We start from the raw sequence: 71,721 nt of genomic DNA, 5'->3' as shown, positions 1-71,721 counted from the left end.
GTCCGACACTTTGGGCTTTCGAAAAGCATGCAATCCGACACAAAATATGAGCGATCCGGTACTTTGGTGGGGTCTGACACAAAATGGTGCGGCCCGGCACTATAGACATTTTCGTCAATAAATATGACTTTTTTTTTGGGGGAGTATTTGCTAGAAAAGTTCAATTTGGGATACAAGTTGATAAAATAAAATTTTGTTGGGAGTAAGTTGTCTAGAAAGTCTCATTTTGAAAGTTTTTTTGTAATTTTTCTAAAAATAGATTTAACTTTTCAAGGTGGATTATGCCCCTAAACCTCTATCTACTTTGGGATTCGTACTTACCTTCTTCTTCTTTTTAACTTTGGGATTCCTACTTACCAAAAATATTATGAATTATTAATATCTTGAAGAATTGTAGTCATACTTTTATGTTTATATGGCATGTTATAGAAACTAAAATTTTTTCTTAATTAATGTATTCACTAATATAAGTAGAAACGTATTTAATTATATTACATAATAATCTCATTGAAAATACCGAAAATAAAATAATAATAATAAAATAATGAAAAAGGATACAAGAAAAATAGTTATATAACTTAACAAAAAATGTAAATTATTGACTAACAAATAAAAAAGAAAAAGAGAAAAATAGTTATAAAGAATATAATTTTATTTTAATGATTAATATTTAATGGACAAAGTTTTTTAGCCAACTCATCTATTTATATTAATCCTCCATTCCAAAGTCCGTATTTATATTACAGTTTAAGTAAAAAATAATCATATTATATATTTTTTCTTAACCGTTTATTTGTATATTTTGGTGGAACCACCGCATTTTAATATTCATCTTTAAGATGGATGTTAATGGCTTCGGGGATCAAAATATAGAATTTCGCCCCTTGGAGCAAGCTATAATTTTTTATATTTAATATCACGTGCAATACACGTGCATAATACTAGTTTTATTTAGATGCTCCATACAAGATTGAGAAGTGTACACTTCTCAGATTTCAATGTCATACAACTACTAAAAATAAAATTGAAAAGTAAAATGAAATGGTAACCGTCTGTTTTTTTATTTCTAATCTTGACCGACCGAGGTTGTGTATGGAATACGCAAATTAAATGCGTTACTCTTATATTTATTTATGGAAAACTCTCGGGGGAAAAATTTCATTAAAACAAAAGAAAGCTTTTTATGTTCCTCTATAACATAGAAGTTATATTCTCCCTTTATTTTTTAATTTTTTTTCTATAAACTATTTTGACACCAAATTTTGGACGTCCATTCCTCTATTAAACTCGCACTAACGAAAAATATAAAAAAAAGATTTCAATAAAATAAAATAACCAAACTACCCCTAAGAGTTTCAAGGGGTATTTTGGTCATTATTTTTTTTCGAAATAAATATTGTTAATATTTTTTATATGTGCGCCCTAATAAGAAGATAGCACGTATCAAATTTTATATTCAACAAATTTGCATTAAAAAAACTAAAAATAAAATACTTTGATATGTCGGATCTAAGATCAAACGGTGAGTGGCTCTCTTGATGAAAAATGGATGGCTGGATGGTAGGGAGAGGATAGAACTTCTATATTGTATGAAAAACATAGAAAGATTTCCCTTTAAACAATAGCCTATTAAGCGTTGATCCATATTTATTTGTGCATTGCGCCAAGGTCTAATCCTTGTGTGGTGGTTGTTTTTTCTTTTTTTCATGTTTGGCTTATGGGTCCTATGTTCTCAACATCGGATTGATAAAATATTTTTGTTTTTTGTTTTAGTAGAAAGGATGTTTTGTTAGACACTTGGGTCTTTTAAGTTTGAAACATTGGACAACCTTGGTTGGTCCATTATCCAAAACATCAGACAACCCTATCATAAGTTATTGCCCCTATTTGGGTCGGTCCAATGGAGGTGTGCCTTAATTGGATGGTTCAAGTTTGCCACCTTAAATATTGGACTTGTCAATTTTTTTATTTTTTCTTTATTTCTTTTGGAGCAATCCGATGTTGATAACATGTATAGCTTTTAAGCATATATTTATATATTTATTATTTTAAGTGTTATGACAATTTCACCTAAAATTTTAGGTTAGTACTACTCTACCCATTTTATATCCGTTATTACAATATTTTGTAATTTTTTTTAAAAAATGACCAAATTTGAGATAGTTATAAAGATGCCCAAAAAGTAATTTTTCTTAATTTTTGTTATTTTTCATTTTTTTTCAAGGGGAATAACACTAAAAAAATCAAGGAAAAATATCTCTGTAGACCCAATTTTTAAATTTTATTTATCTGTATACCCAAACTTTCCAAACCTATCTTACAACGTAAAGACTTATCTTTTATATCTTCTGACCCCTTAAACTAAGTCTACTCATTTTTACCTTAACTTTTTACCCCAAACAAATTTGAAAAATACCTATTTAAAAAACTAGTGTTCTCTATTTTCTCTATCTTCACGTGCTTCTCTCACGGGGAGAGAGAAAAAGTTGAGGAACAAGGAGAAGACACAAGGGACAAAGAGAGAGTTGGGGGAATAGAGGGAGAGATTTGGGAGATTGGAGAGAGAAAAAGAAGAACTTGGAGAGGGGTTTAAAAAGGATGTCTTTGTAAAATTTGTTTGGACTAAAAAATAGGATAAAGTTAGTATAGGGGTTTGAAGATATAATAAATAAAATCTTTATGCAGCTAGATAGGTTTTGAAACATTCGGTTTATAGAGAAATGAAACTTAAAAATAGAGTCTATGGAGATCTTTTCCCAAAAATCAATTCAACTTTTGAAGTTGTATTATGCTCCTAAATCTCCATCTACTTTGGGATTCCTGCATACTATTGTTTTTTACTTTGGGATTTCTAACATATTTGGCATGAAAAGGACAAGATAAAAAAGCCCAATTTCTACATAGTGATTTATTACCAAGGTATTGCAATGGGAAAGTATATAACGTGACAATTTACTTTTAATACAAGGTGGTCATAATTTATCTTGACCATTGTCAATAAATTTGGCTACATTTATTTCATTGAGCAAGCTCAAAGTTTAAAATAAATTTTTTCAAACTTTATGACATACCTAAGCTATGATATTAAAAGGTCTCATTGTACATATTTTGGTTTTTGTTTTAGCCTTTTGGGTAATTCAATGGGGAAAACTGGGGTGTGAGGATGCTATCACCATGACCCAGCCCCTTTCTCCGCATTGTATGCATTCCCCATTGCAATATGTTATACCATTGATTTCCAAAAGATAACTTTTGAAATTTGAGTTTTCAACATTTAGATCTCACCATTTTCAAAATGGCATGATCATTCAATCTCAAGGCATCATTTTTTCCTTTTACTTTTTTGGGTAATTCAATGGGGAAGGGATGCCCGTTTTTTAAGTAGATTAGGAATTAGCTTTTTTAAGGTATTAGTAGGGTGGTATTAGTGGGCAGATTAGGAGTTAACTTTTTGAAGATATTAGTGGGGCGGTATTAGTGGTGAGAATGAAAACCGCAATGTGGTGACTAAGGTATGGGATGCTACCACCAAGAGGACTCCGTTGTTTCCCAAACAGATGAATTATATGAAATTATTATATTTGGTCCGAGCCTTTTGACATGTTAAGGGTTGGAATGGAGAGTAGGACAATATGTTTTTCAAGTGCACAAAGGTACAATCACGAATTTATTTTTATTGAGGTCAATCTATTAGCCGAAGATGTTACATCTTCAAAATTTAGGGTCCTAAAATTAATTCTAAGTAGGATTAATTTGGAAAGTCTCGATCTATTAGGTTAGAAAATGGATATATGGCAATTCAAATTACCACATATGTACCCAAAATATGGAAAGTAGAAATACATTATCTTAAATTTAAATTCTATAACCTTGGTAGACATCCATAAAGACAAAGTAGATCTATGCCAATTTAAATTAGAATATATCTCCTATTATCTCTCAATTTTAGGATCTGGCTTCTATGTGTTCACTGGCAATTTTAAAAGATATCTACTTAATTTTATGAGGTTTTAAAAAAGAAATTACCTCTCCCTCACACCCCACGTAACTCTATCTCTCATGCCCTCATTCTCTCTCTCTAGCCCCTATTCTCCATACCCTCTCTCTCGAACCCCCTTCCCTCTCACGCCCACTCTCTTTCTCCCCCTCTCTCTATATCTCATCTCATACCATATCTGTCTGTATTAAATTTAAGAGTTTCTATTATTTTTAGGAATTTTTTTTTGAGATAGGATACTTTATTTTCTATTTCAAAAGCGCATACCTTATAAATATGTGTCGACCCCTTAACTCTAACTTAGTAATGTAGTGTAGATTAAACAAAAAAAAGTCTATAAATTTTAAAAAAAAACCTCAAGATTAAATAAAAGTTGTCTAATATTTAAAAAAGACGGTATACAATGAGACCATTTACCTTTAGAACAAACAAGTCAATATTACTTATCACCATCACATGTGAAATTTAATAGACTAGACGTTTATTTTGAACTTTGAGCTTGATCAATAGAATAAATACAACCACCTAATTTTATATCGAATGGTCTAGATTTATTGTGAACACCTTGTACTTAAGCTAAATGGTCTCATTGTATACCTTTCTTCTTTTAAAAGTGAGATCTAGAAGTTAGAAAGCTCAAAATTTAAATTGTTTCCTTTGAATCTAACCATCCAGCGAAGTTGTGTCAAAAAGATCTTCTCGAGCAAGTATTCTGCCCAGCGGGACAAGTGTACAGTATATGCCCGCAGTAGCATGCTATAGGAGATATTTCCCTTTACAAAAGCATGGTTGATAGCTGTAGCCTTGGTCGATTTTAGAGCGATTTGAAGCTGAGGAAATGGCGGCGAGCAATGTGCCCTCTAAAGAGGCAGGCGTGCTTGGCCACGAAGGCGCAGTGCTTGCTGCGCACTTCAATGGCGATGGCAACTACTGCCTCAGCTGTGGCAAGGTTCTCTATCTTAACTGTTTAAGTAGGGATTTATCAATTTGGTTCGTTTATTTTGTAATACTAGTATAGTCATTGAGTTTTATTCAGGCGATTGCTTCTCTGTAGTTCCTTTAGCCAATAGGGTTGGGGAACTCTGGCATGTTTTATGTGTGGATAATGTGATTGTGACCTAATTTATCAGATCTTTGGGCGTAAAAGGTATTTGGTTCAGCTTAGTGGTAAGATGTATCAGTTTGGTTGTTATTAGGCTTGAATCAAGGATCAGGAAGACGGAAACCGCCAGCCGGGGGTGGGGTTCCCAACCGGTTCCCAACTGCGCATGATTCAGATTCATTCTCCATCGGTGGATGGCTTTTTTGTTTGGAATGAACCTGTTATCGTGTAGTGTAAATTTATTCGTATGGAACATTCATGAACAGGACGACTCAATCAGAAGTCTCGATGAATTTTTACTGGTCGAGGGAATCAAGTTCATCTATCTCGAATCTTACTGTCAGAATAGCTGGTATAGTCACGATTCACGGGATCAGGTCCACTTACTTTTTATTGATTTCTCACTTTTTTTTCCTATGAATCTCATTGGACAATGGAGAAGTAGAATACTTTGTCACTGGTAGGCACTACATACTTGGGGAGTGAGGGAGGGGTGAGAAAAGTGGTGATGTAGGGTTTTCAATTATGGAATCTAGTTACATATAAGCTAAAATTTTACATGTTTAAAATATAGAACTGTAAAATTGCCCAAAATTTGACATCTATTAAGTGAAAATACAAAATCACAATAACATGTACATCCATAAGCATTTCAAACATTATTTAGAACTTCGAAGTTTAGAAGTTCAACTTCGACAAATTGCACTATCCGAAAAAAATCCAACACATTCCAGAGTTCCAAATTCCAAAGTTCCAATATACAAACATGACATTACAAAGAATTAAAAGATCATTAACTCAAAAAGGGCTCAATTGGGTTTCATCATCACTTCCAACAATGTCATCTCTTGTCTGTCCCACCAACTCTCTATCAGATGATGATGATGCCATGCCATCATCCTTAGGATCATCTCTCTATGATACATATCGATCTTCTTCATTGATCTCTTCCGAGTCTTGTAGCTCTGCTAGAACCTCTCTTTTGCAACCTCGTTGGTCTCCGAAAGACCAGAGTCGAATGTCGTTCAATTTCACAATAAATCGAAAACTTAGAGTTTAAAATAAATTTTCAAAAAAATTCGATTCAAGCTAAAAAATGTGTTTTCAGGACGAATTCTCTCTTTCTAGGGTTTTGGGAGGCCAAACCCCATAACCTATTTCCCCCCTGCCAAGGAAGAAAATGACTAAAACACCTATTTCCCCTTTTTAAGGGGGAAAATTAATAAAATTCCCTTTTGGCGAGGGCAATTTCCATCCTCACCAAGAGGGCCAGGGGCGGGCGCCTAGGTGGTAGGACCTAGGCACCCCTCCTAGGCTGTTGGGCAGATAACCAGGGCTACTGCTACACCCTTGGCCGTATAGCCTCTGGGCAGGGCGGTGAGGCCTCCCAATAGCTCGGGTGGCTTGGGTGATGACCGAATTTTTGAACCTAGGTTTGAATGACAGACTACTGACCTAAAAAGATGATCTTGTTCATTTGGGTGTGAAGTAGAGAGAATTTGGTGGACATAGATTCCTTGCTTGGGCCTAAATTACAGAGAATTAAGTGAAAATAATGTATGCCTTACGGATTGGCATAATCTTCAGATGATTGGAAATGCTTAATTTTTTATTGGAACCCTTGGATTTGTATCGAAGAAATCTTACAATTGCCCTCGCATGGGAAACTGCGTATAAAAATATCAGTTCTAGACAATGATTTAAAAAGTGGACTGCCTAGCGCCTAGGCAGCTTGGGTGGCCTCCTAGCGGTCTAGAAGGCCTGGGCGCATCGCCCAGGCCTAGGCGGCAAAAAAAAAGGCAGAAAAGCCACTCGTTGAGGGCATGTTGTCATTTTTTTAATACTAAAAAGGCAAAATTATGGGTTTTTGGTTCATTTGAAACCTAAAACCCATTAGAGCCTATTTTAAAGAGAGAAAAACCCCAAATATTTTTGGTGATTCCCATAATATCAAAGGCTTTCTCAAATTTATGAGAAATTAATCTAAGCATCACCTATTGATATTAGATTTAATTTTGGATGTTTTATAAATCTATTAGAGGGTTTTTTTAGAAGATTTTGAGTAAACATATTAAAGATTTTGAGTACTTTTAAATTTTGCTGTGCCTAAAACCCTAATTCTAATGTTTTATTAAGTTATACTTATACTATTAGAGACTGTAGAGACACTTTTTTTCTACTAGGCTGTGCAGGTTCTGGGCGCCCGCCTAGGCGCTGGGCGGCCTGGACCCCCTACCCGCCTAGGACCCGCCAAACACTTTTTGAAACACTGGTTCTAGAGGCTAAATACTTCACAATGTTAGCATTTGAAACAAAATTTCTGATTGCTTGTTAGAGCTTTTATTCATTGTTTTTTTTTTTTTTTTGCATCATAGTATATGACCATTGAAGATGGAATCTGATAATTTTGTTCCACATCAAATATGGAATACATATAATAGATATTTGGCTAACCAATTTTGGGATCATAACAAACTTATTTGCTTTCAACCCGAAAGAAGAGGCTTGATATTACCTTGTTTGTGCCAATAAAGTCCCACGGTATCAACTCAAAATAATTAAATTCCTATTTTTTATGTTGACTCTATTGATTACAGATGGCTGTGCTCCTGTCTTATTGAAAATTTATTGACAATCATGACAGATGGATTGATTGAGGCCGACAGTGTAAGATTGTGCAACAATTCTGTTGCTAAAGAATGCCGAAGGATGACTCCAGTTTTGTGCAGGAACATGTATTCTTTACAAGCTGATAACAGTTAGGTATGTCTTCTCTTCTACTGCAGTGGAATGTGTCTCTGGTACCAGTTGAGCACATTTATTGCTCTCACTTGACTTTCCATCACTTGTGTAATTGTACCAAGTTACCCATGCGTCATGTCACTCTGTCTCTGTTTTCAAATGATGCTTCTTTAATAAATTTAAGCTGATTAATTCTTTCCAGGGTTTTGGATGTCTATAGATATTTCCGGTACAGGAGTTGACTGAAATGATCCTCATAATTTATGATGGTTCTACAACTACTCATGTAATAAAACAATGAAATAAAGTCCCAAATTTCTGGTTCAGTGTTTCTATTATTGTAAGATACTATTGTCATCCAATTTCAATTGAAAGGAGGTGCATGTTTTTGCAATTGTAGCAAATGGAAGCTGCTTCTTGTGCTGAATAATCACTCAACATGGTGAATACGTGGTGTCAATTGAGGTTGATCATTGACCTCGACAATTTATAAATCTTTCCTGGTTAGATAATAATGTCTTTTCTAGTTCTGTTAAATCATATGGAATATCAAGGGTCATTGGGATTACTTCAGGCTCCTTACTGTGCAAATTGTTTTACCATTCCTCATAAGTAAATGAGAAATATCTGATCTTTGAAATAATGAAACTACTTTTTAACTTTCTTTTCATGGCTATAACAACTTCATCAACATCAGAGCATTGACAATATCTTTTACTTGGATTTCACAGGGACAACCCCAAATTATGTTCTTGTGGTGGTGATAGACAAATCTTTTATTGGGATGTCAACCGGTCGTGTAATACAAAAATTTCGTGGTCATGATAGTGTGGTATGCTTTGTTATTGTTTTGTTGTTATTTTCATTGCCTATTTTTTTTATTGATAGTCAATTGCTGGAAATTTAATTTGGGATTAGCTTTGTGCTATCAAGAAAAAATATACGTGATCAATTCTTGCATTGCATTCTACAGAAGCAAAGGCTAGAGTCTTCTTATAAGTGCTATGTTATTATATGCCTCACTGTGCAAAACAAATTTTTAAGTAGAGGCATATCTCATTGTCGGCGAGCAAGCCTCTTTTGGACCACGGAGGATTGTTGATGTATTGGAGGGGAATGTATATATTGTAAGCTAGCGGAGATCTCACTCTAGTGTGTTGACTGGAAGGTAATGATATTACTGACTAGGTACTGGAAGGAGGACGTCTTCAGAGTGAACTCTATAGGATGCATTTCACTTTGTAAGTTTACAACATATTTATTATTAGTTAAACCGACAAGAAGAAGGTTAATTATCAAAAGAAAAGGAAAGAAATTAGAACATGTCCTCATTCTGAGCATTAAAATTTTATGTCACTCAAGTTAACCTTAAAAAAAAACCTTCATATGACTGATGTCACCACTTTTTATCATTTCAGCCTTGTTATTACCTTTATGGTGAATTTTACTGAAATTTTCTTTTTGATAAGTAACCATTTCATATAAAAGATATCAAGTTGCACCAGACAAATAGAGATATATACATTGTAGAAGAAAGAAAAGAAGAAGGGGAGATATCGCCGAGAGAGTTTTGAAAAGTATGATGGTGTATGGGAGCCAGAGGAGTGAATTTCTACAATATTTTGCTCATAACTCATCACCATCAAAAGTCCATCAGATGGCCATGATTATCTAATAATGTTTTCTTGTACATAAATGATTATAATAATGTTGGAATTTTTATATATACTTTTTTGAACAAATAGGATTTTTATGAAATTTGGGGAATATGTACATCTAAACATCTCGCAAAAAAATAAAATATCAAAAATAATTATAAAAAATAAAATGACCAGAATACCCCGAAAATATTCAGAATACCCTCAAAATATTTATAGGGGAAATTTGATTTTTTTATTATTTAAATTATTTTTTATATTTTATTCAGGTCTGCCTCACTAAGATGCACACACCCTTAAAATTTGAGGTTAGTCTAACATGTGAAAAATTATTAAAATCCAAACACTATCAAACAATAATGGCCATCTTATGGACTTTGGATGGTGAATTGCCATGAGCGAAATGCTATAAAAATTCACTCATGGGCATTTTAATAACTGATAGAAAAACTACAATAATTGGGAGCCAGTCCCAAACAATGAAAACTCTAGTCCCCTTAGGAAGGGGGCCAATAATAAAAAAATCCACGCCGAGGGGCGCTTCTTTGGCTAACGACTCAGCAGCCTCAGTTCACTCTCCTAATGCCTGAAGGAAACTTGGATGGCATTGTCCAGCTCCATTATTTGCTTAGAGACTTGATCTAAGCACCAAGGCCACATCACAGATCTATTAGCCCACTGAATTGTGTTCTTGGAAACCCCTTCAATGAATAATGAATAACCCCAAGTGCTGTCAAATAGTTTGAGACTTCTAGTAGAGCCCTAGCCTCTGCAGTTGTCGAAGTAGCAATGCTGATAGGGCCCTTGATTGGTGGAGACTGAGCAGTCCCTAAAAATGCACCCAATTCCTGCCGCATCTAGATTTGCTCAAGGAGCAACCGTTGATGTTAAACTTGATGGTTCCAATGTTGGGGTGGAGCCATATAGGAGGACCTTGGGGATGGACCTTGGCTCAATTCTCTTAATCATGTTGTATAGGACTTGAATCTTTTGGTGATAGTGGCCCAACGATAACCGTCGCTTTTTTCTTGTCTTTGATGGCCTCTATGTTGATTCGCTCCTTTTAGAGATTTAGTTGTTCCATAGTTATCAGAATCTCTCCACTGATCTCTTGTTTCTGGTTCTGAAATTCGATTCTGTGTTTCTGGTTAAGAATCTCCACGAAAACCTTTTTTCGGATCCAAGGAAACTTGATTCAACACATCTTTATAACCTTTTTTCGGAACCAAGGAAAATTGATTCCTTAATTTTGGAATCTCGATTCAACACATCTTTAGAAACCATTTATCAGAACTAAGGAAACTCGATTCCTTAATTTCAAAATCTCGATCCAACACATCTTTCGAAACTTGAACCCAGTAATTGTGGGTAGACGTTCTCAAATATATTGATTCTGGATTCCAGCGGGGATTAAATCTTGATTCCACGTCAATTGGAGTAGAAAACTTCATTTGAATGCTTCTAGTGGTTGCAGGGTTTCATTATTTTACTTGTGTCACCCTGGATGACCTTTACTTTAAAGTTAAAATATAATTGATAAATACAACACATGCAATTAAAAGTAAAACCATGGCGAAGACAATTCTATTTTGTCTTTATAATAATGAAGCCAAAATCACAATTTAGAAATACTGATCTTTTGTATATAATGACCGTAAGTTCAATAGTCAACACAATCACTTTAAAATTTGGGAAACCTTCTAATAAGTGACATCCAATATAGGTTCTAAAGTTGTTGAGGCTCAAGATGTACTTGTGGCTTTTCCATAAAAATGAAATCTTGATTCTTGGTAGGGGTCTTCAAACGCATTCCATAGGCCATATTATTGTAAATCTTCATCTCAAACTGGCATAGACCTCTGATCAATATACTTCAGAAACTTGATTCCAAATATGTTAGAATCACGATTCGAAACAGTAACATATATCTATTCCACATATGTCAGAAACTCGATTCCATAGATGTCAGAAACTTGATTACGCATGTTAATGAATCTTGACTCCTAGAGTATTGATTCTAGGGGGATGGGAGTCTCGATTCCATATGTGGATGAAACTTGGACCTATTTATGTCGAAACACAATTCTCAAAAACTAGGAATCTTGTTCCTAGCGATTCTTATTGTATGGACAACGATTCCTAAGACAAGAATCTTCTAGCCGGCCACGATTCCGCAATTTTTGTTCTAAAAACAATTCGGCTTCCCAGGCATTTCCAACAACTATGATTTGTTCCTTTTAGTCCAAATAACCTATGGGGAGGCCAGCACTAGACGTCATGACAATAACAAATATGTGTAAACTTATAATATGTGTAAACTGTGAATGATAAATTCAGAAAAAAGTGGAACCAGAATAACCATATAATTAACTACCTAAGTTTTGGTGTGATACTATGATTGAAGCAGATGCATGCCCACAAAAACGCATTGGATATAGTTAGATATTAACTTACATTGGAGCTACCAAAAAACAAATACATACATGCATCAAAACAAGGAACTAACATAATAAAATATCCCATCTCATTTAGTCCCTTAGGCTTTAGATTAGTGTTGGTATGTTAGCAAAAGGTCATATGTTCGACCCTTGAAGTTTGTTCTAACAAAGGAAGCCAAACTGTCTTAACCTTCTTCTTACAAAAACTCATCAAAAGAAAAAGGAAAAATGTGATAAATGTGTCGTGGATTCTTCAGCAAGAACCTTAAGTTCTGACCATGCATAGTTGGATGCCAACTTAGGTTGGAATTCTCTGGTCAATAGCTGCAATATAGTGCATATACTTTCTGAGATTAGAAAAATGTAACTAGGGGCTGGAAGGTACAGACCTACACATGAGCAAGGGGGTGCAGCGCTGAACTCATTAAGGCATTAACAAGAGCTTGAAAAATCTTGATATTCTTTGTTTAGAATAATGTTGGGATCATTATGAAATTTGATTAGTTGCTTTCAAACAAACCAAATCGACAAAGAAACAAAAGTGTGTTGAAATAAAACCACAGGTACCTACAAACGTATTAAGTGGGTGCAAGAATGATTCAAAAATAAAAAATGGGAAAGACACTTCAGAGTTTTAAGCACAAAGATGTCTCTCACTCTCTTACACACAGAATAGGTTGATATAAAGCAGCCCCTACCTGGCCATGTTTATGGTGCCAAACCTCCCCTTGAAGAAAATTTCTATGCTGCCGAGGTGCCTAAAAGATGACATCATATGTTTCCCATTTTGATGAGATTATATAGCAAAAAGTGCCCCTAAAGTATCCTACATATACAAATGGGATTGAGGACGGATTGATGTGATAACAAAAACATAGAACGCGACTTTATTTAATTTATTCTAGTATGCGTATTCATATTTCATTTGATTTTTGATTGAATTGGCACTTCCAATTAAAATTATTGCTTTAGTAATTGCCCCTACCACCCCTGTAACAATCCTAAACTTTCAAAAATATATATATATATAATAATAATAATAATGTTAATGTTGTTAACAGAAATAAATACAAAAAAAAATAAATAAAAATAAATAAATAAAAATAAAATAAAATAAAATAAATAAATAAAATAATAAGTATATATTAGTAATGATAATAATAATAATAATACTAATATACCGTTAGGATATTGTTGCTTTTATATAACAATAAATAAAAGATATTATTGTTAATATATTTGAAGGTCCAATTTTACTTGGGTGGACCTTAGGTCCACCACCTTAAAGGTTTATAAGAACACTCATTTAAACGACACCTTGCGTTGAGGTGTTCCTTTTTTATACGTCTTTTTCTCTCTCTCTCCTATGCATATCTCTTTTAACAAATTTGTTCCCACCCTCTCTCTAAATACAAAAGTGGCTAGGATCAATAGCGATTGATCGCGGCAAGAACCTGTGAATAGCGCTAATGGCATTCCATCCTACAAATTGAAATCAGTGGATAGAAAATCATTTGGGTTCTTTCCTTTTTCTCTGAATTTGAAATATGATCAATCGTAGAAAAGCCCCATTCAAAAAAAAAACCGAAGACTGGTTTTCTTAGTTCTATCTGCTTCCCCAGTTTCGAAGTTAAGGTAAGTGACATCGTCTTCCTGAAAAATAGTCTATTTTTAATAAATAGTGATATTTCTGTCTAGGATCTTTATTTTATCAGTTTTATGTGTAAGTGACCTCATTGTCTCAAAAAATAATCCATTCTTTTTAAAAATAAAATGAAATAATTATTTCTGCTTATTATCATGAATTTTAGGTGCGATAAATTTTATGCGCACACGACCTCATTATCTTGAAAGATAATCTTTTTAATAAAAATTGTGATATTTTATCTATGTTAGAAATTTTAAATGCTGTAAATTCTTAGAAAAATAAATTTATTTATTTTTCTTGGCTATTGTTAGAAAATTTTAGATACTATCAAATTATTAGAAATAAATGTGATATTTCTGCTTTTAGTAAAATTGTGATATTTCTTTCTACTGTTTTGAATATTTAGACATTGTAAAATTCATGTGCAAATGACTGCCTTATTATTTAAAAATTGACATTTTTGCAATTGATTATAGTATTGTTGTGAAATGTTTATTTGTGGATTGATATACCATAAATTGTGATAATTCCGTATTCTTGAATTTCTATAAGAGTTTTTTTATACATATTAAATTGGCAATTATGCTAGAATACCTTTACAAACTGCTAACTTTCTAAATTTGAGCCCAAAATATTTCATTGGTTATTTTTGAAATGTTATAAAGAGTGACTGTTATTAATGGTTTAAGTGAAATTCATATTAATGATTTCAGTGATATGTTGAGTACATGATATTGCTGCTTTCAAATGTTTAAGAGATTTAGAAATAATTTAAGTATGCAAGTGGACTCATCCGGTTCGCCGGTGAGGTATAAGTGGACCTATCTGGGACGCCGGTAGGGATTAAGTGGACTCATTCGGTACGCCGGTGAGATATAAGTGGACCTGCAGGGATTAAGTGGACCTATCTGGGACGCCGATAGGGATTAAGTGGACCCATCAGGACGCTGATGGGGTATATAGGTGACCTACTTGGGATGCCAGTAGGGTATTTTGTGAAATCCCTTGAGTTATGCACTGTCGTTAAAAGTGTTATAAGCATTTCAATTATTCGGATTATACTTAATTATGCATTTATTGAAAGTGAAGCTGTTGATGCATTTCTATTAATAGATCTCATTTTCGAAAATATTGATATCTTTCAATCATGATTATTTTTAGGATTATGATGATCACTTACTGAGTAGCCAAACTCATCAAACTATGGTAAATATTTTTTTCAGGATAACTGCGGATTCATTTTGAGTGCTAGTCAAGATCAACCTTGGAAGATACTGTTGTTGTGCTAGCTTTCTTTATTTACTTTGTAAGACCTCGCCACTGTAAATTTGTCCTATCAATAGATGTATATATGTTTTGTCTGTCACATCTCAGGAATAACAGTATTGTAAATTCTTGGGGTGTGATAATTATGGTATCAGAGCAATAGGTTTAAGATTCTTAGGAAATTTAAAAAGAATGTACTTAAAATCACATTTATTGTGTGTACAGACCGGGATAAAGTCAAGATCCAGAATAACTGAAGCTAATATGGAAGGAATTCTCAAAGCCTTGGAAAATATGGTTGTTCTAATGCAACATCAGATGAAAAACAACAATCCACCCAGGCAGTCAGTTACAAGAAATGGTGGGAGTAATATCGAACAATTTAAGAAATTAAACCCACCTTCTTTTATGGGTGTTGTAAATCCATTGGAAGCCGAGGGATGGATTATGCAATTGGAAAAAATATTCGAGGTTATGGAATGTCCTGATGATAGGAAGGTGGCCTTGGCAGTTTTTATGTTAGAAGGTGAGGTACAACACTGGTGGCGAATGGCAAAAAGAGTATTGATCAAAGAAAATAAAAACTTGACTTAGGAAGTATTTCTAGAGGCATTTAATGGAAAGTATTTCCCAGATTTTATTCGAGACCAAAAAGAAATGAAATTTCTAGAATTAATCCAAGGAAATAGGACAGTAGCACAGTACGAGGCCAAGTTTACTGAATTGGCCAGGTTTGCACCACATATGATTAACAATGAGGCAAGAAAGGTGAAGAAATTTGAAAGGGGTCTCAGTCCAGCTATTAGAAGCAGAATATCAGTCTTGAAATTAAGAACTTATGCTGAAATAGTGGATTGTGCCCAAATTGTCGAAAAAGATTTTGAAGATTATCAAAAGACGAAAAATCAGAACAGTCATGTTAGACCTACATCATCTAATCGACAACAGTTTGAAAGGCCCTCGCCATTTCAAAACCCAATAGAACCATGTAAAAAATGTGGGAAAAATCCTGGATCAAGCCCTTGTTATTGGAATACCAGAGCCTGTTTTAAATGTGGAAAATTGGGACACCAGATTAGACAATGTCCTAGCTTACAGACACAACAGCTTCCAAAGCAGGGAGAGATAGCTCCAAAGCCTCAGATGAAGGGAAGAGTATTTGCGATTACCGAGCAAGACGGGCCTCAAAATCAGTGATCCAAAGTACTCTTACTATCTTCCAAAAAGTAGCTCATGTTTTGATTGATCCTGGATCTACTCATTCATTTGTGTCACAACACTTTGCATGCCACTTAAAGGTAGAACCAGAACAATTAGAATACATTCTAGAGGTAGCCACACCGATGAGAGATTCAATTAACACCAATATAGTGTACAAATCATGTATAATAAAGATAGAAGAAAAAGAACTGTTGGTTGATTTAATACTCCTGGAAATTCAAGATTTTGATGTAATCTTAGGCATGGATTGGCTTTCTGCATACCATGCAAGTATTGATTGTTATAAGAAAATTGTTACCTTTAGTATTCCGAATCAACCAGTATTTTACTTCAATGGTGTCAAAGAAGACTCCCCATCATATTTAATCTCTTGTATTCGAGCTAATCGCCTCCTTCGAAAAGGGTGTCAAGGCTTTCTTGCCTATATAAAAAAAGATAGGAAGGAAGAAATAAATTTGGATACCACTTCGGTTATTCGAGAATTTCCCGACGTTTTTCCATAAGAATTGCCAGGATTACCGCTTGACAGGGAAATTGAATTCTCCATTGAATTATTGCCAGGGGTAGCACCAATTTCTAAGGCACCTTACAGAATGGCTCCTGTAGAACTTAAAGAATTGAAACAACAATTGGAAGAATTATTAGATAAAGGTTTTATCAGGCCCAGTGTGTCACCTTAGGGTGCTCCAGTACTGTTTGTCAAAAAGAAAGATGGGACTATGAGATTGTGTATTGATTATAGACAGTTGAACCAAGTGACAGTGAAAAATAAGTATCCATTACCTAGAATTGATGATTTATTTGATCAATTACAAGGATCACAAGTGTTTTCAAAAATTGATCTTAGATCTGGATACCATCAGCTTAAGATTAAAAGTGAAGATGTTTCCAAGACAGCTTTCAGAACAAGGTATGGCCATTATGAATTTTTAGTCATGCCTTTTGGATTAACCAATGCACCTGCTGCATTTATGGATTTGATAAATCGAATCTTTAGGCCCTTTTTGGATAAATTTATTGTGGTATTCATCGATGATATTTTAATTTATTCCAAGAATCAGAAGGAACATGAGCAGCATGTAAGAATGGTATTGCAAATATTAAGAGAAAAGAAATTGTATGCCAAACTTAGTAAATGTGAATTTTGGCTTGAACAAGTGACATTTTTAGGACATGTCATATCAAAGGAAGGTCTATCAGTTGATCCTTCAAAGGTTGAAGCCGCTGTTAATTGGAAACAACCAAGTAATATGACTGACGTTCGAAGTTTTTTGGGATTGGCAGGATATTAGATAAAATTTGTAGAAGGATTTTCTCGAATCGCAACTCCATTGACTCGATTGACACAGAAAAATGTCAAATTTGAGTGGACAAGTGAATGTGAGGAGAGTTTTCAAGAACTAAAAGTTCGATTAACTTCAGCATTTATTTTAACTATTCCTGAAGGGTGTGGGGGATTTGTGATTTATAGTGATGCTTCACATAAAGGTTTGAGCTGTGTATTAATGCAATATGGGAAAGTAGTGGCATATGCATCCAGACAGTTGAAAGAATATGAGAAAAAATATCCAATTCATGATTTGGAACTAGCTGCAATAATATTCGCTTTGAAAATATGGAGGCATTATCTATATGGTGGGAAATTCGTAATATACACAGATCATAAGAGTTTGAAATACCTTTTCCCGCAGAAGGATTTAAATATGCGGCAGATAAGATGGATGGATTTCTTAAAAGATTATGATTATATAATCCATTATCATTCAGGAAAAGCTAACGTTGTGGCCGACGCTCTAAGTAGAAAATCTACGAGAGTCTTAGCTCATCTAATGATCCAAGAAATGCGATTGTTAGAGGAAATAGTGGATTGGCATCCAACTCCGTCCATTAATGGTGTCGTAAGTATGATTGCCAACATTAAGGCGAAACCTCAATTAATCCAACAGATTCGATTGGCACAAAAGAAAGACCCTCAGCTTATAACAATTATAGAAGAGGTGAAGCAAGGAAAGAGAGATGAATTCTCTATATGTAGTGAGGATTTGCTAAGATTCAAAGGTCGGGTTTGTGTCCCGAATGATAAGAGTGTAAAGAAAGCTATCTTAGAAGAAGCACATCATTCTCGTTGTACGATACATCCCGGAAGTATTAAAATGTATCAGGACCTGAAGAAAACCTTTTGGTGGAATAATATGAAAAAAGAGGTAGCACTATTTGTGTCTAAATGCCTAACATGCCAGCAAGTAAAAGCTGAACATCAAAGGCCCGCTGAGTTGTTGCAGCCTTTATCCGTGCCAGAATGGAGGTGGGAGCACATCTCTATGGATTTTGTCTCTGGCTTGCCTAGAACAAATTCAGGACATGATAGCATTTGGGTCATTGTGGACCGGTTGACCAAAGCTGCTCACTTTCTACCGATTCGCACGACGTACACTTTGGATCGACTGGCTCAACTGTACATTAAGGAATAGTGCGGTTGCATGGAGTTCCTGTCAGTATTGTATCGGACAGGGATACTCGTTTTACTTCTAAATTTTGGGCTAGACTACAGTCAGCCATGGGGACGAGACTCACCTTTAGTACTGCCTTTCACCACCAAACTAATGGACAATCGGAGAGGACCATCCAAACCTTGGAAGATATGCTGAGGGCCTGTGTTATTGACCTTACAGGAAGCTGGGATGACCATTTACCTCCGATTGAGTTTGCTTATAATAATAGCTTCCAAGCCAGTATTCAGATGGCACCATATGAAGCCTTGTATGGAAGGAAATGCACGTCACCCATATGTCGGGACGAGGTTGGTGAAAGAAAGCTTTTGGGGCCAGAAATTGTCCAGATAACCACAGATAAAATAACATTAATTCGTGAAAGGCTCAGGACAGCTCAGTGTCGGCAAAAGAGTTATGCCGATAACCGAAGGAGAGATCTTGAATTTGAGGAAGGTGATCGAGTTTTCCTAAAAATCTCTCCAATAAAGGGCATTATGAGATTCGGCAAGAAAGGAAAGTTGAGCCCACGTTACATCGGACCATTTGAAATCCTGGAAAGAATCGGAGGTGTCGCTTATAGACTTGCGTTACCACCCGAATTGGCAAACGTCCATAATGTCTTTCATGTATCTTCACTACGAAAATATCAGCCCGACCCATCCCATATCTTAAAATATGAACCTTTACCGATCAGGAAGGACCTATCCTTCATTGAGCAGCCAATTTTGATACTGGATAGAAGGGTGCAAGTGTTGCGTAACAAGGAGATTCCTTTGGTCCGTGTATTATGGCAGTACCATTCAAGAGAAGAGTCGACTTGGGAACGAGAAGACGAAATCAGAGAAGAATACCCCTATCTTTTTCAGTAATCAGGTACACAAATTTAGAGGACTAAATTTCTTTAAGATGGGAAGAATGTAACAATCCTAAACTTTCAAAAATATATATATATATATAATAATAATAATAATAATATTAATGTTGTTAACAGAAATAAATACAAAAAAAAATAAAAATAAATAAATAAATAAAATAAAATAAAATAATAAGTATATATTAGTAATGATAATAATAATAATAATACTAATATACCGTTAGGATATTGTTGCTTTTATATTAACAATAAATAAAAGATATTATTGTTAATATATTTGAAGGTCCAATTTTACTTGGGTGGACCTTTAGGTCCACCACCTTAAAGGTTTATAAGAACACTCATTTAAACGACACCTTCCGTTGAGGTATTCCTTTTTTATACGTCTTTTTCTCTATCTCTCCTATGCACATCTCTTTTAACAAATTTGTTCCCACCCTCTCTCTAAATACAAAAGTGGCTAGGATCAATAGTGATTGATAGCGGCAAGAACCTGTGAATAGCGTTAATGGCATTCCATCCTACAAATTGAAATCAGTGGATAGAAAATCATTTGGGTTCTTTCCTTTTTCTCTGAATTTGAAATATGATCAATCGTAGAAAAGCCCCATTCAAAAAAAAAATAGAAGACTGGGTTTCTTAGTTCTATCTGCTTCCCTAGTTTCGAAGTTAAGGTAAGTGACATCGTCTTCCTGAAAAATAGTCTATTTTTAATAAATAGTGATATTTCCGTCTAGGATCTTTATTTTATCAGTTTTATGTGTAAGTGACCTCATTGTCTCGAAAAATAATCCATTCTTTTTAAAAATAAAATGAAATAATTATTTCTGCTTATTATCATGAATTTTAGGTGCGATAAATTTTATGCGCACACGACTTCATTATCTTGAAAAATAATCTTTTTAATAAAAATTGTGATATTTTATCTATGTTAGAAATTTTAAATGCTGTAAATTCTTAGAAAAATAAATTTATTTATTTTTCTTGGCTATTGTTAGAAAATTTTAGATACTATCAAATTATTAGAAATAAATGTGATATTTCTGCTTTTAGTAAAATTGTGATATTTCTTTCTACTGTTTTGAATATTTAGACATTGTAAAATTCATGTGCAAATGACTGCCTTATTATTTAAAAATTGACATTTTTGCAATTGATTATAGTATTGTTGTGAAATGTTTATTTGTGGATTGATATCCCATAAATTGTGATAATTCCGTATTCTTGAATTTCTATAAGAGTTTTTCTATACATATTAAATTGGCAATTATGCTAGAATGCCTTTACAAACTGCTACCTTTCTAAATTTGAGCCCAAAATATTTGATTGGTTATTTTTGAAATGTTATAGAGAGTGACTGTTATTAATGGTTTAAGTGAAATTCATATTAATGATTTCAGTGATATGTTAAGTACATGATATTGCTGCTTTCGAATGTTTAAAGAGATTTAGAAATAATTTAAGTATGCAAGTGGACTCATCCGGTTCGCCGGTGAGGTATAAGTGGACCTATCTGGGACGCCGGTAGGGATTAAGTGGACTCATCCGGTACGCCGGTGAGGTATAAGTGGACCTGCAGGGATTAAGTGGACTTATCTGGGACGCCGATAGGGATTAAGTGGACTCATCAGGACGCTGATGGGGTATATAGGTGACCTACTTGGGACGCCAGTAGGGTATTTTGTGAAATCCTTTGAATTATGCACTGCCGTTAAAAGTGTTATAAGCATTTCAATTATTCGGATTATACTTAATTATGCATTTATTGAAAGTGAAGCTGTTGATGCATTTCTGTTAATAGATCTCATTTTCGAAAATATTGATATCTTTCAATCATGATTATTTTTAGGATTATGATGATCACTTACTGAGTAGCCAAATTCATCAAACTATGGTAAACATTTTTTTCAGGATAACTGCGGATTCATTTTGAGTGCTAGTCAAGATCAACCTTGGAAGATACTGTTGTTGTGCTAGCTTTCTTTATTTACTATGTAAGACCTCGCCACTGTAAATTTTGTCCTATCAATAGATGTATATATGTTTTGTCTGTCACATCTCATGAATAACAGTATTGTAAATTTTTGGGGTGTGACAACCCCTTTGTCTCTTGTAGAAGACATACCCAAAAATGGAGAAAATAAGAGATTAGGATCCCTCATTTCTAATTTGTCGAGATTTGCCTTATCCTGAGTTTCCCCAAAAATCTTAAAAATTAGGTTCTCCAATCCAAATTTAACTACAGCCACAAAGAAGAGATATTCCCAATCGCCCAAACTAGTGGGAAATTTTTCTGATGCCCCATGTGTGAAATTACATTGGGCCATTTCATATGAATTTAGGGAAAGATTAGCCTTGGTTGTCACTAATCATCATCCTCATGAACCCAAAAACTGTTCTTTAGACATTTAGAATTTAAAGTTAAACATAGCTTTGTTAATGAAAGAAATAAACTATAGAAGTCTTTAGAAGACAATCAGAAATATTTTCCCTGTGGTTACACTTAACAAAATATTCTTTTACAAAATGTTCTATATATATATATGCACCCGCCTGGAGTATACCGCCTAGTTCATGCCTAGATGGTTTGAGAAAATGGCCACCTAGGTGGCGGTCTAGGCGGCAAGGTGGCCGAATTTTCTTACATTGTTTTGGGTGAAATTCTTATGCTGTTTTAATCATGAATAATTGCTAGTTTTTTCTGCTATCGCATATACCAATTTAAATGCCAGGTAATGGAACTAAAATAGGTCTTCATTTCAGGTGAATTCTGGTTATGATCGTTCAGTGAGAGCATGGGACTGCCGGTCACACAGCACTGAGCCAATTCAGGTGAATACTTTGTTTTGAGCAACTTTACGTGTCATTCTTTTTGTTTGGTCGATACCATAAAATTAGCATGCTTGGGTTTTGAATTGCTCCAAAATTTCTAAATTATAATTACATTTGATGCCCCGGGCAATAGACACTTCTTCAGAATGTGTAATTCTATTTGTTTGACAAACACTGAAATTCTGGCTGGAGAGTGTGGATGGGACCGTTTTCACTTTTGACATTCATGTTGGTAGGTAAGTGACCCTTGGCCCAGTGAGAGCCCCAGAGTCCCTTAGCTGATATATGTGTTGCTTTTCTCTTTTCATTTATAATTGCTTTTCTCCTTTCATTTGAAATTTTGATATCTTTTCTCTTCGATTCATTTCTAGGGCCTCTTGTTGTTATTAACCTGGGAAGTTGATGAGTTGGGGCAGCCTGTGAACTGCATATTGACTTCAAATGACAGTAAGTGCGTAGTAGCAAGTTGCTTGGATTCCGCACTCCACCTTCTTTATAAATAAATATTTTCAGTGATTTTCCATTTTAAATAGTGAAGACAAACTGTGAGGTACTTGTTTCTTATTTCCAATGTCTTTGTCTGAGGTCAACTAGAGAACTCCTTCAAGAATATAAAGGCCATACTTGCAATGTTAGATTTGTTGGGGCTCCAAGTCTGTAGTCAGATTTTTTGTTTGTTATAGCTGATTTTTTTCAATTATGTCTTGGATATTTCATACGCTTCTTTTTTGTTTCAATTATGTTCTGCATGATGCAGTTGGGATATCTTTCTTTCCTGAAGTCCATATTACCAGTCATTATTATTCATCACTGACTGTTAACATATACCAAATTGTTGACTTGAACTTTTCTATTTTTCTCGGAATCCCAATATATACTGCTTATTTTCAGTTCATTATGGAGAGGATCAATGTAAATGTTTACTCTTCCATTTATGGTATTGTCAAATTGTTCCAGTTGTGAATGATATATTATTAATTGCATACTATTATCCTAATGTTAATGAATGACATACTTTGTGTCCTAGGGAGCAATGTTGTATGAAATGTCTCTTAATAGATGTAGGTTTTTTATATGCAAACCATTTTAGTATCTGATCATTCATCTCATATTTTTCTAATACATGTCATTCTCATTTCTACTCCTTTTAGGTATCGTTTCTACAATGACTTACAAGTTATCATCATGCTATCGTCTTATTTCCTTTTGGGCAGTCCTACAAGATGGATTGTTGCCTCACAAACACCGACGCCTATGTCACTAGTGGATCTGAAGATGGCAAGATTTTCTTTTGGGATTTAGTGGATATCGCGTCATCTTTCCAAGCCCATGCCTATTGTTTTGTTTTTTCCTTTTGGGGTTAAGTTTTATAATTAACATTGTTGTGCATTCCATTCCCTTCATGTGCTATTACTCCCTTTTTGTTCATATGCACTACAATGTTATTCTGATGCAGATATCATGGTATTTGATAGATGACAGCCTCTACTCTATGCACCTCTCTTGCATAGAAAGATCAATAGCAGTAATATCTTATCCGAAGTAAAAGTCATGTGATTTGAGTTGTGTGCTTCTTTTTCCATGTTTGTGTGTTGAGGGGTGAATCGCCAAAATACCTTGTATGGCAAATCTGGCTATAGATGTTTCAGTTAATAATTATAGGATCCGAAAAGGCTGAACTGTGAATTTTATTTCCCATGCATTTTACAGAGTTTATGCTGAATTTAATCTTTGAATTAGGGCATCTTTTGCCGCAAATAATTAAAAACAAATTGCTCAGATATGAAACCCAACTTTGATATCATCCAGATTTATTGGTATCAGAATTTACTCATGTCCATGATATTAGATGTATAATCCTTGACATCAGATATATAATGTCATTGTGTGCTTATGCATCTTCGGGTGCTGTATTCAAATGTTTAGTTTTTTACTGTATATTGAAACTACTTGCATGCATCTCACAAAACTAGTTTCTAGGGATTGAGATGAAGCATCGTCTGTTTTATTTGTCCAGGTCAGCCATCAGTTTTGCACCTGGGTAATGCTCTGCCATTATGAACATTCTAACCATCAAGCAGGTGGATGATTCTTAGATGAAACAGTCTTTGTCAATGTAAGTTGCAACATCGGTGGCACCCCACCCCGAGTCCGAAAGTTACAAGATGCTTCACTAAGGGGTAGGTTGGTTATATAGCAGTTATAATCAAATTGGTTACTCAACATATGTAGGGCCAAATTTGTCTACATAGAATGAGAGGTTCAGAAAACAAGATGTCCAAATTGGATTGGAGTTTTTTTTATGAGTTTTAACCAAAGTCGAACTCTGGCATGTTACATATTGAGGGACATGATATGTAGATTTCCTTTGTGAAATTCGTGTTAGGTTGAACAAAGAGGAGGCAAGACCTTCATACAACTTACATACAAAAAGAAGGGTGACAAGCATGTCCTTTGGTGCATACGGAATGACATCCATGGCCTTATGTCTTAAATACATGGATGGAATGCAATGTTGCTTCATTTGAAGGCTGCTTTAGTTTGGCTGGGGAAGAGAAGCACTTTGATGTTTCGGCTGATTCTGGGGAAGACTTCGGCTTTTCTCTAACAATTAAAAAAATAAATTTAGGGAAAAAGAACTCCTAGAAAAATAATGAAATTGAAGAAATGGAAATAGATAGTTTTTCTTGAGAAAGCCATTTAACATTGCCATCCATGACTGATTCATACCCCATTAGTCATTTATCAGGTGAAGCTCATGTCATTTTGCAATTTATAAAATCCAAAATATGTTTGGCTAGATTATGGGGACAAAACCTAAATTCACTAGTGTGTGTTGATTACTAGAGGGAGGATAAAAACTAATAAAAGATCTTCATGCTAAAGTTCCTAATGAAATGTCGGATTGTTTTCTCAAAATATCTACACACATTTAAACCCGGAAAATCTAAAATCCCAATATTGAGTTTCTTTAACGGTAGCTCCCAGCAGAAACCACTGTAAGAAAATCAATGAGGTGGTTAAATGAACAATTTTACCATGGTTGATTTTAAAGTTTTTTAATTTAGTTAGCTCCTAAATAATTTTTTTAAACCCACATGCTCTTATTACAGGTTTGTAACCCAATGAGTTGAGGATGTTCTGGTAATTTGATCATGGGAAGTTACTTGAACCAAGCAAATTAAATGCCTCTACTTTAACCAAACTTATAACATGTTTTTTCACTAAGAAATATTGTTTCAGCCTTCCGGGTTTTAAACTAGATATAAGCAAGGGGCTCTTGGGCAATTTGATCAGTTACCTGATCTGACGCAAATACTCTTGATTCTTCTGAGTTGCAAACCCCAAAAAGATTTTTTTAAAAAAGAAAAAACAAGTTGCAGGTATCTAATTTAGAACGACCAGGGTATTTAGATTATATAGCTCAAGTAAGTGCTGAAATTGCGAATTAGGTTCCATATCGAATATAAGTGTAATTTGACTATTTTTTAACAAATTAATTTAGGAGGTACTCAAAGAAAGTTATTTTTAAAAGTAATCACTTTTCTGGTAAATTAGTTGGCTTAACTATCTCACTGATTTTTTCTTGATGATATTTCCGTTTGAAAGATAAAAAATTAAAAAATGATAAAAACCAAGAAAAACATGCTTCTAACAGGAAAAACGTTAAGCTGAAAAAAATGGAACAAGGTACAGATTACCCTCACACTCAATAGTGATTCCCAGGCTTCCAACCACCGAACCGGCCATGTCCATAACCATGGTTCTTGGAATGCGGATACTTATGGTGGCCATAACCGCGGATGATCGAATCCCCATGCAAGTGAGAATGGTGTTCACCACGACCTGCGGGGCTTGGATAAACGCCACCAGCTACCGGATATCGATGTTTCGGATGGAAAGTATACTGATGTTTAAACAAAGGTGGAGACCTTTGAAAAGGATAGCGATATCTCGGCAATGGGGACCTTGGGAGAGAGGACCCATGTTTCGGTTGGAAAGTATACTGATGTTTAAACAAAGGATAGTGATATCTCGGCAGTGGAGACCTTTGAAAAGGATATCGATATCTCGGCAATGGGGGCCTTGGGAGAGAGTACCCATGTTTCGGCAGAGGGGGCTGAGGAGATGAATGCAAGGGCTTAGAATTAGGGTGTGTCTCAGGCAAGGGTTCTGGAGTTTTAGGCAAATCTTCGTCAGGAGAAGGCTCTGAAGGAGGGGAGAATTTTGGATGGGGAGACTCTGGCGAGAGGGGTTCCGGGGCACAGGTTTGGGGAGCAGGAGACCCAACGGAGAGGATGCTATCGAGGCCATGAGCCACGAGGTTTGGCCCGGAGAAGAGGTCGATGTCCTGGACAACTACGCCATCGGCATGGAAGAGGTGGAGGTGGGGTGAGTGGGTGAGGTTGATTTGATGAGTGGGGAGGAGAGTCGGGAGGATCAGCCAAGGAGGGAGGTCTTCGATAGTGGGGGAGGCAAAGAGGCCGAAGGCGACATGGGCTTGGAGGGTCTCAACATAGCCATGTGGGGCGAGAACATGGGTGCGGAGGTTGAAGATAGAAGGGTCGGTGGGGATGAAGAGGCTGAGGGGGAAGTCGGAGTTGAGGATTAGGGCTTTGAGGTCCGAGGTTTCAATGGCATTGCCAAAGAGATTGTAACCTGTGGTTTTGAGGGTGATGATCATGTCCTTGAGCTCTTGCTCAGGTATGGCAGCTTCGGCGCGTGAAAGAAGACTGAAGAAGAGAGGAACTAGGAAGGGGAGTAGGAGGAAAGGCCTTGTACACGAAGAGACCTCCATAACTGTATTTGCTCTAAACTTTTCTCTCTTAGTATTTATAGAAAGGGAAATATTTAATACTGAATTGTTAGATTGGTAAGATAGAGTGGGATTAGGTTGCAATTAGTCTTTGTTAAACCCCGGGACTCTCTTTTATGAGAGAAACATTTTATTGGTAAGACGTTGGAGAGGAAGGATTTATTAGTTATATAGTTATTAATCCCTTTTGTTGCAGGATTTGGACATGGATATTGAAACGGTACCGAGCTTTCATTAAATATAGAGTAGCCCTTTCAATTTGAGGACACGGTTTTGGTGAGTCAACTAACTCACCTATTATCATGCACTTCCTTGTTAATTTAACAACATCGTGTTAAAATTTGGTTTTTTTTTTTTTTTTTGGGTGAGTATCATGTCAAAAAATGCTACATCCATTAAAAGTTACATTGGAAAGGAATTCAAAAAATAACATTTATATTTTTTTGAATTTTTTTTTTCCAAATTTAAGTGACTGTCATGTTGAGATTATCGAAATCTAAACTTTTGAATTGAAAATTTCTTTGAGATATATTTTGCAGGGAGATTCCATAAGAATAGTGTGAGTCAGCCGACACACTAAATACTTTTTTTTTAATTTGTCCGTTGCTGACAAATAATCCAGCAATGGGTACCCTCGATCAGTCGAGATCAGAGAGGAAGAAACGACTGGCTATGAACTTTTAATTTTATTTCGTACAAATTATAGCAAATTGAAATTAGACGTGTATACTTTTCAATTAGGCACACTTATATACAATATTAAACAAATAATTTGTAAAACTTGATTGACTAAAATACCCTAGAAACATCTAGGGTATTTTTTATCAATTTATTTTTTTACGATTTATGTAGATATTTTATTTAGATCTTTTACCTAGGTGTCCCTTATTGAGAAATGTAGACGTCTAAAATTTCAATAAAATACTATTTGTAAAAAATTATTAAATTTGAAATTTTAAATGAAATTGGACGTCAATCGTATTTCCTTTTGATCTATATACCTTTGGAACTTGGAAGTGGTTGCACACCAAATTTGATAGTCCAATCAACAGGACGGATGCTATACTATCCCCAAAAAGGTATTAGATTTTTTTTGAACTTTATGACACATTCAAGCTATTAGATTTCACATCAAATGATTATCAAATGATTATAAACAATTATGACATCCTTATTTTAAAGGTAAATAGTCGGTGCATTTTGGTTGATGCTTTTATTAATGCATGGAGAAGGGTTAGAGAGAGAATATAAGGTTTGATGGCGGAAGCAAGGAACAAATGAGGGATAATGAGGGAGTATTGCCCTTTAAAGATAAGAGTTCTATGAGTCCATGTAAAAATGAGTCACCTCTTAAAAATTTATTTTTGAGATGGAATTTTGGACTTAATTTTTAAGGACATGAAATCTCTAATATGGAGATCATGAATATAAAAAAAGTAAATAAATTTTGAAAATTAGAGATAAAAATTATATTTAAAAATATTTGGATCATTAGTTTCAATTGTTTGTAAATGGACCACCTATTTGCATCTATTTTTAAAATGGATGTTTTATGCCTTAGGACCGCATATGGTGGAAATGCCATTCAGTCCGCATGAAACAATTTTTCTTTCCTTGGTTTAAATAAATGCATCTTCATCAAAAATGGGAAAAAAAAACATAATTTTTGGGTTATCATATTCATGAGGTTTATTGCTGGTTACCAAACTTGTAGCATCTCTCAATGTTTTTTTTTATGAGAAATGTTTTGGTTAGTTTGGAACCTACCTAGTACACTTGTGCATACGAAAAAGTTTTCATATAACAATTCTTCCCCATCTCAAGAGGTATTGAGGTTTTTTCACACCAATCGCTCCATCTTATGGTAAACTATTTTGCCACAAGGTAAATTCATATGAAAAACCTCCACACGTCTTGACAAGAGGAAGTGCTTTCATATGAAATTTTTTCATGTAAATTTCTTCATACAAACCAAATGTACCCTTAGGTGAAATTGATAAAATAATCATAAAGAAAAGAAAGAGAGGATGATCTGTTACAATTAACACCTTTGAGCTCGATCTTTCTTAAATTCTCATAGTACATGACTTGGAGTGGATTTTTTGTATTTTGATTTCTAGATGATTTGTGAGGTGATTGGAATCATATGCATACACAAACATTAATGAAAGGGTGGCTTCTGTATAAGATGCCCACTTATATTACACAAGTACAACACATTTTAATATTTTTTGGAAGATGTAGTTTAGGTCTCGAAAACTCATAACTATTGAAAATCTTCAAGATAAATGGTCTATGTAACTTGTTACAAGATGTACTATTTTTAAGATTTAAAATTATTATTATTTTTATATTCATACATGTTGAGGTCGAGATGATGAATTGAAAGATTTTGCAACTGAACACTAATATAAAAAGATTTTTTAACAAAATTGAAGCAACTGCGAGCCCTATTGTCCTTCATGAGTATCCCATACAAATAAATGGATAGCGCTCAAGGTTGCTTTTAGGGTTACAAAAAAACGGATCAGGAGGGTAGATTGGATCCCCTTTGCACCAATTTGGATCGGTTGGTGCAAGTGACACGCCTGGTCTACAACAAAAAATAAAAAATAAAGCAAAGCAAAGAAAAGATGTTATATAGATTTATCTTATGTTTCTGTGACGATTTAAGTCCTAAATTAAATATAAGAAACATGGATTATTTGGTATAACCGAGAGATCATGGCTGATTCTTGAGAGAGAATCGGCCCAATCAACCCCCATCCGATCGCGAACCATAGCATTTGAAAGGAAAATTTATAAAAGTGCACTCAAGAGTTGAACTACTTAATATTTTATCTATTTTTAAAATTTAATTTTGAAAAAATTCATCAAATACATGTAGAATTAAAATAAGTACAATATTAAATACAGGCTAAGTAAATTGTTTTTCATAAGGCCAAAAGATTTCATGCTCCTGTTGGAACATACTGTCCAGTTAAGCAAAACCTAATCCAAGAGCATTTTTAGGACAAAATTTATATTAAAAAAACCCCAAGTTAGGCTTCTGCCCCAGGGAGCAAGTGTACAGTATGCTCCGGTATACGAGAGCAAATGCTTTTGCCTTTAGAAAAGCATAGATGATACTTGATAGCTTCATTTTGGTAGAATTTAGCGTGATTTGAAGCAGTGAAAATGGCGGTGAGCGATGTGCCCTCGAAAGAGGCGAGCGTGCTGCGAGGCCACGAAGGCGCAGTGCTCGCTGCGCGCTTCAATGGCGATGGCAACTACTGCCTCAGCTGCGGAAAGGATCGCACCATTCGCCTCTGGAACCCCCACCGAGGCATCCATATCAAGACCTACAAATCCCATGGACGCGAAGTTAGAGACGTCCACGTTACAAGGCAATCTCTCTCTCTCTCTCTCTCTAAAATGGCGAAGTAGGAAGTGCTTAATTTGATTACTGTTGGTCCTTGTGTTCTGGCGCAGTGGCTGAGGTTTTTTTCTCTCTCTGAATTGATAACGCTGGATTTTTTCAATTTTTTTCGTTTATACTGATAATACTAGTGCACTCATTGAGTTTTATTAAGGCGATTGCTTTTCTGGAGTTCCTTTTGCAATTAGGGTTGGGCCATAATGTGACCTAATGGATAAGATCTTTGTCCATAGAGGTTGAAGTCATTGTTCCTGAACTCTTATTTTCACCTCACGACACTAAGGTATTTAGTTGAACTCTCATTTTCACCTCACGACACTGATGTATTTAGTTCGGCATACTGGTAGATGTATCAGTTTGGTTGAACGAGGACGAACTTTATGTGGTTGAATGATAGCCCACTGATCTAAAAAGATGATTTCAGTGTTGTTCATTTGGGTGTGACAGAGAAAATATGGTGAACATAGATTACTTGCTTTGGCATAAATTGAAGAGAATTAAGTAAAATAATGTATGCCATAGGGATTGCCGTAATCTTGAGATAATTGGAAATGCTTAATTTTCTATCGGAGCCCTTAGATTTGTACTGAAGAAATCTCAGAATTTCCCTTGCATGCGAAATGGAAACTAGATATACAAAAATGTTTGTAGAGGCTGAGTTCTTTGCAATGTTAGCGCTTGAAACAAATTCTCTTATTGCTTGTTACAACTTTTTTCTTCTTCTCTTTTTTTTGCGTGTTCGTGTATGAGCATTAAAGGTGGAATCTGATAAATACCTTCCGACACTGAATATGAAATTTCATGTCATGGATATTTGGCTGACTAATTTTGGAATCATAACAAACTTATTTGGATTCAACCCAGAAGAAGAGGCTTGATATCGACCTTGTGACAGGAACTTCTCTAGGTATGAAGTCAAAATAATTGAATTCCTTCATTTTATGTTGACTTTGCAGATGTCTGTGCCTATAGTCCTATTGACGAATTATTAACATTCATGACAAATGGATTGGATTTTGTAACAGTTCTTTTGCTAAAGAATGCAAAAGGATGACTCCAGTTTTGCTTAGGACTTAGGAGCATGTGTTCTTTACAACCTGAGAACAATGAAGTAATTCTTCTCTTCAACTGCAGTGGAGTCTCCAGTGCCATTTGAGCATATTTATTGCTTTCACTTGACTTTCCATCACTTGTGTAATTGTACCAAGTTACCCATGGACCATGCCATTCTATCTTTGTATTCAGATGATGCTTCTTCAAAATAATTTAAGCTGATTATGTGTGCAGTTACGGACTTAAACATCTAAGGGCTAACAGCTGGTGCTCATAATTTATGATGGTTCTACGGATAAACATGTAATGAAACAATTAAAAAGGTTCATTATTCTGGATCTATGTTTCTAAAAATTGTGAGATACTATTCTCATCCCATTTCGACTGTAAGGAGTTCCACCATAGTTCAATGGTAGCAAATGAAAGCTGCTTCTTGTGCTGAATAATCATTCAACTTGGTGAGTACATTACGTCTATTGGAGGTTTGATTAGTGACCTCAACAATTTATAAAACCATCCTGATTAGATGGTATTGACTTTTTAAGTTCTTTTAGATGCATGTGGAATTTAAGGTCACAATGATTACTTTGGGCTCCTTAACCTGCAAACTGTTTTGTCATTCCTCATGTTAATGATTGAGAACTATCTGATCTTTGAAAAAAATGAACCTACTTTATAAATGTCTTTTAATGGCTATAACAATTTCATCAACATCCAAGTATCGACAATATTTTTTGCTTGGAATTCACAGGGACAACTCCAAATTATGTTCTTGTGGGGGTGATAGGCAAATCTTTTATTGGGATGTGTCAACGGGTCGTGTAATTCGAAAATTTCGTGGTCATGATAGTGAGGTTTGCTATGTTATTGTTTTCTTGTTATTTTGATTGCCTATTTTTCTTATTGATAGTTGATTACTGGAAATTCAATTGGAATTATCTTTGTGCTATCAAGAAAACACATACAAGCTCAATTTTTGTAGTGGACTTTATAGAAGCAAAGGTCAGACTCTTCTTATAGTGCCATGTGCCACTTTCTTTGCAAAATGAGTTTCTAAATATGTCATATATTATTGTCGGCAAGCAAGCCACTTTTGGAACATGGAGACTGTGGATGTATTGGAGGAGAATGTATATATCATAAGCTATTGGAATATCTCACTCTAGTATGTTGACTAGTAGTGAATGATATTGTTCACTAGGTGCCGGAAGGAGGGCGTATACAGTGAACTCTATATGGGATGCATTTTACTTTGTAACTACTGTGATATACAATGTATTTTATTATTAGTTAAAAGCGGCAGGAAAAAAGATAATTATCAAAAAAAAAGGAAGGAAATTAGAACATAGCCTCATTTTGAGCATTAAAATTTTATATGACTCAAGTTAACCTTAGGAAAAAAAAAAAAAAACTTTATACGACTGACATCACCACCTTTTTTTGTTTCAGCCTTCTTATTACCTTTATGGTGAATCTTTCTGAAGTTATGTTTTTGATAAGTAACCGTTCATATTAGGGTATACTTCAAGTTGCGCCTTGGTGCGTGCAGACAAATAGAGACATATACATCATAGAAGACAGAAATGTCGAGCCCGAACAATCCCTAAAACTGCATTTAATGCTTGCAGTACCTCAATTGGCCAAGAAGCGACTGTTGATGTTAAATTTGATGGTTCCAATGTCAGGTGGGAGCCATATAGGAGGACCTCAGGATGGACCTTAGCAAAGTTCTCATAACAATGTCCCTTTTTTGGATGAAATCTATTGTGGCATAGACTTGTATCTTTTGGTGAAGGTGGCCCAAAGATTACTGTCACTTTTATCTTGTCTTTGATGGCCTCTGTGTTTGATTCATCCCCTTAAGAAATGCATTTGTTCCTCTTAGTCTGAATGACCTATGGAAGGCCAGCACTAGAAATCGCCACAATAACGAATGTAAAATAATAAATATGTGTAACGATAAATTCCGAAAACAAAGTCGAATCAGAATAACCATATAATTGCCTACTTAAGATTTGATTTATACCATGATTGAAGCAGATGCATGCCTGCAAAAATGCGTCAGGCATAGTTGGATATTAACTTAGAATGGAGCTACCAAAAAACAAAATCTTACATGCATGCAAATAACGAACCAACATAAAATAAAGATAACCATCTCATTTAGTCCCTTAGGCTTTAGGTTAGTGGAAGACTTCCCCCCCTCCCCTTCTTCTTAGTAGAAGGTCATTGGTTCGCCTTGAAGTTTGTTCTAACATAAGAAGCCAAAGTGTCTTAACCTTTTTCATTAGAAATAGCTCATCAAAAGAAAAAGAAAAAAAATGTGATAAACGTGGTGTAGACTCTTCAGCGAGAACCTTCTGAGTTCTGACCATGCATAGTTGGATGCCAACTTATATCGGAATTCTCTGCTATAGTGCCTGTACTTTCTGAGATTAGAAAATGTAACTAGGGGCTAGAAGCTACAGAACTATGGAGCTACGGAGCTATACATGAGCGGGGTGGTGCAAAGCTGAAGTCATCAAGGTATTAACAAGAGCTTGAAAACTCTTGATCTGCTATTTTAGAATAATTTTATGATCTCTGTGAAATTGGATTAGTTGCTTTCAAATAAACCAAATCAACAAAGTAACAAAGGTGGAGAAATCAAATCACAAGCACACACAAATGTGTTGAGCAGGTACAAGGATGATTTAAAAAAATAAAATAAATAAATAGAAAAGACACTACAGATTTTTAAGTGCAAAGACCTCTATCACTCTCACTCTCTCACACACACGGAATTGCTTGCCCCTATCTGGCCCTGTTTATAGTGCCAAGCCTCCCTTAGAAGACAATTTGTATGCAGAGTTTCCCATTTGATGAGATTATATAGCAAAAAGTGCTCCTAAACTATCCTGCATGGATAAGCCTTTGTCCCTTGGTGAAAACACACTAAATTGAGAAAATCAGAGATAAGCATCCCACATTTCAAATTTGGTCAAGATTTTTCTTATCCTGAGTTTCCCCAAATCTTAACAATTATGTTCTCCAATCCAACTTTGATTACTTCCGCAAAGAAGAGTTATGCCAAATCTCCCAAACAACTGGGAAATTTTTCTCATATTGGATCACCTCATATGAAATTTTGTTTTTTGAGAGAAGGTTAACTTTCATCTCATATGAATTAATCCAAACATTAAGTAAAAATTAACATTGGTTTTAACCAACCATCATCCTCATTAACCCGCAAACTATTCCTCAGTCAAGTAGAACTTAAAGTTCTGGTAAGCTTTGTTAATTAAAGAAGTAAACCATAGAAGGGTTCAGAAGACAATGAAATCTTTGGTCTTAAATGTGGTTACACTTGATAAAGTACTCTTTTACAAAAGGAATTGTATACTATGAGACCATTTATTTTTTGTACAAGAAGGTCACAAATTTTCTCAGGCATTATGTGAAATCTAACATATTAAAATGTATCACAGCTTTTTATAAAATTGTTTCTGGCTTTGTGCTCCATTAGTGACACATCACGACCTGTCCGCTTTCACATCCAAGATTGACAATGATTGTAACCTTCTTGTATCAAAAGTAAATGGTCTCATTATATACATTTCCTTTACAAAAATGATCTCTTTATATACAAAGATGAATATATAGATAAATATGTATTGATATCGCACAGAACATAAATTAAATATAGCATTTTGGGAATTCATATGCTGTTTTAACAGTGAATAATTAGTAATTTTTTCTATCCTTGCATAGACCAATGTAAATGCCAAGTAATGGAACTGAAATATGACTTTATTTCAGGTGAATTCTGTGAAGTTCAATGAATATGGAGCTTCCATTATATCAGCTGGATATGATCGTTCTGTGAGGGCATGGGACTGCCGGTCCCACAGCACTGAGCCAATTCAGGTGAATATATTGTTTCAAGCAACTTTACATGCCGTTCTTTTTGTTTGGTTGATAGCATAAAAGCTTGGGTTTAGTTGCTCCAAAATTTCTAAATTGTATTTACATTTGATGCCCCAGACAATTGACACATTTTCAGACAGTGTGATGTCTATTTGTTTGACAAAAACGGAAATTATTGCTGGAAGTGTGGATGGGACAATTCGCACTTTTGACATTCGTGTTGGTAGGTAAGTGAGCCTCACCCCAATGAGATCCCCAGAGTCCCTTTGCTGATATATGTGTTGCTTTTCTCTTTTCATTTAGAATTGCTTTTTTGTTATTAACCAGGGAAGTTGTTGATGACTTCGGACAGCCTGTGAACTGCATATGCATTTCAAATGACAGTAACTGCGTATTAGCAAGTTGCTTGGATTCCACACTCCGCCTTCTAGATAGGTAATTATTTTCAGTGATTTTCCTTCTTAAATATTGAAGACGAACTGTGGAGTATTTGTCCCTTATTTTCAATGTCTTGGTTGCAGGTCGACTGGAGAGCTCCTTCAAGAATATAAAGGCCATACATGCAAGGTTAGATTGACTGGGGCTATAAGGCTGTAATGAGATTTTGCATTTTTGCAGCTGATTTTTCTTTTAATTATGTGTTTGATATTTCATTCAAGGGAACTTACATACGGCTTCAATAGGCGATAAGATGATTAGAAAGTAGACTTAGGTGGACCTTCCATGTGTAGCGTAGAGCTAATATAACACTGGTTAGGAGGTGTGATTTGGTTCAAGTGGACGGCTCCGAAAGGGCAAGAGAAATGCCCAAAAGGATATGGATGGAAGTAGTGAGAAAATATATTGTGACTTATGGTCTTACGGAGGGTATGACCCTTGATAGAGCAGAATGGCGGAATAGGAATCATGTAACTTTATAACACTATGTTGATGATGATGTCTTAGATATTTCATATTTGTTTCTTTTTTTTTTCAATTCTGGTCTGCATGATACAGTTCAGGTGTCTTTCTTTGTTGAAGTCCATTTAACCAGTTACTAATATAGTAGTGTTAACATGAACCAAATTGTCAACTTGAATTTTTCTATGTTTCTCAGAATCCTAATATATAATGCTTTATGTTTAATTCATTACGGAGGGGATCAAAGTAAATCTTTGTTGGGCATATGGTATTGTCAAATTGTTCTAGTTATGAATGATATATTATCAATTCCTTACTGTTATCCTTATGTTGATGAATGACATACTATGACCTAGGGACCAATGCTGTATGGAATGTTTCTTACTGTATGTAGGTTTTGTCTATGTAAACCAATTTAGTATCTAATTGTTCAACTCATTTTTTTCTGTTATATGTCATCCTCTTTTCTACACTTTTTAGGTATCATTTGTATGATGACTTACAAGTTACCATCATGCTATGGTCTTATTTCCTTTTGGGCAGTCTTACAAGATGGATTGTTGCTTCACAAACACCGATGCCTATGTCACTAGTGGATCTGAAGATGGACAGATTTTCTTTTGGGATTTAGTAGATGCCAGTGTCATGTCATCTTTCAGAGCCCATGCTTCAGTGGTATAATTTATACTTCTAATTTTTGTTTCATTTTTTTCCTTTTGGGGTTAAGTATGCCATTTATCGTTGCTGTGCATTTCATTCCCTTCATATACTGTTGCTCACGTTTGGTTCATATGCTCTATGATGTTATTCTGATGGAGATATCATGGTATTTGGTATATGAGAGTCTCTATGCACCTCTCTTATATAGAAACATCAATAGAAGTAATAATCTTATCTGAAGTAAAAGTCATGTAATTTGAGTTGTGTGCTTCTTTCTCTATATTTATTTGTGTTGGGGGATGAATCCTCAAAATCGCTTGGATGCCAAAACTGGCCATATATTGATGTTTCGTTTAATAACTATAGTATCCACAAAGTCTGACCTTTGATTGGTATTCCCATGCATTCTACAGATTTTATAGAATTTTTCATCTTTGAACTTGGACATATTTTCAGTAAATAATTTTAAAAAGAAAAAAAACCTCAAATATGAAACCCAACTTTGACATCATTCAGATTTATTGGTATCAGAATTTATGCATGTTCTGGATGCTAGAGATGTATAATCCTCAACATTAGAATCATAATGTCATTGTTTTTTATTAGTAACTTTGAACAGCTTGTCATAAAACACAAGTTTGTGAACATTTCTTGTGTGCAATGCACCTTCGGGTGCTGTATTGAAATATTTACTTCAATTGTATATTGAAACTAGATGCAAGTCATTACAATTGTTTCAAGGGATTTAGATGAAGCGTAGTCTGTTTTATTTGCTTAGGTAAGCACAAGTTTTGCACCTGGATAATGTTCTGCGATAATGAACATTCTAACCATCAAGCAGGTGATCGATTCTTATATGAAGCGTAGTCTTTTTTAATGTAATTTGCAACACCGGTGGCGTCTCCATTCCAAAGTTCGAAGATGCTTGGCCAAGGGGTAGGTTGTTATATAGGTATTATAATCAAATTGGTTACTCAGAATATGCAAGGGCAAAACTTGTGTACATAGAATGAAAGGTTCTGAAAAAAGAAGTATCAATTTGGATTGGAGTTTTATTATGATTTTTAACTCAGTAGAACATTAACATGTATGCTAACATTGATTACTTGATAACATTTTAGAAGATTGAAGGACATATGTAGATTTCCTTTGTGAAATTTGTGTTAGCTTGACCGAGGACAAGGCGAAACCTTCTTATAACCTCTTAAAGGTGACGAGCATGTCCTTTGGTGCTTACAGAATGACATCCATGGCCTTGTCTTGTGTATATGGATATAATGCAATGTTGTTCCTTTTAAAGGCTGCTTCAGTTTGGCTGGGGAAGAGAAGCACTTTGGTGCTTCAGCTGATTCAGGGGAACACTTTGGATTTTCTCTAACAATTAAATTTTTTGAAAAAACAAGTAAACTTAGGGGAAAAAATACTAAGAAAATTAAAGAAATTGAAGAATGTAAATCTGTAGTTTTGTTTTTTTTTGGATAAAACCATTTAACATTGCCATCTACGGCTGATTCAGACCCCAATAGTGATTTATGAGGTCAAAGCTATGTCATTTTGTAGTGGAAATGTATAAAATGAGACTATTTACTTTTGATACAGGAAGGTCACAATCATCATTGACCATTAGATTTGAAATCAGGTGATAGAAGACGGTTCATTGTTTGGGCACAAAGTCCAAAATAAAACTTTTCCAATGTTGTGACGCCATTTCATCTATGGTATTTCACATCCAATGGCTAAAAGTGATTGTGACCTCCTTGTAACAAAAATAGAGTCTCATAGTATACAATCTCTTTTGCAATTTATAAAATCCAAAATATGTTTGGCTAGATCATCGGGACAAAACCTAAATTCGTAAGGGTTTGTATTGTTTACTGGAGAGAGGATAAAAACTATTAAAAGATCTTCACCCTCAAGTTTCTAATGATACATCCAATTGTCTTCTCGAATATCTTTACACATTTAAGCCCTAATATATGGAAAATTTAAAATCCTAGTATTGCTTGCCATTTATGAGAGAGGAACTGAAACTCTTCACAGTCCCCAAAACATCAGTTGAAATGTTTTTAAGAAAAAGAGGGAAAAAAAGCATTTTTGGACCTGAAAATTTTGCTTCAATAAAAATAGAGTTTTGATTCAGCCTGGCTTCGGCTGATGCAAAGTGAATTTAGTAACATTTATATCATGACTAAGGGGCAAAACAAATTGACATGTGCATAAGACAGAAAGCATCCTTGCTAGGACTTCCCGCAAACTGGAGCAATGGAATGAAAAAGGTGTGTCAGTTTGTATGTAAGAAACTGGTTTTGTGATTTAGAATATAGCTTTAATAAGTATGATGTTGCCTTGTCTTTGGTTGGGTCCATTGCTTATTGCAACATACACTGAAACCCAACATACATGTTAAAAAAAGAACTACAATGAAACCCAACATGTCTTTATTTTTGTGTCATCTGCTGCATCATCATGTGCATTCAGAGCTTTCTAGCTACCTTTATAAGTAATTTGATGCCATATGCAGCACAAACATTTATCACTTAAATTCTCCTATTATTTCGATTGCCCATCATTTAAACCACATTTCTTCTCATTTCCTAGGAACATTCTGTAAGTAACTGGGGCAAGTCCCGAGGAACTGCTATGCATTTGATTTCTTGCCAAGCGTCACTCTAGATCCATTTTCCCCATAGTTTAGAATTTTTTGCTAATCCGCAAGTTCTAAGTTCTGCTTAATACAATGAATGGCAGGTAACGAGCGTGAGTTATCACCCAAAAGATAGTTGCATGATCACATCCTCAGTTGATGGCACAATTCGTGTTTGGAAGACATGAGTTGGTGTGTCCCCATCGCTCAAATATTTGTAGCTTTTGTCTTGTGATTTATCCAAAAAGCTTCAAGTTCAAGGTTTCTTCTTAGTTCTCTGTCACAATTGATGTCATTATTTAGTGGGAGCTTCTCTGAACTATTTGTTGTCTCGCACCTACGTAACTGCATGTTGTCAAAATTAAAACAGCAGAAAGGCAAGACAGAAAGAAGGAATTTGAAGGAAAGGAAGGGTGAAACACACCGTCAAGTTGTAATAGCAACGAGGTGCATGTGTTACTGAATCTTTTGCCATCCCAACATTAGCAGAAAACCTATTATCAAATGATTTCGAAAAACTTTGAAGTAATTTTGCCTTTGGACGCTATTGACGATTTCTTCCCCTTACGAGCAGAATTGAAGTCATCCTGTGAGTCTCTCTCTCTCTCTCTTGTGGAATTGAGGCCCTCTCTCTGTGCCTGCATGGGGGTCATTCACGCGTGTGTGCAATTGCATTCCCACTAACATAAGTTAAAAGGGAGGTCAGCTTTTTGCTTTTTCCGCTATTTTTTTCTTTCCTTTTTGGGACTAACCTTATAGGTTGAAAGCAGCGTTTTAAAAATCGGCGAGTCGGGAACCGGTACAGTTCGTGTTGGTTTCAATACAAAATCGAAAACCGTCTGGTTCTAGAGAAGAGCCGTCGGTTCCAATTCGGTTCTACCCGGTTCTTTCCCTGTACGCGTGCGATACGTGTGAGGTTATCTTAATATTTTTACACAAATATTTTAATCTATATTACATAGGTATTTATATATTAAAGTGAAATATCCATCTTTTGATGTAGGATAATTTTCAAACATCATTAAATGAAAAGGGAATTTAAATATATTCTATTAATCATCAAGTTATAACTACATATGGTGAGGTTGTGTGGTGGTTAAGACTTTTGTTTCTTCGTGTGATGTCTCAAGGTCGAGTCCTACCGTGGGCGTTATTTTTTTTGTATTGTATAGTCTTTGTTGTATATATTGTATAAATAGTTTTGTAAATAATATAAAAAGTATAAAAAAATGAAAAATAAAAAAGTTAATTTTTTGCATAGCAGTTAATTTTTGTTGTATATAGTGTTATAATTATTTTTTTAAATAATATGAAAAGCATAAAAAAATAAAACATAAAAAGTTTATTCTATTTGAAATCTCCATCTTTCTTCTAACAATCGTTTTCACTAAATTTATTACAGAAACTTAAAAAAATAAATTTTTGAAAAATTGAAGTGTTATTTTCAAAATTTGTACGCATTTTATTAATTTTTATATTGATAACCAAATCTTTTATTTTATTTATTAATTTTTATATTATAAATAAAGTAATGTATTATTTTTCTTACAGTTGTCATTAATACATTTTAAATTAGATAATATTATAAAATATTTTAAATTTGTTATTATTTGTCTAATAAATAATTATAAAATGTAAATTAATAATTATAATTTCAGTATATAATATTATAATTAATTAAGTTTTAATAATTTTGGATTATAGTTAGTTAGGCTGTAATAAATTGGATTTTTTTAGCGGATTAGGGTTTTTCGTCAAAACGAGATTTTAATGGCAATTCTTTCATTGATTAGTTTACTCTTTATAATTGTCTATGTATAATTATATATTTTATCTATGATAATGCTATGATTTTTCTTTTATGTGATGCAAATTTAATGGTTAACATAAATTTATACAGGAAAAGAGCATCTCAATATTCACAAATTGATGAAAAAATGAAAGTTAATAATGTAGTACTTTCATTTCTTATTGGATTCTTAAAAAATAATATTTATAATGAATTTTAATAAATTTTTTGGATTTTTTTTTAAGCTTTAATCCGTCCGATTCAATTGATTTTTGATCCGAATCATCGATTTATCGATCTGGATCGATTTTTTAGATGCTCGATTTGGGTCACCGATCCGCTTTTTAAACCATTAGTTGAAAGCCTTGAACTCCTGCTTGCAAACCAAGGGTGCTTATAAGGAGTCTCCATCTCTTGAGAAGAGTTGAGTGCTGTTGTAGCCAAACAGGGTAGCTTTCAAACTTACCCTTAATTCATCGGACTCGCGTTAGTATGTGTAATCGTAGAAAACATTATTGCTAAAATATTTGGATTATTTTCATGTAGACTAGCATTTTGTTGTTTAATGTAATGTTCAAAAACCAGGTATAACCGTGGGTAGATTCCCCCTTCGTGGTGGTAATGGATGTTGCATCAGAAAACAACGCTTTACACCAATGGTTTAAAAAACGGATCAGTGACCCGGATCGGGCACCCAAAATATCGATTCGGATCGGCAAATCGGCGATCCGGATTGGGAATCGAGTGAATCGATTAGAATAAAGCTTAAAAAAAATCTGAAAAAATTACTAAAATTCATTATAAATATTGTTTTTTAGGAATTCAATAAGAAATGAGGGTACTCCATTAAGAATTTTCATGTTTTTTAATAAATATGCGAATATTGATATGTTCTTCCCTGCATGAACCGCCATTCAGCATTTAATTTACATCACACAAAAGGATAAACATAGAATTATCATGGAATAAGTATATCAACATACATGGATTACAATAAAGCATAAAATTAGTAACATATGATCTAAAAATAAAATGATAGACGACGTTATTGTTCTTCTTGGTCACGTTGGTGCCATTGATTGAATTCGTTTAACAATTCATTTATTCGATCTAAAAACGAATCATCGATATTAGCAGGCGTCTGACTATTCCTAAATCCCTGAGTATTAGTGTTTTGTTGTGTTCCCAATCTAAAATCCCCAAAGCTTGTCCATCTTTCATACTCACCTGCACTGTCGTGCTCATCCCTACACTGTTGCTGTAGGGACTCGATATGTGAATAATATGGTTGGGATAGGGTGGCCTCAGAATCATCATCTCTCATTTTCTCTTTGAATAATATGGATTAAAAAAAAAATTTAACAAATTTTCAAAAAAATCGATCATAGATTAAAAAAAAAAATTCACAAATTTTCAAAAAATTCTATCATGGATTACAAAAAAAAATTCGATCATGGATTAAAAAAAAAAATCACAAATTTTCAAAAAATTCTATCATGGATTACAAAAAAAAATTCAATCATGGATTAAAAAAAAAAATTACAAATTTTCAAAAAATTCAATCATGGATTACAAAAAATTCGATCATGGATTACATAAAATTCGATCATGGATTACAAAAAAAAACAAACAAAAAAAAACAAAAAATTCGATCGTGGATTACAAAAAAAGAAAAAAACAATTCGATCATGGATTACAAAAAATTCAATCATGGATTACAAAAAACCCTATCATGGGTTACAAAAAAAACCAAAAACAAAAAATTCGATCCTGGATTACAAAAAAAAAAACAAACATTTCGATCATGGATTACAAAAAAAAAACAAACATTTCGATCATGGATTACAAAACATTCGATCATGGATAAAATTCTATCATGGGTTACAAAAAAAAAAAAAAAACAAAAAATTCGATCATGGATTACAAGAAAAAAAAACAAACATTTCGATCATGGATTACAAAAAATTCGATCATGGATTACAAAAAATTCTATCATGGGTTACAAAAAAAAAAAAAAAACAAAAAATTCGATCATGGATTACAAAAAAAAAAAAAAAAACAATTCGATCATGGATTACAAAAAAAATCTATCATGGATTACAAAAAAAAAAAAAAAAAATCCGTACGGGACTCGCCGATTCCGTACAGTGAATAGGCGAGTCACTGTGCAGAATCGTCGGGTTCTCTCTCGATCCGTCCATGGCGATTCCCGAGTCTAACCGGGCGAGTCCGGTTCGACTCGGCATTTTTTTAAACACTGCTTTACACACACAAAAAAAAAGGAAAAAAAAAAGAGAGGAACAAGGCAGAGTTAAAATGTTAAAATGGGGGCTGTGGAATTATCGAAAAAAGAGATTTGTGTGAATAAGGGAGTAAATGAAAAAAAATCATTGGAGAATATTTGATAAATGATTATTTAATTCTTAATAAATGGGGATTTTCCAAAATAATGGCTATTATATCCAACATTTGTGAAAAATATATTATTTAAATAATTGGGATTGTTATAAAATAATGGAAATTAATTTTGAAGATGGTAACCTTCATCTATGTAAGGGTGCAGTTTGTATAGAGCCAAGGCTCTAAACAATCAAATTTGAGCCCATCTTCAGATAGTGTCAAAAAATATAGTTTTTATGTTAGAAAGTTTTGTAATGGCTTTAAATTATATTGTCATCTTTAGTTATAAAATTTGAAGCTTCAAAAATAGTGTAGGTCGATCAGTTCTATGAAAACTTGAAAATTTTAAAAATTGTCGATCGAAAAATATGTTACATGATGCCCTATTTCCAAACCTTGAAATTCATTTTTTTCTTATATCCATGGATCTTGATGTTGAGATGATCAATTTGATGATACTCGGGCATCAAGACGACCTATTCTTTGAAGTAGGCTCTAATCTTATTGTTTAGAGCCTAGGGTCTATATAAACTTTTGCCTTTATGTCATTGTCTAGTCTATTTTGAAAGATGTAAGGCCAGTTTGGATCGCTCATTTAAGTAGTTATACAACTCCATTTTATTCTGGGTGAAGGGAAAATAGCCGCTGAAAATTTTACCCTATCCCAGTTAAGTCCCTTCGAATGGCTGGTGCTGATTTATTGTAGCTATAGGCACCACGCCAGATGCCTCCTAATGTGGACTGCAAGTATGAGTCTGCCATGTTAGGAGATTATATATTTTAAGATTATATACATTAGTTCAGGTGAAAAGATTAAAAAGGGCAAGGGGGGCTTAAAAGGATGTGTTTGGAAGTTGTCCGAAAATATATAGGGACTTATGGCTTCACTAAGCATATGGCTTTTAATAGAGCAAAATGAAGAACGAGGATTCAAGTAGTCGATCTCAATTAATTGAAAAAAGGTTAAAACAATGATGATACTTTTGGTATGAGGTGACAATTTTATCCATTCAATATAAAATTTGATAAGTTGTGTATGTCGGAAATGTCGGAAAATATTTCTTATAAACTTTGAGCTTGAACAATAGAACGAGTGTAGATGTGTTATTTCGCATCCAATGATTAAGATTGATTGTGGCCTCATGTACAAAATATAAATAGTTTTATAGGGATTGTCTACAAAGAGACCATTTATCTTTTGTATGTCAAAGTCACAATCATTTGTGTCCCTTAACTTTCGAAATGGATGGTTTTAAAAGTGTCATTGAATAGACACAAAGTTCAAAAAACAAAACAAGTACGACATCATGATTTGTCCTAAGCCATCCAATTTGATACATTTACAGGTAGAATTGATTGTGATCTCTATGTATAAAAGATAAATGGTCTCTTTGTAGATAATCCTTTATTGTATACTTCTCTTTTTTATTTGTACATGTACAAACTTTCTTTGATCAACTCCTTTTGAAGATGGATCAATCAACTCTTGCTAGGAATAAATTTCATGATTATTCTTCTAGGCCAGCTATGGAAAAACTCATATTTGTCAACTCAAAACATCGCCTTGAGACTTAGAAACATCTCAAGAAATCCTATTTCAAATACCTTACTAGTAATGAGTCCAGATTTTGGATAATATGGAATTCCAAACCTTTGAAACTTTTGAAATTGAAAAATTGAACTATCACATTTCACGAAATCAGAGCAAACAAGCTTTGATTTAAACACAAACGTGATCAAAATGACCAAAAATCATGTAAGATTCAAATACTAGTGTAATAAATCATCAATTTGGGTTGATTTGCAGTTACCATAAGTCATGCAGGTAGCCCCCTCGATACACAAAACTGCATGAGGCATTGTGACTTTCTGACATTTGAAGTTTATACAAACCTTTATAGTGAATGATCTCTAGCGCTGGACAGGAAAAAAGAGTTTGACACCCATTTATCACGTCAAAAATTTCAGTATTTTCTCCACGAATGTTCAATCCCATAAACAGCGAACAGTTATCCGATCCACTAGTCTACACAACTTCAAAGGAGTTTTAAATACAATAAAAATATGAGAGGGAATTGGATCCAGTAAACTTCATTTTGATGAACTACGACGAAATGCGTTCCCCACTTAATTATTGGTCCATTCCCCCATTTTTGGGTGTATGTTATTAATTACAGACACAGCAATGCAGTTGTTATAGATTTATGGGTATTTGCCTTGTCTTAAAATATGGACATCTATGGAAAAATAAAAGGAAAACAATTATGAAATTTAGAAGGAAACAGAAAGAATATGCACTTCAAATTTCCCAAAAACTTTGCCAGAGAAATCTCATACTACTTTCTCTTGGGATGGTTAACAAACATCCATTGTTGATAAAATGTATACTTTATTGAGGGCAGACACACTGAGAAGTATACATTGTTGAGAGGGAAGGGGAGAAAATACAAACATTCTTCATACTTTTCTGATCACAAAGAACAGCTTTGCCTCACTGGAAATCAGCAGCTAGCCATCTGCTCTGCATGCTGAAATCCCTTGTATAATATGCATGTTGCACCAATTGACCTGAAGTCCACAAAGGCACTATTCTATCAAAACCAAACAAGTGCACTCGGTTTCTTAATACAATCCAATGATTGGCTAGAAACTTGAGAACATATTCTCTTTCTAGAGATCAGCTTCATAGCAAAACCATATCCACTCTCTGCAGTTCTGATTACTCATTAAGCGGTCCCATCCACTCTCTCTCTCTCTCTCTCTCTCTCTCTCACACACACACACACACACACACAGAGCTTAGCTTAGCTCATATGCCAATTCAAACCTGAGATTTCTGTAAACATCTGTTAACCATATCCGCAAATTCAGCTTCAATAGAAGCACTTCCCAGCAATCAGTCCCATATTTGGGAGCATTTGAGAGAGGAAATTCCAATGATTCTTAGCAGAAGACAGTATCAGACTAGAAAGAACATCCAAATAGCATTTGCTCTGTGATGGTAAGCATTTTGGGCAGCTTATAAATTGGGGCACAGGAATCTCATGTGTCTGACTTCTGATTCACTGTGTTAGAGTTCTCATCCTTTCTCCCCCTCCAAAGCACAATCTGGCCATTCTTGAATAAGAGAGGCACACAAGGAACCATATCCTGCATCAAAAGAAAAGACAAAAGAAGGTTTAGTATCCATGAAAAGTCTCTTTTTCTCCTAGGCCTACAACTAGTGCTTCTACTACTAGACTGAATATGCTGAAAGGAGAGATGCAATTACTTGGTTCAAAATGACATGGTTTATACTTCATTGTAGTATTTGACTTCAGAAATATTATTAACATTCAACTAGAAACAGTGACTTCAGAAATATTATTAACTTTCAACTAGAAACAGTGACGATAATATTACTCGAGAAAGCAAATTCAAAAACAAAATCAGAGCAACACAACATGGGTTACACGAATGAGTTGCTGTTTCATGGAAATCTTCAACTCAACCGTGAGAGGGCTATGGTTGGAATTGCCAGCTTATCAAATCTTCGAAAAAGGAAACAATAAACATATGAAACAACATGCAAAAGGATGAGTTTTTACACACGTTACTTTCTAAAGAAAAAAAATGTGCCACATACAGTAACTGAATTTTGCATATAGACACAGACAGTGACTACAAACTTGTTTTCAACTAAGAAAAACTAACAGAGTCACCCTCGCTACCCATTGCCTTGTTTCATGGGTGACCCAGTTTTTATTATACATATTTTTTTATGTTGATTGAACAAGAAAGCATTAAGGTTATAAGATTTTGGTTTCCATTCACTGACAAGTTGGCTTTGATTCGCATGACAAATACTTTTTATTTTAATTTTTTTTTAATTCACAAAGTTGGAAAATTTTTCCCAGTAGACATTTCAACCCAGCAAGTTGACATGGTTTTGGCAGTGACCGACTTTTTTTATGAAAAACTATGGCAGCTTCTGATAAGAAAAGTGAAGAGAATATGTAACTATCAAGTCAAACTAATAAAGTTTTGCACTAATTAAAACCAGATTCTTTCTGAACAGTTAAATGCTGTATATAGCCACAGAATAACGAAGAACTTTTAATAGTAATTAGAGAAAAGGTGCAAAAATGCTTTACACTAACAAAGTCCCGTTACGTTGCAGCATCCCAATTGCCTTCCCCATCTGGAAAATAAATTGTACTGAAAAATAGTGCCATACCCTTAGCTTCACTCCAATTTTCTTGCAGTCACTGGTGTCTACTCCAGAGCAGTCTATTCTCACAACTTCTTGCAATTTGAAAGCCTCCCTAACTTTCTCCATCACACTCACATACACACCATTCCTAGCTGCACATGACATCATCATTAGCACCATTGTTACTACCCATACAACCATATCAAGAATTTACTCTTAGTGATGAAGATCCCAAGTTATGCATCATATCATGCATCCATTAATATTAGAAACAGTATGACCCAGCACAGGGTCATGTTTAGCTCCACTGGGTCCCTCCATCCCTCTCGCCCTTCCACACTCTATTATCACCATGCTGATGACCCCAACCGACAATGATTTTTCACATTCCATTGGAATATGCTCTATTTTTCCAAAAACACAAGGCAGGAGAATGACTTACTGAGTCTCATGATAGGTGGACTATTGAGTCCCCTATTTCTCATTTCCTTAGTTTCTTCAAATGTTAGGCCATCAGCTACATTCTTCACAAGCCTTGGATAAATAGGGGCAAGGGGCTTCCACAACATCAGAGGGATGTGGGGTCGTTGCTTTGGATCATAGTTCCGGCCTCTGTATAGAAGAAGCACATTGGTTCTCCTGGAGATGACTTTTCCACTAGTTTTGTCCTGCATAAAGATAATATTGTCAGGAAATCGGATGGTCTAATTGGGATCCAACAATAGCACACAGGTGAAATTGAATCCATCTCCAGCAATATCCTCATTACTACAAGAAAATCACATGAGTTTTTTAATGGATTGCCACATCTGATCATACTTATATCAAAGGAGAACTTGTCTCAAAAATCATTACAGCAAATGATGAATAGATTGTAGCATTACAACAAAAGTAAAGCTTTTTGAAGTGCAGAATAATAAGCACATTACCATAGAGACAAATAAACATTGAGGTTGCCAGCTACTACCAAGGCTTTGCATTTACCGGAACATTTTTTTTTTTTTTAAACTGTTGACTATATACCAGACAACATTATAAATCAAATGTACATTTCTTTGGTCCCTCTTGGTAGAAAAATGACAGAACCAGCTAAATGCTAAATCTAATATGTTCTCACTAACAAGATCCCTTTAATGCTTACTAATAATATTTGAATATCTGACCTCAAGGTGAAAAATAACATTGTCCATGTCAAGGGTGGGCACCCCTAAACACTTAATTCTTACAGCTTCAGCTCTCTTCCAATGGTTATGGATGTCGTCTAGCATATTGTGTGTTACTCCCCCTTTACCTAACACCAATTGCAGTATGCAACATGAGTTATTTTCAGTAAAGAACCATAATTATTAAACGATAAAAACAAGAGTCTGATATTACCTATAGGTGCATTTCAAGTCATTAAAACTAGTGAAAACTTGAGAGGACAAATCTTGGTCTCCCGAATAAATAACTAAATATGTCATTCTTCCCTTTTCATTTTTAGTAATTATTCTATCTCAGTTTTTTTTTTTTTTAATGTTAATTATTCCATCTCAGCTTTATCCAGAGCGAAACCCAGCTTAGCTTTGACAAGTACAAATTATCCCATCTTAGCTTTGTTGATTACATAAACTTCATGGTTTGAATTGGAACACTGTTTGCAAATTATGGCATTTAATCAAGTCCTAGTTTACTCTTGCATTTCCGGCTTTGGATTTCATGTTGGAGATGCAAATACCATCACTCACTACAAAACAAGTCCTAAAAAATCTAGGCACATTTTTCATCTTTTTTAGTTTCAGCAGGTTAATTACTAAGAAACTTTTTCAAGTGTTTATATTTCTGGGACAAGTTTTTGCAAGAAGAACAGTTCAACCTTTGTTTGGTATTAAATATTAAGATATACAATGTGCTAGATATATCAACAGGTCTCCTCTCTCCTTTCAGCCATGTTGTGGGCAATTATCAAAGGTTCAAGGGAAAAAGGAATTATGGGTTTTGTTTTTGTTTTTTTGGGTTTTGGGGGTTGGGAGGGGTTGAGGGGGTTGGGTTGTGAAGAAATGTTAGCAAAATCCTTTTATTAAATAAGAGAAATACAGGATAAGCATAGAGAATGTGAAAATTGGTAATCGTAGAATCTAAGAAAAACAAACTGTGTGCATCGTACATGTCCATCTTCAAATCATTTAGTCACTCCAATCGAATGTTCTTGTTGGAAAAATTATCTTGCATTATGAATTTCTCTTTTCATTCATTTGGGCACTATGAAGGCTAATGGAAAGGAATGGAGGAGTGAGGTTAACCTTCTGATTTCATCTTTTCATATTTGATCTGTTTTTTTCACTCGTCTCTGTAAGCATAGTTAACTTTTTTTGTGTGTAACACCTTCAACTTAATAAATTTGACACTCGGGGTCTCTGCATTCTTCTTCTCCGACATGTTTTCCGATTATTTACAATTTCAAAACATAATTATTTCAAGTTTACACAATGACCAAACCAATGAATTCATGAACGAGAAAGCTATACACGTATTCATGGCATGCTCAAACTCTATGCCAAACAGCCAAAGAAATTCAAAATTGATGGGAGAGGCTCCTTACCAATGGCATTCAGGGACATTATTCCCATAACAAGCTCAAACTTCATTTTACGACCATGAAGCCACACAAAAGAACATACACATTTGGGAAAACAAAACCCAAAATCACATGAATCAATTAAAGCTTGAAGAATCCAAATTTAGTTAGGAAAGAGAGACACTTCAGACTTACCAAGGTTGATCTGGCTATTGCAATTGTCGTGCCCATACTTCTCGACCAGCTCTTCAATCTCTTCTTCACTAAGGGGGCTCCCCTGAACCTCTTTTAAGTCCACTTCATTCTTTACTTCAGCACACACAGGAGCCGAATAACCAGTCCACTTCCGGTCAAGCCTCCCAGGGCCAAAAGGAGAGAACCTCGGCTCCCTGAAACTGATCGGTTTCACCATTGGATTAGTCTCCGAGTAAGAGTACTGGAAATCAAATGGAAGGTCAGAGTGAACTGGAAGTTGCGCTTTCTCAGTGGGTTCGATGGGTTTATTGTTCTCCTCCTTCTTCTTGTGTTCTGGTGCGGACTTTGATGTGGGGGAGTGCGACTTGATTGGGGAGAAGGGTGGGTCAGAGTCCTGGTCTAGGGTTTCTTGGTTTAAGAGGTTATGGTGGTGGGATTTGGGTCTGGAAAAGGAAAGTGAAATTGGGGTTTGAGAAGAGACGGTGTGTCGTCGCCATGAAAGGAGCTTCAGCATATCTGCGTAGTAGATTGGTGCCCAGTGAGACGAGTAGCAGCAACAATGTTGATTCTCTCTCCATCTCTCTGTCAATCGGCAGCCCGCTATCCATAGTTAGCAATCGTCGTTTAATTAATCGGCGATTTTTTTCAAAAAATCGTCGTTTTTATGGAAATACTTTAAACGGTGACTTCTTTTTTTTCAAAGATTTTTTCTTTTTTTTTTACCCATTTCTACTTTCGTGCTTTTGAATATATATATATATATATATATATATTATTTCAAAAACACCTAAAATATAAATTTTTATCCCCACTGTGTTCTTCAAAGCTACAGTTGCAAATTGAAAGTATGATTTTTTTCTTTTTTTTTTTTTAAACTTAAACAAATAGATGCAGATTTCAGTTATTACTATGGAAAATCATTGTGTAAATGAAATATTATTTATAGTAAATCATTGTGTAAAGAAAATCATATATATGCAGATTTCTATGACTATTTGTGATAATTGGTTTTATGAAAATATTGTTTATGGCACAAATTAGAGTTCAAAACATAGTCTTGAATGAGAAGCAGAGAGTGTGACTAAAGGACCAAGTAATCAATATTTTGTTTTTGTTTATGTGATAACAAAGATAAATAATATAGTGTAAACCGGGGTTTAAAAAATCGTCGAGTCGAGTCGGATTCACCTGGTTTGACTCGGGAATCACTACAGGACACGCCGATTCCGCACAAAAAACAGGAATCGCCCGTGTCCAGAGAAAACCGGGCGATTCCCAATAGTAGACTCGCGATTCTGTCCGAGTCCCAATAGTAGAATCGCGAGTCACCTGAAAGAACACGCGCTGCACAGTGCTCTTCACGGGATTTTGATTTTTTTAATCGATATTCAACGTTTTCAGCCTTATGAACGAATATTACAGGCTTTAATTCAAATTTCGAATAATTTTCACTCAATAAAGTGATTAAAAACCACCGTTTTTTATCAACAAATTTGGTTCGCAGAGTGAGTTTTAGGGTTTCCGCCATTTCAGTGATTTCAATAGAAATAAAACTTTATTTTTTGTAAAATTTCAGGCTGAGTGATTGTAAGAGTGTTGGTCAGAATTTTGTATTCATAATTTGTGATTATCTTGGAGGAATACATATCAATTTTGAGTTTGAAGGCACGGATACACGAAGAACAAGTAAAAACTTAGTTTTTTTTTTTTTTCCGCCATGCAATCAAATCCGGTCAATATTTTACAAATCATGCATTAAATTTATAGGGTTTTGATTCGTTGTAGTGTTATTTATCATTAGATATATTCAATTTGATTATATTTATTCAATTTGAGTTGGATTTTATAAAAAATAAGAGTGATGTCTGTTAAAAAAAAAGTGGACTGTTTTTTTTTTTTTTTTTCCTCCATTTTCACGATTTCAATAGAAATAAAGCTTCATTTTTTGTAAAATTTCAGGCTGAGTGATTGTAAGAGTAATGGTCAGAATTTTGTATTCATAATTTGTGATTATCTTGGAGGAATACATATCAATTTTGAGTTTGAAGGCACGGATGCACGAAGAACAAGTAAAAACTTAGTTTTTTTTTTTTTTTTTCCGCCATGCGATCAAATCCAGTCAATATTTTACAAATCATGCATTAAATTTATAGGGTTTTGATTCGTTGTAGTGTTATTTATCATTAGATATATTCAATTTGATTATATTTATTCAATTTGAGTTGGATTTTATAAAAAATAAGAGTGATGTCTGTTAAAAAAAAAGTGGACTTTTTTTTTTTTTTTTTTCCTCCATTTTCATGGTTTCAATTGAAATAAAGCTTCATTTTTTGTAAAATTTCAGGCTGACTGATTGTAAGAGTGTTGGTCAGAATTTTGTGTTCATAATTTGTGATTATCTTGGAGGAATACATATCAATTTTGAGTTTGAAGGCACGGATGCACGAAAAACAGGTAAATACTCAGTTTTTTTTTTTTTTCCGCCATGCGATCAAATCCAGTCAATATTTTACAAATCATGTACTGAATTTTTAGGGTTTTGATTCTTGTAGTGTTGCTTATCATTAGATATATTCAATTAGATTATATTTATTCAATTTGAGTTGGATTTTATAGAAAATAAGAGTGATGTTTGTTAAAAAAAAAGTGGACTGTTTTTTTTTTTTTCCCCCCCATTTTCACTATTTCAATCGAAATAAAGCTTCATTTTTTGTAAAATTTCAGGCTGAGTGATTGTAAGAGTGTTGGTCAGAATGTTGTGTTCATAATTTGTGATTATCTTGGAGGAATACATATCAATTTTGAGTTTGAAAGCACGGATGCACGAAGAACAGGTAAAAACTCAGTTTTTTTTTTTTTTTCCACCGTGCGATCAAATCTAGTCAATATTTTACAAATCATGTATTAAATGTATAGGGTTTTGATTCTTTGTAGTGTTGTTTATCATTAGATATATTCAATTTGATTATATTTATTCAATTTGAGTTGGATTTTGTAGAAAAAAAGAGCGATGTCTGTTAAAAAAAAAGTAGACTGTTTCTTTTTTTTTTCCCGCCATTTTCACAATTTCAATAAATATTTTGTAAAGAATGTGTTAAATTTATAGGGTTTTGATTCGTTATAGTGTTCTTTATCATCTCATGTATTCAATTTTATCTGATTTATTCAATTTGAGATTGAATGACTGATGTCTGTGAAGAACTGCGTTTTTTTTTTTTTTTCCTCAACTCAATCGATTTTATTTAATATTTTGATAATAATGTGTTAATATTATAGGGCTTTGATTCCTTATAGTGTTGTTTATCAAAACATGTATTAAATTTGATGTAATTTATTTGATTTGAGGTGGATTTTTTAGTTGGAATGACTAATGTTAGGTTGGTATGTGAAGAACTAGTTTTTTTTTATTATTATTCATGATCAATTTTTTTGAGAAATCGTGATTTTTTTAAAATTATTTTTTATTATAATGAGGAATTAAACAATATTTTTAATTTTTATTGTTAAATTTCTAGTTCAAAAAATTGCATGTTGATAGATTATTTATGCAAAAAAATACATGTTATTATATTTTTAATGCAAAACTGTATTTTTTAATTTGTTGTTAATGCAAAAAAAATACATTAACAAATACATGTTGTTAAACTGTATTATATTTTTAATGCAGTTTTGCATTAAAAAAGTATTTTAATTTTTTAAATTTTTAATACAAAAAATACATGTTGTTAAACTTTATTATCATGAGGAATTAAAGTGAATATCATTGTAAAAAAATCGTGGCATGTTGTTATATTTTTAATGCAAAACTGTATTTTTTAATTTGTTGTTAATGCAAAAAAAATACATTAACAAATACATGTTGTTAAACTGTACTATATTTTTAATGCAGTTTTGCATTAAAAAAATATTTTTAATTTTTAAAATTTTTAATACAAAAAATACATGTTGTTAAACTGTATTATCATGAGGAATTAAAGTGAGTATCATTTTAAAATATCATGTATGCTAATTATATTAGTGTAACAATCCTAAAATTTCAAAAAAAAAAAAAAAAAAAAAAAAAAAGGGAGAAAATATGCTTTTAAATAGGTGATGGTTTGTTTGAGTATGATGGTCCTTGGGGACCATCACTATTTTCAAAAACTTTTACTTGGTTTAAAACTTTTGCTGCTGCTTTTGTTTGCAGCCTTTGCAGTTGCTGCTTGCAGCTGGCAACGTCCTTTAGCGGACGTGGTTTTCGTATGTTGAAAGCAGACGCTTAACGCGACACCTCAGGTATGAGGTAGAGCGTAATAAAATATTATAATAATACGTTATAAGAATTTAAATAGGGGAGGTGAGCACTCCCACCCTATAAAATTTTGAGATCTCTCTCTCTCTGGTCGAAACACAGTGAACTCCTCTCTCGAACCGAATTTTTATCGGAAGCTCCCTCTCAAACATTTGTGGGTAAGTGACATCGTCTTTCTAAACAATAGTCTATTTTTAATAAATAGTGATATTTCCGTCCAGGATCTTTATTTTATAAGTTTTGTGTGTAAGTGACCCCATTGTCTCGAAAAATAATCCATTCTTTTTAAAAATGAAATGAAATAATTATTTCTGCTTATTATCATGAATGTTAGGCGCGATAAATTTTATACGCACGTGACCTCATTATCTTGAAAAATAATCTTTTTAATAAAAATTGTGATATTTTATCTATATTAGAAATTTTGAATGCTGTAAATTAGAAAAATAAATTTATTTATTTTTCTTGTTTATTGTTGGAAATAAATGTGATATTTCTGCTTTTAGTAAAAATTGTGATATTTCTTTCTACTGTTTTGAATATTTAGACATTGTAAAATTCATGTGCAAATGACTGCCTTATTATTTAAAAAAATTGACATTTTTGCAATTGATTATAGTATTGTTGTGAAATGTTTATTTGTGAATTGATATCCCATAAATTGTGATAATTCCGTATTCTTTAATTTCTATAAGAATTTTTCTATATATATTAAATTGGCAATTATGCTAGAACGTCTTTACGAACTGCTACCTTTCTAAATTTGAGCCCAAAATATTTGATTGGTTATTTTAGAAATGTTATTGAAAGTGACTGTTATTAATGGTTTCAGTGAAATTCATATTAATGATTTCAGTGATATATTGAGTGCATGATATTGCTGCTTTCGAATGTTTAAAGAGATTTAGAAATAATTTAAGTATGCAAGTGGACTCATCCGGTTCGCCGATGAGGTATAAGTGGACCTATCTGGGACGCCGGTATGGATTAAGTGGACTCATCCGGTACGCCGGTGAGGTATAAGTGGACCTGCAGGGATTAAGTGGACCTATCTGGGACGCCGATAAGGATTAAGTGGACCCATCAGGACGCTGATGGGGTATATAGGTGACCTACTTGGGACGCCAGTAGGGTATTTTGTGAAATCCTTTGAATTATGTACTGCCGTTAAAAGTGTTATAAGCATTTCAATTACTCGGATTATACTTAATTATGCATTTATTGAAAGTGAAACTGTTGATGCATTTCTGTTAATAGATCTCATTTTGAAAAATATTGATATCTTTCAATCATAATTATTTTTAGAATTATGATGATCACTTACTGAGTAGCCAAACTCATCAAACTATGGTAAACATTTTTTAGGATAACTGCGGATTCATTTTGAGTGCTAGTCAAGATCAACCTTGAAAGATATTGTTGTTGTGCTAGCTTTCTTTATTTACTTTGTAAGACCTCGCCACTGTAAATTTGTCCTATCAATAGATGTATATATGTTTTGTCTGTCACATCTCAGGAATAACAGTATTGTAAATTCTTGGGGTGTGACAATTATGGTATCAGAGCAATAGGTTTAAGATCCTTAGGAAATTTAAAAAGAATGTACTTAAAATCACATTTATTGTGTGTACAGACCTGGATAAAGTCAAGATCCAGAATAGCTGAAGCCAATATGGAAGGAATTCACAAAGCTTTGGAAAATATGGTTGCTCTAATGCAGCATCAGATGAAAAACAACAATCCACCCAGGCAGTCAGTTACAGGAAATGGTGGGAGTAATATCGAACAATTTAAGAAATTAAACCCACCTTCTTTTAAGGGTGCTGTAAACCCACTGGAAGCCGAGGGATGGATTATGCAATTGGAAAAAATATTCGAGGTTATGGAATGTCTTGATGATAGGAAGGTGGCCTTGGCAGTTTTTATGTTAGAAGGTGAGGCACAACACTGGTGGCGAATGGCAAAAGGAGTATTGGTCAAAGAAAATAAAACCTTGACTTGGGAAGTATTTCTAGAGGCATTTAATGAAAAGTATTTCCCAGATTTTATTCGAGACCAAAAAGAAATGGAATTTCTAGAATTAATCCAAGGAAATAGGACAGTAGCACAGTACGAGGCCAAGTTTACTGAATTAGCCAGGTTTGCACCACATATGATTAACAATGAGGCAAGAAAGCTGAAGAAATTTGAAAGGGGTCTCAGGCCAGCTATTAGAAGCAGAATATCAGTCTTGAAATTAAGAACTTATGCTGAAATAGTGGATCGTGCCCAAATTGTCGAAAAAGATTTTGAAGATTACCAAAAGACGAAAAATCAGAACAGTTATGTTAGATCTACATCATCTAATCGACAACAGTTTGAAAGGCCAAACAAGAAGCCAAGGCCCTCGCCATTTCAAAACCCAATAGAACCATGTAGAAAATGTGGAAAAAATCATGGATTAAGCCCTTGTTATTGGAATACCGGAGCCTATTTTAAATGTGGAAAATTGGGACACCAGATTAAACAATGTCCTAGCTTACAGACACAACATCTTCCAAAGCAGGGAGAGATAGCTCCAAAGCCTCAGATGAAGGGAAGAGTATTTGCGATTACCGAGCAAGACGCTCAGGCCTCAAAATCAGTGATCCAAGGTACTCTTACTATCTTCCAAAAAGTAGCTCATGTTTTGATTGATCCTGGATCTACTCATTCATTTGTGTCACAACACTTTGCATGCCACTTAAAGGTAGAACCAGAACAATTAGAATACATTCTAGAGGTAGCCACACCGATGGGAGATTCAATTAACATCAATATAATGTACAAATCATGTGTAATAAAGATAGAAGAAAAGGAACTATTGGTTGATTTAATACTCCTGAAAATTCAAGATTTTGATGTAATCTTAGGCATGGATTGGCTTTCTGCATACCATGCAAGTATTGATTATTATAAGAAAATTGTTACCTTTAGTATTCCGAATCAATCAGTATTTTACTTCAATGGTGTCAAAGAAGACTCCCCATCATATTTAATCTCTTGTATTCGAGCTAATTGCCTCCTTTGAAAAGGATGTCAAGGCTTTCTTGCCTATATCAAAGAAGATAGGAAGCAAGAAATAAATTTAGATACCACTCCGGTTATCCGAGAATTTCCCGACGTTTTTCCTGAAGAATTGCCAGGATTACCGCCGGACAGGGAAATTGAATTCTCCATTGAATTAGTGCCAGGGGTAGCACCAATTTCTAAGGCACCTTACAGAATGGCTCCTGCAGAACTTAATGAACTGAAACAACAATTGGAAGAATTATTAGATAAAGGTTTTATCAGGCCCAGTGTGTCACCTTGGGGTGCTCCAGTACTATTTGTCAAAAAGAGAGATGGGACTATGAGATTGTGTATTGATTATAGACAGTTGAACCAAGTGACAGTGAAAAATAAGTATTCATTACCTAGAATTGATGATTTATTTGATCAATTACAAGGATCACAAGTGTTTTAAAAAATTGATCTTAGATCTGGATACCATCAGCTTAAGATTAAAAGTGAAGATGTACTCAAGACAGCTTTCAGAACAAGGTATGGCCATTATGAATTTTTAGTCATGCCTTTTAGAATAACCAATGCATCAGCTACATTTATGGATTTGATGAATCGGATCTTTAAGCCCTTGTTGGATAAATTTATTGTGGTATTTATCGATGATATTTTAATTTATTCCAAGAATCAGAAGGAACATGAGCAGCATGTAAGAATGGTATTGCAAATATTAAGAGAGAAGAAATTGTATGCCAAACTTAGTAAATGTGAATTTTGGCTTGAACAAGTGACATTTTTATGACATGTCATATCAAAAGAAGATCTATCAGTTGATCCTTCAAAGGGTGAAGCCATTGTTAATTGGAAACAACCAAGCAATGTAACTGAAGTTCGAAGCTTTTTGGGATTGGCAGGATATAACAAAAAATTTGTAGAAAGATTTTCTCGAATCGCAACCCCATTGACTCGATTGATACAGAAAAATGTCAAATTTGAATGGACAAGTGAATGTGAGGAGGGTTTTCATGAACTAAAAGTTCGGTTAACTTCAGCACCTATTTTAACTATTCCTGAGGGGAGTGGGGGATTTGTGATTTATAGTGATGCTTCACATAAAGGTTTGGGCTGTGTATTAATGCAATATGGGAAAGTAGTGGCATATGCATCCAGACAGTTGAAAGAATATGAGAAAAAATATCCAATTCATGATTTGGAGCTAGCCGCAATAGTATTCGCTTTGAAAATATGGAGGCATTATCTATATGGTGAGCAATTCGTAATATACACGGATCATAAGAGTTTGAAATACCTTTTCTCTCAGAAGGATTTAAATATGCGGCAAATAAGATGGATGGATTTCTTAAAAGATTATGATTGTACAATCCATTATCATTCAGGAAAAGCTAACGTTGTGGCCGACGCTCTAAGTAGAAAATCTACGGGAGTCTTAGCTCATCTAATGATCCAAGAAATGCGATTGTTAGAGGAAATAGGGGATTGGCATCCAACTCCGTCCATTAATGGTGTGGTAAGTATGATTGCCAATATTAAGGCGGAACCCCAATTAATCCAACAGATTCGATTGGCACAAAAGAAAGACCCTCAGCTTATAACAATTATAGAAGAGGTGAAGCAAGGAAAGAGAGATGAATTCTCTATATGTAGTGAGGATTTGCTAAGATTCAAAGGTCGGGTTTGTGTCCCGAATGATGAGAGTGTAAAGAAAGCTATCTTAGAAGAAGCACATCATTCTCGTTATACAATACATCCCGGATGTATTAAAATGTATCAGGACCTGAAGAAAACCTTTTGGTGGAATAATATGAAATAAGAGGTAGCACTATTTGTGTCTAAATGCCTAACATGCCAGCAAATAAAAGCTGAACATCAAAGGCCCGCTGGGTTGTTGCAGCCTTTACCCGTGCCAGAATGGAAGTGGGAGCACATCTCTATGGATTTTGTCTCTGGCTTGCCTAGAGCAAATTCAAGACATGATAGCATTTGGGTCATTGTGGACCTGTTGACCAAAGCTGCCCACTTTCTACCGATTCACACAACGTACACTTTGGATCGACTGGCTCAGTTGTACATTAAGGAAATAGTGCGATTGCATGGAGTTCTTGTCAGTATTGTATCGGACAGGGATACTCGGTTTACTTATAAATTTTGGGCTAGACTACAGTCAGCCATGGGGACGAGACTCATCTTTAGTACTGCCTTTCACCCCCAAACTGCTGGACAATCGGAGAGGATCATCCAAACCTTGGAAGATATGTTGAGGGCCTGTGTTATTGACCTTACAGGAAGCTGGGATGACTATTTACCCCTGATTGAGTTTGCTTATAATAATAGCTTCCAAGCCAGTATTCAGATGGCACCATATGAAGCCTTGTATGGAAGGAAATGCAGGTCACCCATATGTTGGGATGAGGTTGGTGAAAGAAAGCTTTGGGGCCAGAAATTCTCCAGATAACCACAGATAAAATAACATTAATTCGTGAAAGGCTCAGGACAGCTCAGTGTCGGTAAAAGAATTATGCCGATAACCGAAGGAGAGATCTTGAATTTGAGGAAAGTGATCGAGTTTTCCTAAAAATCTCACCAATAAAGAGCATTATGAGATTCGGCAAGAAAGGAAAGTTGAGCCCACGTTACATCGGACCATTTGAAATCCTGGAAAGAATCGGAAGTGTCGCTTATAGACTTGCCTTACCACCCGAATTGGCAAATGTCCATAATGTCTTTCATGTATCTTCACTACGAAAATATCAGCCTGACCCATCCCATATCTTAAAATATGAACCTTTACCGATCAGGAAGGACCTATCCTTTATTGAGCAGCCAATTTTGATACTGGATAGAAGGGTGCAAGTGTTGTGTAACAAGGAGATTCCTTTGGTCCGTGTATTATGGCAGTACCATTCAAGAGAAGAGTCGACTTGGGAACGAGAAGACGAAATCAAAGAAAAATACCCCTATCTTTTTCAGTAATCAGGTACACAAATTTAGAGGACTAAATTTCTTTAAGGGGGGAAGAATGTAACAATCCTAAAATTTCAAAAAAAAAAAAAAAAAAAAAAAGGAGAAAAGATGTTTTTAAATAAGTGATGGTCTGTTTGAGTATGATGGTCCTTGGGGATCATCACTATTTTCAAAAACTTTTACTTGGTTTAAAACTTTTGCTGCTACTTTTGTTTGCAGCCTTTACAGTTGCTGCTTGCAGCTGGCAACGTCCTTTAGCGGACGTGGTTTTCGTATGTTGAAAGCAGACGCTTAACGCGACACCTCAGGTATGAGGTAGAGCGTAATAAAATATTATAATAATACGTTATAAGAATTTAAATAGGGGAGGTGAGCACTCCCACCTTAGAAAATTTTGAGATCTCTCTCTCTCTCTGGTCGAAACACAGTGAACTCCTCTCTCGAATCGAATTTTTATCGGAAGCTCCCTCTCAAACATTTGTGGGTAAGTGACATCGTCTTTCTGAAAAATAATCTATTTTTAATAAATAGTGATATTTCCGTCCAGGATCTTTATTTTATAAGTTTTGTGTGTAAGTGACCCCATTGTCTCGAAAAATAATCCATTCTTTTTAAAAATGAAATGAAATAATTATTTCTGCTTATTATCATGAATTTTAGGCGCGATAAATTTTATGCGCACGTGACCTCATTATCTTGAAAAATAATCTTTTTAATAAAAATTGTGATATTTTATCTATATTAGAAATTTTGAATGCTGTAAATTAGAAAAATAAATTTATTTATTTTTCTTGTTTATTGTTAGAAATATGATATTTTCGCTTTTAGTAAAAATTGTGATATTTCTTTCTACTGTTTTGAATATTTAGACATTGTAAAATTCATGTGCAAATGACTGCCTTATTATTTAAAAAAATTGACATTTTTGCAATTGATTATAGTAGTGTTGTGAAATGTTTATTTGTGAATTGATATCCCATAAATTGTGATAATTCCGTATTCTTTAATTTCTATAAGAATTTTTCTATATATATTAAATTGGCAATTATGCTAGAACGTCTTTACGAACTGCTACCTTTCTAAATTTGAGCCCAAAATATTTGATTGGTTATTTTAGAAATGTTATTGAAAGTGACTGTTATTAATGGTTTCAGTGAAATTCATATTAATGATTTCAGCGATATATTGAGTGCATGATATTGCTGCTTTCGAATGTTTAAAGAGATTTAGAAATAATTTAAGTATGCAAGTGGACTCATCCGGTTCGCCGGTGAGGTATAAGTGGACCTATCTGGGACGCCGGTATGGATTAAGTGGACTCATCCGGTACGCCGGTGAGGTATAAGTGGACCTGCAGGGATTAAGTGGACCTATCTGGGACGCCGATAAGGATTAAGTGGACCCATCAGGACGCTGATGGGGTATATAGGTGACCTACTTGGGACGCCAGTAGGGTATTTTGTGAAATCCTTTGAATTATGTACTGCCGTTAAAAGTGTTATAAGCATTTCAATTACTCGGATTATACTTAATTATGCATTTATTGAAAGTGAAACTGTTGATGCATTTCTGTTAATAGATCTCATTTTGGAAAATATTGATATCTTTCAATCATAATTATTTTTAGAATTATGATGATCACTTACTGAGTAGCCAAACTCATCAAACTATGGTAAACATTTTTTCAGGATAACTGCGGATTCATTTTGAGTGCTAGTCAAGATCAACCTTGAAAGATACTGTTGTTGTGCTAGCTTTCTTTATTTACTTTGTAAGACCTCGCCACTGTAAATTTGTCTTATCAATAGATGTATATATGTTTTGTCTGTCACATCTCAGGAATAACAGTATTGTAAATTCTTGGGGTGTGACAATTAGTTTGCAATTATCAATTTTATTATTAAATTTTTAATGCAAAAAATGTATGTTCTTGATAATTGAGTTGTAGCCATGTTTGGAGCTTGCTTTTTTTATTATACTATCTTGCATATTTGTAATTGAGATGTATGAATATTTGGCATGTGTGACTTAGACAGACTTCTTTTTATCTATAATGTTGCATAAATATTTCATTTTTCTCAGTAGAAACTAATTCATATTTGTCAAAATGAAGATTTGTGACAAGTCCATATGTATTGGCATTGTGAATTACTATACCATTGTAAATATATTTTTTATTGATACTATATCAATGTAAATTTATTGTTCTTTATGTAGTGGCTGATATAGGCTATTTTTATCTATAATGTTGCATAAATAAATTATTTTCTCTGTAGGAATTCAATTATTTTTGTCAATAGAAGTATTTTGCTTTAACTAACAAATATAACTTCTTGAACTACCCCTACATATCATCACTACACATGGTGATTATTTTTCATGTTCAACTGTCAGGTTAATTTTTAACCTTTTACATTTTAAAGTTGAATCATGATAAGATCTGCAGAAGACCCTGCATAGCAACATGGGGTCAGACTTGATCCCAACAAAAAAGATAAAATTATTTGTAATTACTGTCAAAGAGTGATAAGTAGTGGGCTACATAGGTTCAAGCAACACTTGGCAGGGGTTAAGGGAGATGTTTCTGCGTGCAATAGTACCCATAATAATGTAAGAAAGCAGATGGCGGTATTTCTCAAAGCTACCAAAGGAAAAAAAATTGCAAGGCAGAGGATGGATGAGGAGATAGTTAGTTTATATACGCGATCAAGCGCTAATGATCTAGAAGAACAATATAATAATGACTTGGAGATGGCCACAAAAATGAGTTTACATGAAACATACCAGAGGGAACGCGGGTTTAAAATGCCTGGTGGTTATGCCATGAGCATGCATGGTGGGCCTAGCTCAGACATGCATGGCGGGCCCAGCTAGAGCATGTATGGCGGGCCCAGTTCAAATATGTATGGAGGGGTTGGTGGCAATATGTATCAATAAGAATCAAACGTTGAAGAAATTGTTTCTAGGTTACCTAGGAGTGCCAGTATTGCAGATCATGGTCGTATAGACTCATTTCTCTCAAAGCCTAAGTCACAATAAATGACCTTAAAAGGCATGGTTAAAGGTACAAAAAACAATTTTGGGAGATATATTGGTAAATGGTTATACGATAACGGGATTCCCTTTGATACAACTAATAGCCCATATTTTCCACCTATGGTCAGTGCAATTCAGAGAGCCGAGCCCGGGGTAAAACCCCCGATGGCATATGAGCTCAGTGGGCCAATATTAGATGAAGAGGTGGAGGAAGTTACAACGTGGATTGAAGAATATAAATAGAGTTGGCCAAGTACAAGCATTACTCTCGTGAGTGATGGCTGGTTGAATAAAGTTAGCAAAAAGGAGTTTTTAAACTTCTTGGCCTATTCCCCAAAAGGTACAACTTTTTTGTCTAACAAAGACATATCAGGGACGAAGAAGGATGTAAAGTTCTACGTACGACTATATGATCAGATAGTGGAGGAGGTGAGAGATAAGCATGTAGTCCAATTTATTACGGACAATGCGCGTGCATGTGTTTCTGCGGGCAGCAAGTTGATGGATAAGAGGAAGCATCTAGTATGGACCCCGTATGCTGCACACAGCATCGATCTTATGTTAGAGGAGATCGATGAGATCAAAATTGTGAAGGAGACTCTAGAGGAAGTAAGGTTGGTGTCGAGATTTATATACAACCACTCTAAAATTTTATTTCTGTTTAGAGAACACTCTAAGAAAAAAGAGATAATCAGGCCTGTCATAACCCACTTTATGACCGATTACTTAGTTGTGGACTCCATTCGAAAATCTGAAGGTGCATTAAAGAGATTGTTTACCTGTGAAGAGTGGCTAAATGACCGCCTCTCGAAGTCCAATACCAGTATAAAAGTGGACGGCATAGTCTCAAATAAAAGGTTCTGGTCTCGATGTTCCAGTGTTGTAGAGGTCACTGCCCCTTTGGTCACAGTGTTAAAAATGGTGGATGCTGACAAGAAAGCTACCATGGGCATCCTTTATGAAGGTATCGGAGGGCGAAATCAGCTATTGGGGAGAAGTGTAATTTTGCTAGCAAAGTGATCGAGATTATAGAAAGGAGGTGGAATACCAAATTTGGACGTCCAATTCATTATGATGGTAAATATATATTTATATCATTATAATGTTTCATTTTAAATCATTTTTTATGAAATTGTAAATGATATTTTTTTATCTATATATTTTTTAGGTTACTACTTCAACCCAAAATTTTTCTGTTTGACACCTGAACATCCCTACAATATTATGCAATGGGTCAAATACATTATTGCAAGGTTGGAGAGAAGCCATCAAAACCAAGTAGCAGCAATATAAGAGGTATTATTTAATGTTTGGGTAAGAACTTCATTGAGTTGTTATATTTGTGAGGAATAATGGACTAAAATGAAATATATTTGTTTTAGCTTACTATGTATAGGGACGCTATAGGATCCTTCGGAACTAGACTTGCTAGGAATTCTCGAATTAAGATAGATCCAGGTTATCCCCTCACTAATATTTTGTTCATTCATACATTTAATCTTATGGATTGTTCTTGCCCTTACAATGCTTTTTGCATTTTAATCCAGCTGAATGGTGGGAGATATATGGTACTGATGTACTTCACCTAAAGAGGATAGCAATCAAGGTGCTCTCCCAGACATATTCTGCTACTGGCTGTGAGCGCAACTAGAGTATGTTCTAATGGTTGCACACTACTAAGAGAAATCGACTCGCTTCGGAGAAGCTTAATAAACTAGTCTACGTTCATTATAACTTAAACATCCGAGAGCGACAAATAAGAAGGAAGCCTGAAGACTATGGGCCGATAGACTTAGACACAATATTTGTCACAGACACAGCAGACCAATGAGTAGTAGAACAAGAGGAGCCAGCGTTGCACAAGAGAGCATTCCTTGAGGCTATCGGTGAAAAAGATCTTGAAGAAAGTGATGAGCAGTATGAAAGAGGAAGCAGCCAACCAACGTATCCACAATTCGTTGGAGATGTCGGTAATATTGCACCTAATGAGGGAGTGGGAAGGGGGTCTAAGGGAAAATAAGAGAGATGATGATTCTGATGTCACCCTATCCCAGCCATATTTTTCACATATCGAGTCCCAACAGCAACAGTGTAGGGATGAGCACGACAGTGTAGGTGAGCATGAAGAATAGACAAGCTTAGGGGATTTTGGATTGGAAACACAACAGAACACTAACACTCAGGGATTTGGGTATAGTTAGACGCCTGCTAATATCGATGATTCGTTTTTAGATTGAATCAATGAATTGTCAAACGAATTCAATCAATGGCACCAGCGTGACCAAGAAGAAGAACGACGTCGTCTGTCATTTTTATTTTTAGATCGTATGTTACTAATTGTATGCTTTATTGTAGTTTATGTATTATGATATACTTATTCCATGATAATTCTATGTTTATCCTTTTGTGTGATGTAAATTAAATGATAAATAGTAGTTCATGCAGAAAAAGAACTTATCAATATTCGCATATTCATGCAAAGAAATGAAAATTCTTAATGGAGTACCCTAATTTCTTATTAAATTCCTAAAAAATAATATTTATAATGAATTTTAATAAATTTTTCGGATTTTTTACAGTTTTATTCTGATCGATTCAGCCGATTCTAGATCCGGATCGTCGATTCGTCGATCCGGATCGATTTTTTACGTGCCCGATTCAGGTCACCGATCCGCTTTTTAAACCATTGGTGTAAACTGTAAACTCACAGGAGCAAGCAATTGTATTAGTTCCTCAAACCTAATCCTTCAGCTCTGCTTGTTGTTTCCCAATAAAATGAAAAACTTTGTTCATTTTCTCTCTCTAAAAATTAGTTAGGGCCTCTTCACAAATGAGTATTGTTAGGTCTCTTCACAAGTCAATATAGTTAGGGCTTTCTCACAAACAACATCTCAAAACAGATAGAAAAACCCTCTTCAAACTATCCCAAATCAGCATCTCATCTTCCTTCTAGTTATCTAAAAATCAGTTAAGGCCTCTTCTATTAGGGTTTGTGAAGCCGATGACCTCTTCCTTCTTCTTTCTTCCTCTCTATAAACCCTAATGGCTAGCCCAGCCCTATTTCTTCTCTTCCTTCTTCCTTCTTCCTTCTTCACTCTCTAAACCGTAGACAAAGAGATGTGAAACTCAAAATTCTACAAGCCTCTTTTGAATTAAAGAAGTTTTATAAACTTTAACCATGGAGTGACCATAGTCACCATATTAAATCATTGTAATGAGAAAACAAAAATCGTGCCTTTTTTTTGTTGCTGCTAAGTAGATGTGATGTTTAAGTATTTAATGGATAAATTTATATAATATATTTGTTTTTGTGATGTTTTAGTGTTTAATGACTAAATTTATATAATATATTTGTTTTTGGTAAGTAACAAGTAGGTGTAATAGTTCTTAAAGTATTTAATGGGTAGATTTATATGGTTTTTTTTTAGTACATACTAGTTAATTTTGTATTTAATATTGGATAATTGGATAAGAGTCACAAAGCATCATAATTAATTCACTTAATTATATTAGTCTAATAAAGTTTTTATGGATGAATTAATTATTGATGGCTTTGATATAATTTTTTATTTTTAGAATTTCAAAATTTATAATATTATAAACTTATCTAATTTTTTACCCCGATTTTTTGAACCTAATCCGATATAAATCATTCCCCATTAGCGATATCTTTATATCAAGTATTTTTGTTGATCTATATTTTTTATCCGATTTTTTCATTCGACTTTTTAAAATAAAAATGATTTATTTTCGATTTTATGATGAGCCGATTTATTAATAGTCCCTGACTTACTAACTATGCTACTATCAGCCCATTATTCGTATTCTCTCTCCCGTTAGAGCATACCGTGTATATATATTCCCTAAAAAATTTGAATTTTGAGTTTTTGTGAAACTTGGATTTAGCCCTTAAAAAAATTAAATGGTCTCCATTCAATATTGAGCCACTAGTTCTTTTTAACATATGTAGAGTATTTTAGAAATTAGATGTTTTCTATTCTCGCAAAAATTAAATTTTGGGCATGCATAGATCTTATAGAAAATATTTTTATTTTATTTTTTCCAGGTTTGCCCTAATCTTATTATAGGACAACCAAAATTTTATCCAAAAATATTTTCTAAAAAAAATGAGAAATAAAACAGTATTTGGCTTGAAATTGTGGTATAAACAATCGTAGCCGTTCGACCAAGAAGTGAGGTTACATATTACTTATATGTTGTTGGGTCACATAGAAACATTTCCAATCATTAATACTTAAATTTAATCTCATATCTATGTAACTTAAGAGAAAAAAACCCCAATAAAAACTTAAATTTCAATGATATGAGTAAAACAAAAAAGATAAGTATATACCCATATCAAAAGTTCACCAAGAAAGTCTTATGCAAATCCAGGCATAACAAAATCCAAAAGCATGACAATATGCTGTTACAACTCGAAGCCAAAAAATACGAATATATGGAGAACAATATAACTTAGTACAATTCTATATAATCAACTATGGATCCTTGCATGAAATTCCATATAATCAACTATAGATCCTTGCATGAAAATACTTACAGCAAAACATCCATTAAAATCAATTAGGGATCCTTATAATACTTTTAGGCCAAAACTTACAGAAATGCACATCCTACAAAATGTATTGGTTGAGATTGAAGTTTGTTCTCATATCGTATCATGCAATGACTATTGAACATTAAGAACCCCAAAAAACAGGCAGAGCATATCGACTCTAATCCAAAGATTGAAATTAACACAATAATTTATCCAAGAAAACCAAACAAAAAAGAAAACAAGCTTCAGCCACTCAATTGAGCCAGAGAGGCCACCCATAGATATTCTACACAATAATAGCAATAATTCGCAAAAAACTTATGGAACAAAATTCAAAAAAAGTGCACAAGGAAAAATAAGCACCAGTGATGAATAAATAATGGAGAAATGGTATAAAATACTTATGAAAGAATCCGAAGATGTGAAAATTACAGAAATAACAAAGCAATCAAACAATAAACAAATGAATAACAGATCAATGAGATCGTCAACTATAAACGGATCATGATCATGATCATGAAAAACTAGAATCAAATCACACCAAAACATGATCGAATTGGACCTCAAAAAAACACATTAAAAAAAGAATGGCACCTCAAAAGAGGCAAATGAACAAAAGAATGGCACCTCAAAAGAGGCAAATGAACAACACCTCAAAAGAGGCAAAAACCAATCGCAACTCACAACAAAGTGAAGAGAAAAAAAAAAACCAATATGAGCATGCCATCCATAGTAAAAAATTTGAAGAAAATGACAAAAAACTAGACAACAAACTTGTGAATGATTATTTATTTAAATGAGTAGAATAAACCAACTTGACCCCGTTAAAGTTGGGTAATGATATTCCGTATAACCTCTTTAATAGAAAAACCGTATGTTAGATTTGGGTATTCTCTAAAGCAAAATCAACGTTAACAAAAAAAACAAAAAACCATGTTAAACGTCCGAAGGAAGATCAATGAAACTTTTGACCACAATGTCAAGAGATAGACCAAAATCATCTCAAAGTTCTAGAGAGAGACTCAAACCCATATGAAGATTCAGTAATATCTAGAGCCATGTTGGAAAAACCAGGCGGTCTAACCGGTAACCACCCGGTTAAATCAGAACCGGCCACTTGCCATTTCCTGTTTTGGCCGGTTTTGGGCGGTTTTGGGTGATCGACTGGTATTTTAAAAAAATATAATTCAAAAAATGTATATAAAATTTGAAACATAAGGAATTTGGTTTGTAATGTATTTTTTAAATATTTTTATATTATGGTAAAGATTAAAATTGTTTGGTCATTAATACTTATTTTTACATCTTTTTATTAAAAATTAAAAATTCCCCTAGGCACAAATCAATTGTTTAAAATCCATTTTTTCATTAATTTTCGATTTCATTTGAATGTGTTTTGTTTAATCATTCTTTATATGTTTTTCATAATTTAGTAGATTTTTTTTGCATCTTTTTTATTTTTTCAACAATTTTTTTACTGCATGGGACTTGCTCGATTAGAACGGTTCAATCGGCCAATTTACTGTTTACGCTAGTTAAACCGCTTTTGGCCCCATGTCCGGTTAACCATTCCGGTTTGATTTTGAGAACACTGATCTAGAGAAAATGCAAAATTAGGCAGAGCAAAACAAATCTCAAAATTTGTAGAGAGAGAAACAAAGAGATCAATATCAAGTGAGTATAAACTGTAGAGAGAGAAACAAAAAGACCAAGAGAGACGTGGATGAGTGTACTTGCTATCCTCCATCCAGAGCAAGAGTGTAGGTATCCTGGATGGCGAGAGCGACAAGCAAAGGGTAAAATCTGGACGAGGAGTTGTAGGGGTGTCTCTCTATAGGCCGAGCGGCAATGGTGGGTTGAGACGGTGTAATAATTCTAAAATTTCAAAAAAAAACAAAAAAAAATGGGAAACTTTTAATAAGTGATGGTTCATATGAGCATGATGGTCCATCAAGCTTTTCAAAAGCTTTTGGTTTAAAGCTTTTGCTGCCTGGCTCTTGCCACGTCAACTAAAGGGCGTGGGCTTTAAACGTTTAAAGTGTAATTTAATTAACTTAATAAAAAAATATAATATAGTACCCTAAAAATTTAAATACGAGAGGCGAGAACTCCCACCCTAGAAAATTTTGAGATCTCTCTCTAGCCGAATTTTTATCCGGAGCTCCCTCTAAAATATTTTAGGTAAGTGACTTCATTATTTTGAAAAATAATCCATTCTTTTTAAAAATGAAATGAAATAATTACTTCTGCTTATTATCATGAATTTTAGGTGCGATAAATTTTATGCGCAAGCGACCTCATTATTTTGAAAATTAATATTTTTAACAAAATTATAATATTAGAAATTTTAAATGCTATAAATTCTTAGAAATAAATTTATTTATTTATTTTTCTTGCCTATTGTTATAAAATTTTAGAAATAAATTTATTAGAAATAAATGTGATATTTCTGCTGTTAGTAAAATTGTGAGATTTCTTTCTACTGTTTTTGAATATTTAGATATTGTAAATTTCATGTGCAATGACTGCCTTATTATTTGAAAATTGATATTTTTGTAATTGATTATAGCATTTTTGTGAAATGTTTAATTGCAAATTGACATCTCATAAATTGTAATAATTCCGAATTCTTGAAATTCTATAAGAGTTTTTCTATACATATTAAACTGGCAATTATGCTAGAATGTCTTTACGAACTGCTACCTTTCTAAATTTGAGCCCAAAATATTTGATTGGTTATTTTTGAAATATTATTGAAAGTGACTGTTATTAATAGTTTTAGTGAAATTCATATTAATGATTTCAGTGATATGTTGAGTACATGATATTGCTTCTTTCGAATGTTTAAAGAGATTTAAAAATACTTTAAGTATGCAAGTGGACTCATCCGGTTCGCTTGTGAGGTATAAGTGGATCTATCCGGGATGCCAGTAGGGATTAAGTGGACTCATCTGGTACGCTGGTAAGGTATAAGTGGACCTGTAGGGATTAAGTGGACTTATCTGGGACGGCGAGAGGGACTAAGTTGACCCA

General features: G+C 34.2%; 4 protein-coding genes and 1 long non-coding RNA gene across 65 annotated transcripts; 3 read left to right on the top strand and 2 right to left on the bottom strand.

The window, feature by feature from the left end:
• The first annotated feature begins 4,780 nt into the window (after positions 1 to 4,780).
• On the top strand, positions 4,781 to 24,921 carry LOC110007499 (uncharacterized). Of its 50 annotated transcripts, XR_016044036.1 has the most exons (12): positions 4,804 to 4,946; positions 5,366 to 5,476; positions 7,744 to 7,862; positions 8,242 to 8,344; positions 8,573 to 8,673; positions 14,809 to 14,891; positions 21,350 to 21,432; positions 22,202 to 22,270; positions 22,642 to 22,717; positions 23,422 to 23,629; positions 24,288 to 24,450; positions 24,657 to 24,921. XR_016044036.1 is itself a non-coding variant. In XM_088851460.1 (8 exons), the coding sequence occupies exons 5-8, from the start codon at positions 8,626 to 8,628 to the stop codon at positions 23,532 to 23,534; spliced, it is 306 nt and encodes a 101-aa protein (XP_088707586.1). In that variant the 5' UTR covers positions 4,803 to 4,946; positions 5,194 to 5,451; positions 7,744 to 7,862; positions 8,242 to 8,306; positions 8,573 to 8,625; the 3' UTR covers positions 23,535 to 24,921. The 50 variants fall into 50 exon arrangements, 13 of the variants coding, with proteins under 13 accessions (XP_088707581.1, XP_088707589.1, XP_088707590.1 ...); XR_016044022.1 differs by lacking the exons at positions 5,366 to 5,476; positions 8,242 to 8,344 and having other exon boundaries at positions 4,800 to 4,946; positions 23,422 to 23,548; XR_016044015.1 differs by lacking the exons at positions 5,366 to 5,476; positions 8,242 to 8,344 and having other exon boundaries at positions 4,800 to 4,946.
• Positions 24,532 to 27,341, bottom strand: LOC110006809 (Fasciclin-like arabinogalactan family protein). Of its 2 annotated transcripts, none has more exons than XM_020664110.2 (2): positions 25,972 to 27,341; positions 24,532 to 24,874 (listed from the first exon to the last, which is right to left on the bottom strand). In XM_020664110.2, the coding sequence occupies exon 1, from the start codon at positions 27,066 to 27,068 to the stop codon at positions 25,980 to 25,982; it is 1,089 nt and encodes a 362-aa protein (XP_020519769.1). In that variant the 5' UTR covers positions 27,069 to 27,341; the 3' UTR covers positions 24,532 to 24,874; positions 25,972 to 25,979. The 2 variants fall into 2 exon arrangements, with proteins under 2 accessions (XP_020519769.1, XP_088707575.1); XM_088851449.1 differs by having other exon boundaries at positions 25,978 to 27,341.
• Positions 27,342 to 30,246: 2,905 nt separating this feature from the next.
• On the top strand, positions 30,247 to 40,196 carry LOC18428996 (Transducin/WD40 repeat-like superfamily protein). 8 transcript variants are annotated; one of them, XR_016044003.1, is made up of 9 exons: positions 30,247 to 30,472; positions 32,309 to 32,411; positions 35,356 to 35,463; positions 35,581 to 35,690; positions 35,816 to 35,898; positions 35,985 to 36,030; positions 36,907 to 37,038; positions 37,865 to 37,959; positions 39,772 to 40,196. XR_016044003.1 is itself a non-coding variant. In XM_088851450.1 (9 exons), the coding sequence occupies exons 5-9, from the start codon at positions 35,608 to 35,610 to the stop codon at positions 39,853 to 39,855; spliced, it is 453 nt and encodes a 150-aa protein (XP_088707576.1). In that variant the 5' UTR covers positions 30,247 to 30,472; positions 32,309 to 32,411; positions 34,010 to 34,083; positions 35,356 to 35,463; positions 35,581 to 35,607; the 3' UTR covers positions 39,856 to 40,196. The 8 variants fall into 8 exon arrangements, 3 of the variants coding, with proteins under 3 accessions (XP_088707576.1, XP_006838352.1, XP_088707577.1); XR_002280086.2 differs by having other exon boundaries at positions 35,791 to 35,898; XR_002280087.2 differs by having other exon boundaries at positions 35,791 to 35,898; positions 37,802 to 37,959.
• A 6,029-nt stretch (positions 40,197 to 46,225) lies between these two features.
• LOC18428995 (CRS2-associated factor 2, mitochondrial) lies at positions 46,226 to 51,381 on the bottom strand. Of its 4 annotated transcripts, none has more exons than XM_020664111.2 (5): positions 50,801 to 51,381; positions 49,212 to 49,339; positions 48,491 to 48,716; positions 47,990 to 48,200; positions 46,226 to 47,006 (listed from the first exon to the last, which is right to left on the bottom strand). In XM_020664111.2, exons 1-5 carry the CDS (start codon positions 51,312 to 51,314, stop codon positions 46,919 to 46,921), a joined length of 1,167 nt encoding a protein of 388 aa, XP_020519770.1. In that variant the 5' UTR covers positions 51,315 to 51,381; the 3' UTR covers positions 46,226 to 46,918. The 4 variants fall into 4 exon arrangements, with proteins under 4 accessions (XP_020519770.1, XP_006838351.1, XP_088707573.1 ...); XM_006838288.4 differs by having other exon boundaries at positions 48,073 to 48,200; XM_088851447.1 differs by having other exon boundaries at positions 49,212 to 49,333.
• A 1,710-nt stretch (positions 51,382 to 53,091) lies between these two features.
• On the top strand, positions 53,092 to 57,101 carry LOC148779901 (uncharacterized). Its single transcript, XR_016043998.1, has 3 exons — positions 53,092 to 53,254; positions 53,525 to 53,634; positions 56,457 to 57,101. It is a non-coding gene; the product is annotated as an uncharacterized LOC148779901 (long non-coding RNA).
• Positions 57,102 to 71,721: the final 14,620 nt, after the last annotated feature.

Source organism: Amborella trichopoda, chromosome 11 (assembly GCF_054954075.1).
Source record: "Amborella trichopoda isolate Santa Cruz 75 chromosome 11, AtrichopodaSantaCruz75HAP2 v2.0, whole genome shotgun sequence".
Lineage (NCBI taxonomy): Eukaryota > Viridiplantae > Streptophyta > Magnoliopsida > Amborellales > Amborellaceae > Amborella > Amborella trichopoda.
This window is presented reverse-complemented; position numbering and strand designations above follow the sequence as displayed.

Coding starts and splice junctions, on each gene's coding strand:
- LOC110007499 (XM_088851455.1), top strand. CDS start 8,626: ATGTCAACCGGTCGTGTAATACAAAAATTTCGTGGTCATGATAGTGTG. Junction 22,271..22,641: donor ACAGCACTGAGCCAATTCAG/GTGAATACTTTG, acceptor ATTCATTTCTAG/GGCCTCTTGTTGTTATTAAC. Junction 22,718..23,421: donor CATATTGACTTCAAATGACA/GTAAGTGCGTAG, acceptor TACTCCTTTTAG/GTATCGTTTCTACAATGACT.
- LOC18428996 (XM_006838289.4), top strand. CDS start 30,264: ATGGCGGTGAGCGATGTGCCCTCGAAAGAGGCGAGCGTGCTGCGAGGC. Junction 32,412..35,355: donor TTCGTGGTCATGATAGTGAG/GTTTGCTATGTT, acceptor ACTTTATTTCAG/GTGAATTCTGTGAAGTTCAA. Junction 36,031..36,906: donor ATAAAGGCCATACATGCAAG/GTTAGATTGACT, acceptor CCTTTTGGGCAG/TCTTACAAGATGGATTGTTG.
- LOC18428995 (XM_020664111.2), bottom strand. CDS start 51,314: ATGCTGAAGCTCCTTTCATGGCGACGACACACCGTCTCTTCTCAAACC. Junction 48,717..49,211: donor ATGTTATTTTTCACCTTGAG/GTCAGATATTCA, acceptor ATCTTTATGCAG/GACAAAACTAGTGGAAAAGT. Junction 48,201..48,490: donor TCCACCTATCATGAGACTCA/GTAAGTCATTCT, acceptor TGTCATGTGCAG/CTAGGAATGGTGTGTATGTG.
- LOC110006809 (XM_020664110.2), bottom strand. CDS start 27,068: ATGGAGGTCTCTTCGTGTACAAGGCCTTTCCTCCTACTCCCCTTCCTA.